We start from the raw sequence: 71,403 nt of genomic DNA, 5'->3' as shown, positions 1-71,403 counted from the left end.
TTGGGATGAGCGGCCAGCCTGGTCTGTTGGAATCCCCAGAGCCAGCTCTTTGTCCTAAACTTTAGTAACAGTATCTCTGATGGCGGTCGAAGCAGTTCTTTACAAAGCAGTGCCTTTCAAAGCTAGAGACTCAGAACACTGAAGGTTATGACCAATTTCCATCTCCTTGCACCAGTACGTATAAGGTTTGAGAGGCTGAATTCTAGAGTCACCCTGCTTGAGATGAGGCCTGGCTCCAGCACTCACTAGTGGAATGACCTTGGGCAAATGGAATGACCTTAGGAACTTTTCATAAGTCCTCATGTACAAAAAAGAGACAGATAATAATAATGCCGTCTTAGTACTGTTGTGAGGGATGAGGCTATCAGTGTAAAAGATATTAGGGCACAGTAGACCCTCAAATAAAGGATAGCTGCTATTATTTGCACCCAAGAAGAAGCAAAACCCCAAGTGAAATGTTCCTTACTCTAACTCCTCTCAGTTCTCCCCTTTCACAGTCCTCTCTTGAAGCCTTTTCCCTGTTGGGAAGGGGCAAGATCCATCCTTGTTTTGCCCATGCTGGTCCCTCAGGTGAATGTTGGTGTGGTCTTCTTCTAGCCAGGACTCTGCCAGTCAGCTGAGACCCACTTGTGTGTCAGGCAGGAATGATGACAGACAAGAGGGGGTGTTTCAACCTTATTTCAGCTTCCCTCCACAGCAAATGCTACAGTCTGTTTCTCCTGCAGTGACCCAACAGGAAACATTCTTTGCTACTGCAATAATTAATTTTCTTCCAAAGAAGGCAATCTTGGATATGTAAAGAGTACATATTCTTCCCATTAACAGTTTTGACCCTGCTCTTTGAGAAATAATTATTCTGGCCTTATTATGCTAAAGGCCCACTGCTTTCTTCCTGGCTAGGTTTTTTGTTTGTTTGTTTTAAACAAAGCATCTCCCTGTTAACCTAAAAAGTCTTCAGCCTGAATCCAGCGACTAATGGCACCGTCTCCTTGGAATACTTCCTCTGACCCTCAAATAGTTGTTTTTCTTGTTGCTCATCCCACCGTCCATTTCCATCTTTCCATTTTGAAGCTTCAGCCCTTTGTGGGAACTCCCACTCGGTGGCAGTCTCCAGCCTAGAGGCCACCGCTCAGTCCCAGCCCCTGCAGAGATGACTAACACATCCTAAAACCAAAGATGAATCACTCAGGCTGCCAGCTCTCACCAGTTATCTCACAGACCCTATGCCTCCTGCCAGTGTCCACTCCATCCTAACAGTCCTCCGGAAACTATTGTTTGAACTTTTGTCCCTATCCCCCACCTGGGATACACTGGTGCCCGCATTCCTAGCACTGGTGCATCCCTGCCTTGTCCCTTTTATACTCTGTGGCTCAATCTCTCCTTCTGGCTATAACTCCAAATCTTCCCACAGCTGAGCAGCACTGTACACCCCCACATCCCATTGAGAACCTTCGCAATCTATTGTATTGCAGCCCTACAGTTGCTCTAAATTCCTCAAACATACAATAACAATAAACACAATTCATTCCAGGAGATGACAAGGAGCACCCCCAAGCCCCAGTTCCCCAAGAAACCGGTAAGAGTTAATTCCACATAAACGCCAAGCCCAATGCTCCTGGAAGCAGCCAATAACCAAGCTCCCTTAATGGGCGCTCCAGATCACCCCACCCCACCCTCCGCCCCAATTTTCTAAATCTGCTCAGCAACCACAATCATTAAATCCAGAAACTAATTCATAAGGAAAACAGTGAGAAGAGTAATAGTCTCTCTGTAGGATTCCAATGGAAGGTCCCACCAGGACTGGTGTGCTGTACAGAATGGAGAAAGGCACCTGGAGAGAAATGCCTATTAACACTCAAACAGCCCAGTGGAATAGAAGCTGACCCACTGCAAAAAGGAAATCTGCCCCAGCACCCAGGGGCCAGCGCTCAGGCTCCATTATTTATCCTCCAAACAGAGTCACTAATAGCAAGCAATCTCAGGCCCTGCTCCCTGTAACTCAGGGAAAGTTAGCAGAGCATCCCCAGGATACACAACAGGGTTACTCTGGAGCAGTGCTATTTGGAAAAAGAAAAAGGGAAAATCAAGATGAGAAGTGGGAGAGGAATAAAGAGCCAGAGGCTGGACATTCAGCCCAGGGGCAGCAAGAGCAGGCCGGTGGTCCTTGCACAGTCCCCAGCTAAAGAGACAACCTTGCCAGGAGGGAAACATTGACTCTATCTTCTGTTCTTCATGGATGGGGGAGACTTGGGGATGGGTACAGATTCACCTTGAGTCATCCAGTGAGTCACAGACAGGAGGCAGAAATAGATCTTATGACCCGCTGTTCTTTGCCACAGACGTCTTGTTGCATCTGCAACCAGAACTCTTGAGTGGGGATGGATTCCAGTATTCCTTTGGAGCCAGGTTGAGTCATTTGACAAGATATCTGTCTTCTTCCATTCCAAAGGCAAAAGAGTTAAAAACCAAGAACCAGGATCTTCAAACAAATTTTTTCTAGCCAAGGCTACCTCTCTACTCAGATCAAGTTCACCTGTTTCCTGTCCTTGGTAAACATTTGCTTTCCATTTCTCCTTTACCTCTCCTGGCTTCTGGCTTTCACATACCAGGTCTATGTAGACTATTGCACCACCCTGAGAGCTCACACATCCCAGAACCCTTCCTTGATTACATGGACCCAATGTTTCCCTAAGTTGTAACTCTTTCAGGGCTGAACAGTAAGCATGGATTGACCACCCAACATCCTAGGTCACTTCAGTTCCAATGTCATCAGAAGTCAGAATTTGTTTTGATTTCACCCTCTTCCTGTGCTCAAGGAAGACGTGCCTTCCCCAGCCCATTCAAATTTTTAGACTACGCATGTGAGGACAGTAGTGTTTTTAAATATTGATTTTATTATCATTTAGGTATGTCTCGCCAACAGGTGTCTTTCCACACAGTCATTCACAGTTTCGAGAGGATGGGACCTGGGGCATGAGAGCCAGTGAAGGAGACACTTGGGGGTTATGAGCCCTGGATTGGCTTTTTGTCTGGGAGAGGCACGTACTGTACCATGTACTGTACACTTAGCAAGTACTGTAGTTTACTATCTCTAGGAGTTGACCAGCCTGGGAGAAAACATTTCTCAAGGGTCACCAAGGCTCCAAGAGTTAAGCATCAGAAATACAGAAAATAGAAAGGTAGGATGAATGCATGGATCCTTGGAGCTGCTGTAACCATCTTGTGACCATCGGGAGCCACCAATTCCTGAGAAGCCACCCCAAGTCCCCAAACTGGTTCAACCAATGATAGAGTGAGACAGCGCTGACGCTTCTGATCTCATTATATGAGATAGGAAATCCCATCATGTTTTAGCCGCCTTTGTTCTGCTACCATTTTACTTGCAGCTGAAAACATCCTAATATGACATCTAAGCCTCCAGTTTATGCCAAAGGTAAAAATGTTTGAGAAGCTGAAGCAGGAGAATTATTAGTTTGAGCTCAAACTGGGTAATTTCAGGACTTAGGGAGATACTGTCTCAAAAGAAAAAGGCCTGGGGATGTAGCTCAGTGTAACTTCCCGGGTACAATCCCTACTACTGCCAAAAAAAAAAAAAAAATGAAAATTCTAACTCCAATATGTTGTTATGTTGTTAGAGCTAGACACAATGGAGTACTATTCTGCCATAGAGAAAGGTAAACTTGAGTCATTTGTAGGAAAATAGATGCACTCTGAGATCACAATGTTAAGTGAAATAGACACGCTGGCTTAAATATCACATGGTTTCTCTTAGATGAGAAACCCAAAATGAAAATAAAGAGCAAAATAAAAGATCACTAATAGGAAAAGATAGACAGATGTTCTCAAAAGGGAAGGGGATCAAGAGATGGAGATCTAGGGGATGAAAAAAAGAATTAAGGTGAGTTATGTACATGTACCAACTTCCCAGAAGGAACAGAAACATTACATACTGCACACATGTACTAATAAAATAATTTTTAACAAAAAAGAATTGCTTTTTAAAGAACAAATGGCTTGAAATAACTTCATTCCCAAGATGCAGGACCTACAGATGAAATCATAATAAATCATTGCATTTGTTTAGAGTTTTATATTTCTCGGTTCCTCTCAGTAGCTGCATAACTTCTCCAGAGTCAAGTAGGAGGTGAAAAACGAGTGTTCTGAATTCAGCTAAAGGAGGGAGGCATCTTTTGCTCCTCTTCTTTTCCTCCTGACTCCTGGATCTTCATGCCCATGTTTCCTCTGGAAGACATAGTTGGACTGTGGGAAGGGACATGTCTGAGAAGATATGACTTGGAAGGGTGAAAGTAATGAAATGCAATCCCTCCTAGACTGCAGAACCAAGTTAGTATAATGGGAAAGCATCTTAGAAATGAGAAGACAAAGCTTCTAATGGTTGGGGTGTAGCTCAGTGGTAGAGCATTTGCCCACAGAGCCCTAGGTTCAATCCAAAACCACAGGGATGGGGGGAGAGACAAGGTTTCTACTTTTGGCTTGGCTGCTGTCCGGATATGTGCCCTCTGCCAAATCAAATCACATTTCTAGGCTTCAGTTTTCTCAACCATAAAATGAAAAAATTGAACTAAATTATCCCTGGTCACTTCAAACATTAAAATTCCATGATTCTAAATATAAACAGCATCTCGACCCTCTTTCTACTAAAATGCCGTATATGATCAAGTTCATTTTTAGAGACAAAGGCTGGTACATCACTTGGAAGAACCGGTTATAAATGGTTTTGTTCTACTAAGATATAGAAATAAGTATTTTCCATTACATAGTGAACACCACCATTATGGTTTGAATCATGTGTCTATCTCCTAACCTCCAGCACCTCAGAACATGACCCTATTTGGAAATAGGCTCCTTACTAGTTAAGGTGAGGTCATATGGAAGTAGAGTGGGCCCTTAATTCAAAATGATCGGTTCCCTTATAAGAAGAGAGAGGGGGACACCACATGAAGAGTACCAAGGAAAAATACCAAGTGATTTGTGAGGCATCTATAAGCCAAGGAATGCAGGGACTGCCAGCAAGCACCCAATGTTAGAAGAGGCCAGGAAGGTTTGGGGGTGGGGAGGCCCTGCCAATATATTTGGCTTTAGACTTCCAGGCTCCAGAACTGTGCAGCAACAAACATCCATTGTTCTTCTAAACCACCCATTTGGTGGTACACTGTTGCAACAGCCCTAGGAAATGAACGCAGAGACCAATAGCTGCTATTTGTGGAATGCTTATAAGGACCAAAAACTGTGCTAAGTATTCCATGTGCAGAGTCTCCTAATTTTCACAACTTTATGATGTTCATCCTACTTTTAATTCACATTTTACAAGTGGAAAATACAAGGCTTTGGGAGTTAAACTCACGCCCATAATCATCCAGGCAAGTGGTGGAGTTGGAACTTCAGAGCACAGGATCTTTCACTGCAAGGATTTCCGGTGTGAAGGGGATTTTGTCTATCTGAAGCTCCTGTGGGTACCATGCTTTGTTTTGTTTGCATGCTGAGAATGTTTGCCCAACCAAACTGTGTGATAAAGCACCCCAGATTTAATATGTCCAAAGTGGTGTTTTCCATTTTCCAATCAAACTTCAATTTCCCATTAAAACAGGTCCTTTTCCTCTCCCCGAGTCTTAGCTGGTGACTCTGCCCTGGCGCAAGCCAAGATCAAGAGTCATTCTCATGTTGTCCATCCATCCCCTCCACAGAAACCACCGGAAATTCAGGAATCGTCAGGAAGTACATTAAATCTAATCAGTCTCACCACCCCCACAAATGTCCCTCCTCTGAGGTGACTAACCTCTCTATCCAGATCATATTTCTGTCCTGTTTGAAAAGCTCCTCTTGTGGCTGGGGTCTAGAGGTCCCCTCTTGTAGTTATAGGGGCGGGCATTTCAGAGGTGGCTGGGTCTAGAGTGTGGTGCTGGGATCAAGGGTGTGTGATTACTAAATCAGCCCACTGACTGGTTTGGCATAGTTCTGGCTAGGATTAAGGGTGTGAGTGCTCAACCTATCCAAGGGCAGTAGCCTACATAAAATATCAGGGACAGCAAGAGGGCTAATGTACTCTCCCCTGCCTGCTTGCTGTGGATTATTTCTCCTCTGTGATGCCCCTCTGCCGTGTCACCCTGCCTTGCTGCCAGCGGATTGTGGACCGAAACCTCTACAAACTGTGAGCCAAACAAGCCTTTTCTCATTTAACTTTAGGTATCAGGTATTTTGTCTCAGCAACAAAACGAGTCACCAGGACACCTCCATGGGTTGTCCGTACACTTTGAATAAAACCACTCATTACATAATCCACAGAACCCTTGGGTTGGCCTTCACCCTCCTCTGTGGCTGCAGTCTCCCTCCCTAGCCATCTTGGCCATTTTTGTGACCTTTGAACTTTCCTCAGGACTTCTATACAGAGACGTCCTCTTCCCCAGAGCTTTGCTGGGTTTCCGCCTCATTATTAATCAGGCCTCAGAGACATCTCCTGACCCCACATTTCAGCTAGGCCCATTCTCTCACCTTGCTTCATCCTATTACCCCTTTTTTTTTCTCATTCTCTGAAAATTGACACATATATATTTTTATTGACTTTCTTTTTTGCTTGTCTTTTGTCTCTCTCCATTAAAATTTGAACTCCATGAGAGCAGAACTCATCTACCCTAGTTCATTGCTTTGTTCCAATGCCCAGAATAGAGTTTAGCACATCACAGCTGTTTCATAAAGACCACCTGACTGCACGAGCAAGACCTAAGTTTCTCGAACCAAGTCCTCTGTTTTGGGGGCTTGTCTTTTGCTGTTCAATGCTCAGTGTTGTGACCCAAGCAGGTGTTTATCTAATGCTTACTGTTAGATGATCAGAGAAATCTTTCTTCTGGAATGTTCCTTCTCCTCAGTATAGAATTTCTGAGTGGTAACAAGATTCCACATTCAAAAACTCACCACACCGGGGCTGGGGATTTAGCTCAGCAGTTCGCTGGTCTGCCTTGCATGTGCAAGTACCCAAGTTCAATCTCCGGTACCAAAAAAAAAAACACCACACAGTGTGCAGGGATGATGCTCAGAAATGTCCATCCCCCCAGGAATTGCACCCAAGGTCTATGCATTGAGCTACATCCCAGCCCATTTTAATTTTGAGACAGAGTCTTGCTAAATCACTAAGTTGCCCAGGTTAAGCTTGAACTGGTGATCCTCCTGGCTCAGCCTCTCAGAGTACTGGGATTACAAGTGAGTACCACCACACCCAGCTCCATGTTTTACAAATCTCTCAATCTCTGTTTGGCAAGATCTGTCATTCTCTGCATGCATAAAGCCATGACCTACCTTAAACTTGGGACCTAACTGGCCAGCTAAATTCAGATATGTAAATACTTCCTGGATTTTTAATTACTTCCAACACAGAAAGCACATTTGGAGCCCCTTGCTAGTCATTCTGCATCTTTTACCACTCCAAACTGCTTAGGAATAAATGAGTTTTTCTGCCACCGGGGACAAAGAAAAAAACTGAGGACTTTTTCCAAAAGAATTAAGTCTGAATTTGGTGTCATTCTCAGAAGCATTGCATCTATTTGTCATAAATGGTGGTGGGTTTGTATTTCAGGGAAATTGATTTCTCCACTCTCCACAGTATTCTGTTTTCTCTAGTCCATTGACATCAAAACCCCTCCAAAAGCTATTCCCAACTCCAAATCCACAGGTCATTCAGGTCCAGCAATGAGTTCCTGGAGACTTTAAAAAGTCTACAAGACGCAGTCAACTGAAAAGAAAGCGAGCCTTTAATTATGCTTCCTACTGCTATTCTAAGATAGCATCACACAGGACAGAAACTCTCTGTACTGCCATTTGTATCTGGCCCCACCTTATTCTCCATTCCCATTCCAGCCTAATTACTCCAAACCAAGAAGGAGAAAAGTGATTTAAAGAAAGTTAAGTGAACTTGGCATTCATCCCTATGAAGGAAGCAATAAAAATCTTGTTTGGACAATACTACCTCCCAACAAAACTATCCAAATTCCTCCGTATTTCTAAAGGTGTTGGGAAAGCAATCTTATTATCATTGTGGTTTTGGTTAAGATTCTTGTTTGCAAATAACAAAAATCCACTCAAAGTAATTTAAACCAAATAAGAAAATAAATTATATGAATATATGATGAGTATCTCTCAGACGCTAAGATCAGGGAGAGACTATAAACTCTAGGAAAGATTTAAACCTAAAAAGCTAGAAAATCCACAGGAACCAGATCAGCCATTTCTTGCTTTGTTGTTTGTTTGTTTTTTTTTCTCTAGGATCTCACTGACTATCATTTCTACTTCTTTCTGTACCCCTATTTCATCCTGCTCTCACAGAATGCCTTTTTCTGCTTCTCTGTCTGCCTGATAGCAACCACTCAACTCCCAAGTTCAAATGTTCTCAGTTCTAGGTACACAGGGCACCTCACTCTCCCTGAATCACAATTCCAGGTTCCAAGGAGGAAGAATCTGATGGCTTAGCTTCAGTCAAGTATTCCTTCTGGATCCAGTCCACCCCTGGCCAAGTGAACGTGTAATAACACATACTGACATATGCCAATTCCCCATGTCCAACGTTATCAGTATGTACTGCAAACATGTATGTACTAATAAAACTTTAAATTTAAAAAAAACACCTACTGAGAAATCCAAGCCCCTAGCTCGTAGTTTCTTACTCTCCAACACTGGAAACTGAGTCAGTACTAGGATATAATGACACTAATTTACTAAGATATAATGATTTTAATTTAGAGATAATACTGGGAGAAAGAGAAGATAAAGTGGACATGGAAGAGGAGGAGCTAGCATTTATTGAGCATTTACAACTGTCAGGCATTGCTGTGCACATCTCAGGGATTCAGTGGCCAATCCCTTCCACAAGCAATTTAGAGATATTGGTAGCTGTAATTGTATTAGCCACCCACACTCAGGATTGCTGCCTTTCCCTAGAAGTCTCTGTAAGTGCTTGGTTTGATTGCACAAACTATTACTGATTATTTCCACTTACACAGCTTTCATTTATACCTAATCACCATGTAGCACAAAGATGATTATGTGTTGATTAACTTTAAGATGAATTTCAATATTAAACTCTGCCCATTATTTCAGCCTTCTCAGTTTGTTTTGTGTACAGAATTGATTGTTGACTCTAACTTAAAAATAATTAGAAGAAACATCATATCCTGGGATCCTAGGCTAGCATGCAGATGACTCATGAGTCCTTCCCCAGGCAACAGCGCATAATTGAATATTCTCAGCAATAGATCTTAAAGTATCTGAATATCCTTTTTGAAGAGGAAAAAATTTAGAATCCTGGAGGCATACAGTGCAGTTAAATTGCATTTTTAAGAAGCTAAATAGAGGGGTGGGCAGCAAGATAATATGGAGTGCTGACAATGAAGTCACTGCCAAGCCCAGCCTGCCCCCCCACTGTTGCTGACTTTGCTGCCTGAGGGGAGTGGGGATGTGGGACTGCAAAGGAAAGACTAACATTTGTTGGATGTGTAGTGCAAAGAACTGGTATGGCCAGATATTTTAGTAAATAGTAGTGGCACTGAGATAGGATTAGGGCATGACAAAGCTGGCTGTCAAAGGTGTGACCTGTTAATTGCAACATTCCAGGACACATGCACAGAGCAGTTCCCAAAACCCTCCATGTGGACTTCTAGCAAGAACTCCAGCAAGGTTTCCATAGGGTGACTGAGACCTGACATCAGCCTAAGGAGTAGATGATACAGAGTCACCGTTAAATGCCTGTCATTGTGCCTCTTCACGATAGCCCACCCTCACTCTGTAAGGTGGACCCCTTTCCTTACCTACACTTGGCCCAAATTCGCTCGGCAGAGCCTGTTTCTTTCCCTACCTTCAATAAAACTTTGCTACCATTTGCACTTGTCTTGATCAGTTCTTTGCTCAGGACAGAAAGAACTGAGAAATCCCCTCCAGAAGGAGGATCCAGCACCCCAAAATCCAGTAATGGTAGTAATGGCAACAACACAGAAACAAAAAAAAGACAACCAGCACCTGTCGAGCCCTTCCTATGTGCAAGGCACTAACAGATTTAATTTTCTAAATAACCCCATAGGATCGTTCCTGTCAAAACCTCATTCTAGGGGACAAAAAGTCAAATCTGAGATGCTAAAGTGTCAAGACAAAGGTTGTGTTGATAAAGTATAGCCTTGCCAGGCATGGTGACACACATCTTGAATCCAAGCCTAAGGCAGAAAGATTGCAAGTTTGAGCCTAACCTGTGCAACATAGCATCTTATAGAGAGAGACCCTATCTCAATTTTTTAAAAATTTTTTTAGGGGAATGAGGCTGAGGATGTAATTCAGTGTGAAGGCCCAAGGTACAATCCTCTGTACTAAAAAAAAAAACAAAACAAAAAACAAACAAACAAAACACCCACAAGCAGTCTGGACTTGAATTCAGGTCTGTTGGGCAAAAAACCAAACAAGTAAACTCAAGGGTCTCAATTCTTCTAGATTATTTCCAGGGATTCCTAACCTCTTAGAATTTGTGCTCTCATTTATAAATTTGAATAATAAAACACAAGAACTTTGCTTAAAACACAGGACTTCACACAGCTTGATAGGGCCATATAGCTGAAATAACAAATACTGTAAAATTTCAGCAAATAAATTTGCTAGAGGCTTAGAAATTTTATAGGTTTTTCTTGAAAAAAAGGTGAATTTCCCTTCTTCCCTCTTTCCTTCCTTCCTTTCTACCTTCCTTCTTTCTGTTTTTCCCTTCTTGTTTCTGTTCCTTCCTTTTTCCCCTCCCACTTCTCTGTCCCTCTCTCCCGTTCACCTCTGCTCTCTTTCCATCCAGCCACCACTCAGCCTACCCCTACCCAGTTTGGGAAAGAATCAACAAGTGAGCTCCTGACTAACTTTAATTAGTCATCTATGAGTCACTGGGAAATGACCTCGTTACTCTGAAGACAGAAGGAAACCTGGAAGTTTCTCACTTACACAGAGCTGGCTGCACCCCAGCAGGGGCTCCGGGGATAATTGCTAAATGAGGGGTGATACCATTGCTCCATGTAGGGACGTGCTGGATAAATAGGAACAATTTCTTTTTATAGGATCATCTTCATGCTGTATCCAGAGCACCAACCTGGGATTCTCCTAAAGAGAAACAGGACACTGCCCTTGGTAGGTCACGGTGCATAAGGCATGGCCAATGTGATCGGAAGATCTAGCTCTGAGTCACAATTGTGACATTTTTGCTCTGACCTTAGGAAAGATATTTACCCTGAGCTTCAATTTTCTGATCTATAAAAAGGGGACAGAGGTAACAACATGTGTTGAAGATGTTTTAGATGAGGTAATAGGTACTTTGTAAGCAAGGTATTGTTATTACTCACAAATATTAGCTGTGATAATAGTTACATGCTTTTCTAACAATGGGGAGAGGACAGGGGTGAAAGCCAGTGGCCCAAGGCCCTGGAAACCATCTCATGGGTAGGATTTACAGAAGGTTCAGCCAGTCTCGTCTAGGAGATTCACACATAGTCCTCTAGAGGGTTCTTTATTTAGAAAAGCCAGCAGTATGTCAGTCGTCAGAGTGTGGAGGCAGGAGAGGAGGGTGTGGCTACATGGCTGGGCAAGTGGTTGTGACCTGTCAATCACAGAGATCCAGGAGACATGTCCCCAAGCCCTAAACCTGGAACCAATCAGAAAGTGCTATCTTCAGCTCTTCTCCTGAGAATTTAAACAGGTTTTGTTGTTGTTGTTGTTGTTTTGGTTTTGGGGTTTTGGGTGGTGTTGTTGATGTTGTGGTTGTTGTTCTTGTTCTTGTTGTTTTGGTACCAGGGATCAAACTCAGGTCCTTTCACTTGAGAGGCAGGTGCCAGAACTACTGAGCTAAATGCTTGGCTGAAGAAGGTTTTTGATAGGATGGCCTAGACCTAACTTCAGCCTGAGGAGTGGGAGATACACAAGAAAGCCAGCCTTAAATTCTTGGTTTTCTCTCTCTCACAGTGGTCCACTCTTACCCTACAGAGCATAGCTCTTTTCCTACATTAAAGTGGCCTGCACTCACTCTGCAGAGCATGTTTTTTTTTCCTACCTTTAATAAGTGTGAAACCTTGTTTCCTTTTGCACTTCTCTTGACCAATTCTTTGAGTTTTAATGGCCCAATGGTATGCCACTCCCTTACTAAGAAGAGATTTACTAGCAAAATGAGACAGTCTATTTCCCATACAGATCACCATCATTCATGGTAAGGAATACCAAAGAGACATGTCTAAAGTCTCTTTGGAAAATCAAAAGGCTGATTGAGAGACAAGAAGGGCAGCCTTACAACCCCTCAAGACCCTAGCCTTATTTCCTATTCCTGAGGAACCATTCCATTTGGTCCTCAAGGAATGCAGTGGAAAACTATTAAAAAAAAAAAACTATGATAAATGGCCACTTGGACTTTCATAGGACTAGGACTAGGACTAGCAGTGACCACCACCCAACAGGTCTGCAAAGCTCACCCACTAACCCTGGCAAGCTCAGGGAGTGGTTGTACAAACACGGCATGGGAAAAGGCCAAGGAGGAAAGATGGCTGTATTTGGAGTTCTGAGATGTAAAGCCAGTGAGGAAATGATGTTAGGGAGAACAGGATGAGAAGCAGGCCAAGGATGGACTACTCAGCTAAAGGATGAGTGGATAAATTGGAACCTGGGGAGAGAAGGAACCAGAGCAAAATGAATCAACTGGGCTTGGTGGCTCACACCTGTGACTGCAGCTACTTGGGAGGACAAGGCAGGAGGGCCACAAGTTTGAGGTCACCTAAGAAACTAAACAAAGACTGCAGTTTTAGCTCATTGTTAGAGCACCTCTGGCTTTGATCCCCCATACTACAAAAAATAACTAAACTAAAATAAAAGTAATAAATATTATAGTAATAGTTGTAATAATAGGTCATGAAAATCAAGGAGAAAGCAAATTTCAAGAAGAAAGCAACCATCAACAGATAATGCAATCAGGTCCATTGAGAGTCTAACAACTGAAAGGCCATTGGTAACACAGGAAGTTGCTGGGGCCAGTGGACTGAAGGGAGGCCAGGTCAGGCGAGGTTTCCAAAGAAAAGAACATGCATGGAGCCGGCAGTACAAAGCAGGAACCAAACTTTAATTTTACAGCATACCAGGCCAGGGATTTATCTTAGTAGTTCCACCACCTGCCTCAAAAACGCATGAACCCGAGGTCAAGCCCCACTACCAAAAAAAACACAAAAACAAAAATAAAAACAAAAAAACCTTTTTGTTTTTTTTTACAGCATACCACTTACAGTGGCTGCTTTCAGCTTTTCTGAGACACAGTAAGACAAAACAGCCACACAACCTTGCATAGCTGTATGGCACACGCGTGGTCGTCCATGCTAATTTCATTATTGTTATAACAAAGTCCATTGTGCACCTGTGCTAAATGACAGAGTTGTGTCCCCCGGTGCCTTCAAGCGCCCTCAGATGCCTGGGCTTGGACACATCTGCCAGCAGCCCCTACAGAAGTGGCTCCCGATACAGGGCACTGAGGGCCAGAGAAAGGCCGCAGATGCAGAAAACACTCTCAAGACGATCACCTGGGAAGGGAGGGAGAAAGATGGAACCATGGCTAGAGTTATCAAGGAAGAAATTTTCAAAGGATGAGAACAGCTTAAGCGGCGACAGAGAGAGGAACGAAGGTGAGAGGAAGACTCTGAAGATACAGGTGAGAAGGGTCTCACAAGCAAAGTGGGTGCTTGCTTCAACGGTAATGGAAATTAAAACTAAAACACTAATTTTGGGGGGACAGGAGTTAATTGAAGAATAAGAGAAAATGGTAAGGATTTTTAGCTTGAAGAAGATCAAACTGACCCTTTAACAAAGGAAAGAAAAGATCGGAAAAAGCTCCAGTTTAAGAACTGAGGAGGACCAGGGATTTAGCTCAGTGGGGCTGCTGCCTCGCAAGGTCAAGGCCCTGAGTTCGATCTCTGGTACCAAAGAAAAAAAGAAAGAAACTGAGGAGTGCAGTCCTAAAAAGGTGGGCCAAACTGGTCCCATGTCATTTTTTTACAGATTTGCTAAGATGGTCTAGAGTCTGATTCACTATTATGTCAGTTATGCTTTTTCAAGCCAGCTCCAGGAGAAGCCCTTTTGCTTAAGGGGTCATTTCAGTCTTCCTGAGATGATTATCTTTGCTTGGGGCAGTCTCAACCTTAGGAGGTTCAGCTGGAATCCAAGGTGACATTCAGTGTAGAGTAAGGACTGGAGACTTTCGGGCACAGTTGAATATCCCTGCAAATCCTTTATCTTGGTGTCTTCTGTTTTGAATGGAATGAGATTATGTAAATTCAGGGCTAATCAACCTTGGTTTTGCCAACTTTTACACAGACACCCCTTATACGATTAACTTGCCTACATGTGGAGCTGAAAAGAGATTTAACCCAAGGGTGACAGAGGATACAAAATGAAGGTCAAGCTTTGTCTACCTTCAGTTACCTGCTGGACACCTGTAGGTGAATAGCCAATTTGTTAGGAGACACTTTTAAGTTCCTGACTGCCTTCAAAAAAACCCACAAATCACACTCTTGAAAAGTAACAGGTTGAGGGCCCAGGAATTTATCTTCTGTTCTGTAGTGGTGTCTGTGACCATGTCAAAAGGAGAGTGGAAGGGGGCCTTGGGGCAGGAGATGAAGATGTGAGAGCAGGGCACAGCTAGGGGATTCCCATGGCCCGTGGCAGGAGCTTCTCTGCCCACTGGATTCAATGAATTTTCCAGCATTCCTAAACCAATATTCCTTGCACATTACCTGCTCCTTGTAAAATAAGACAGATATCTGTGATGAGATTAGTGTATGGCAGTTTCTACCTCATCTTTTCCTCATCTTCTCTCTGCTGGATGTCCTCCAATACTGACAACACTGTGGTGCTTGAAGGCCAGGAGGGAAAGCCAGGGCCAGAAGCCAGGGGAAATGAGGATGGGGAAGGAGCCAGCCCATGAAGGATCCAGGCTTCTCCTTTCCTTTTACTTTTTTTTTTTTGAGACAGAGTTTCACTACATAGTTCGGGCTGGCCTTGAACTCACTGTGTAGTCCAGGAACTCATGGCAGTCTTCCTGCCTAAACCTCCCAAGTGCTGGGATTACAGGAATATGCCACTACGCCTCCCGCCTCCCTCCTAAACCCATGCAATGTCTCTGCTAAGCCACAAGACAAGCCAAGAAGCCCTACTAGTTCATGGAGAAACTATCCTGGCCTTTACACAGCTTATACCTGATCTCCCAGCGCTGGACCCTCCTCGCTGTCTTAACTTACCCTGTTCCTTTGGCTTGTGGAGCTCTTCTTTCATTTCTGACTTCTCACTCATAGTCCCTTCCCAAGAATTCTGGCTTGTGTTCAATTCTTTAACACTCTAGCCTCTATGTCTTGGGGTTTTTTGTCTGTTTGTTTGTTTAGTACCAGGGATAAAACTCTGGGTCCTTGTGCTTGCGAGGCAGGAGGCGGAACCACTGAGCTACATCCCCAGTCCTCTAGCCCTTTGCCTATCAGTAAAATTCACATATCCGTGCCTTTCTTCATTCCAAAAAGGCTTTGAAGTGGCAAACAAAGATAGGCTGACTATAACAGGATGATAACAGGATTTTAAAAAGTGAGATCAGAGATGGGAAGAGTAAATTGTAAAGAGAGAAACGTGATAAAGAATGCACTTCACTGTGCTTTGAAATAAAAGTAGATGTAATGCTGTATAGAAAACAGGGAATGCAAAATGGGAGAGAGGAAAAGGAAGCTGCTGGCACGAGAGGAACGGAAAATTGCAGGATATTAGCCATGTAGCAGGCCTAGAGGGCCTCAGAACATCTCAGAAGCTTTCTCCACACGTCTGTCTCTACTGGAGGAAACTGATGGAATATTTGATATGTTTAAAATTATTGAAGAGTTGAGACAATTGGGAGACAGTTTAAGCATGCATTAGTGATAAGTACACAGAAATGAAGCAGAGAGAAAATACATTAATTGTCCTCAGTGCAAAAATAAAACAGTGTAAGAAAGACAAATGAATGGCTCTGCTACAAGTAGCATTATGAAAGCATAATAAGATCATCATGAAATACAATAAATATATCAGCATGAATGTCACTCAAGCATGCTATATTGAGAGGAGAAAAAATGGCTGTGAAAGTTAATGCTTATCACTTAGTAAGTTTCAGAGTAAGGGGTATTTCTCACTATAAAAACAGAAAGGTAGAAAATCAATAGATAGACAATGTCTAAAGCAAAAGAACCAAATAGAACAACCTAAGCTTGTTATTTAGCAATATGACAGCTTATCATATGCTCAAAAATAATAGCTTACAGAATTTGGGACTAGAGGGTCCACTTCCAAGATGTCTCATGTGGGGACAGATAAGAAGCACCTGCATCCTTTTCCTGTGTTGGCTGGAGAGGGGAGTAGGCTGGCTGACAGCTGTCGTGGCCCTTGCCCCACTTCCCTTCATATGCACCCCTTCTTGCTCAGAGGACGGACTGGGACAACTTGACTCCATGTTCTCCTGCCACCCCTGGGGGTTTTGCGGCTCATGTCTTGGCTGTTAGCTGTGGCATCCCTCCCCGACTCCTGCCATTCTAGATGCTACCACCTCTCCGTGGCAGGGAAATCTCCTCTAGAGTGGCAAAGATCAAGGAGGAATCTGGGCCCATTGTTAACTCCAACCTCCCGTTACCCCAGTAAACTGAGATTAACACAGCTAGCCCTCTTGAAGATTTCCTGGTTTCAGTTCTGCTGTTTGTTTGTTTGTTTGTTTTAGAGATGAGACAACTGTCAATCAGACAGCCTGCATTTCCTGCTAGGAAACCACTGCCACCACAGCTATGACAATCTCAGACACACAGCACCCACCCTGTATGTTCTCTGACCAAAGCAAGCTTGAATTTGAAGTAAGCACAAGAATTGAATTTGGACCAATCACAGGCTTGCAGCTGCAAGATAAGCCACGCTCCCTTCACGCTTCTCATGTTGGTCTAGGAGGGCTCCCTCTGGTGCATTGACCTCCCTGTGTCACACCACAGGGCCTGGTCAAATAAAGCCTTACGCTTATAGTCCTGTAGATCTGCTCATGATTTATTTTTCAGGTAGTATTGGTTTAAAGGTCCTGTAAACCTACTCAGGATTCGTATCCTGAGTAGTGTGGACAGAGCAGCAGCTTTAAAAGAAAAGAGCTACAAATGCAAGGGGCTGTTTACCCTGAAGAGCCACAAAGACCAGCAGCGAGTAAATATCAGCAGCAGAGTCAGCTGTCGGCATCCAGCATTGACCCGCAGTGCCAGAGTCCTGTGACTGGCATTTTCAACCCAGCAGCATCAGCGACCTAGAGGCTGACAGCCATCGGTGCTGCTACCGAGCTACGCTTTGCCAATTCATGATTTCTGTCTGAATCAAGCAAAAGAACACTCATCTGTTTGGCAACATTATGGCTGGTAAATTGTTGCTGGCTATTAACAAGGGCGCCAGTTCATCTTTGCCACAGGGATTTATCTCTTCACATTGCTACCTGAGCATTCTCTCAAGATGGCAGGCAACTTCCCCCCAAGAGTCAGTAGTACAAGCAAGAATATAATAGAAACTGAAATACAGTGGCTCACAAACTCAGCTCACACACTCAATTCTCTCCATGATTCTGGTCACAAACCAAACTGTATCAAATTCCCCCATAAGGTCAATACAGAACCTAACCATTGAATGTGATTCAGTTCTCACCCAACTTGCAACTAGAATCATGGAAAGAAGTTCATGAACCAAAGTACCACTGTATCTTATTTTCCCCCCAGGGCTGGAGATTGAACCAGGACCTCACACATGCAAGGTAAGCCCTCTCTACCACTATGCTATACCTCCAGGCCCTGAAGTCATGAAATCTTTTAGGGCCTAGGGCCTACTGTCAGAAATCACACTTTGTACATTGTATTCGTTACACAGGTCATTGCTGTTCAATGTGAAAACAATGTGACCACACAAAGGCATGAATTACTAGGAAGCAATGATCACTGGGGATAATCTTGGAAGAACATTTGCCATATAAATATTCAAAAAGTAGATAGTTGCCGAAAAGAGTGGAATATTCATAATGATAAGTATATACGAAGTTAGGCCAGCATACCAGAGAAACTATTCAAGAGAGCTAGCCAAGCAGAAACCAAACAGTTGGGTGTTTAGACACCTAACTCTCTCAAAGTCTGACTTTTCTGTAAGATGTAAGGAATACAGAGCAATAGACGGATACATGTCTTTTACTTCCATTAGTGCTATTTTTTGCTACCAAGCATTTGGCAAATGAGCAGCAGGAAGCCCAGTGTTATGCAATCTGAAAAGTGCATATAGTTCAGCTCTGCCCCGTTACCAAGTAAAGGTAGACCCATATTCCTCAACAGGCTGAGCTGGAGATGGGCTGTCAGCTACCTGTGAAAGTTCAAGAGCCTGGCCAGGATACAGGCAGCTGGCAGGGGAAACTGTGGCAAGTAGCACCTGCCCTAGATGCAGACAACCTTGGCACTTAGGGTCTCCAACTTCAAATCCACACCTCTCCTCCCTGCCTAAGAGCACAAAAGCAATTTTTTCCCTGCTTTTAAATTCCATCAACCCATCAAACTCCAGCTCAGAAGCACCCTTTCCATCAAGACTCCCTCCCTCCCTTCATATCCACTCCTCTACTTGCTCCAGACTAGTGTCTGGGCCTCTAAGTCTCTTCCTTGCTTCCTGTCCAAACTTCCCGGCAAGCAAGGTGCAGGAGGAAAGGTGTGCGTGGAGTGTGATTAACAAGGCAGACAGAAGCGGACACACTGACCCCAACAGCCTCACCACTTCATTCAGATTTGGCACACATCTTATCAGTTGCCATGGGTCAGCTTGTACCTTCTGAGACCTCAGGTCTGTTCTCCGGAAGTCCTTGCCTTTACAAAATGTGCCTTTAGAAAAGAATCACTCCAGGGCACAGAGATACCCACAAATGATATCCAAACTCTGGTTTGTTCAGGCTTCTTCTCCACCCCATCCCCTGCCAGAAAATGCCTGAATATTTGCATCAGATTCTCAAGATCCCAAGAGGTTACCAGTACTTGTCAGTGGACACAAATCACAGCCCACAAGGCCACCCACATGTGGCCTTCTGAGGTTATTGGTTTGGGCCACACAGTGTTTGGGGAGTTTGTACTAACATTTAAAAGACAGAGAATTTTACCTCCAAATTCAGATTTTTTGCTTTTAAAAGATTCTGAGAAATCAGGCAAGCCTGAGTCCACACTCTCAAGGGGCAGAAATTGTCAAGATCAGGGTGGCAGCTGCCTTTCAGATTGGGTATGGATCTGTCTCCTCCGGGAGCCACTTCTTACTGAAGATTCTGCCTGCCCAACCCCAGTTTAGGTTCTCTGTTTGGATCTCTACAATGAAGAACATTTCTCTCCCAGCAGTTGGTTCTCACTGGGTTGTTTGTACGTTTGGTTTGGTTTGGTTTTTATTTTGCTGTTTTGGAGACTGAAGTCAAGGCCGTCACACTGAGCAGCATCCCAGCCTGTTTTTATTTTTTATTTTGAGACAGAATCTGGCTGTCCCACACTGGGTTCAAAACTAAAATCTTCCTATCTCCGCCCCCCAGAGTGCCGGATTACAGATGTGCCTCACCAAGAAACCCAGCTTGGTTCCACTGGTTTGAGCCTCTGCTCTTATTGTCGCTAACTCTGTCCACTTTGCTCCTCGCTCTGAGTTGGAGGGACCTCTAGTTTTGGTGGGAAACTCCTTAATTTGGGGGGGGGGAGCTCTCTGAGAGGGACACGCCCACCTCCTCCACCCCCATTCCTGATTGGCCAAAGGAGGGTAAGAGACCGCCCCTTCCTCCTTTCTCCTCTTGCGCAGGGCAAGCTAGTTTGGGCATTTAAGGTATGTTTGTCCCTGCCTGTGGGAGCGGGTGCTACGGGTGGATGGCCCTTCCCCCCATTTATTCTAGGAGTGAGAACTGCCATCGGTAACTAAGGTACTGCTTTGCCTTCCGCAGCCTACACTTCGTCTGCTTCTCTTCAGCAGGTAGGTTCAGGAATCACACTGCTCTCCACTTAGTACTACCCTAGGTGTGTACTTCATCCTTCTGTGCCTCAGTTCCCTGTCTGTAAAAAGAGCAAAAAGAGAAGTGTAACCTTCACAGAGCCATTAGAAAGGTAAAATGAAACCATCCAGTTCTAAAGCTCAGTCCCACGTCCGGAACATAGTAAGAACTCAGTAACCCTAATGTAGTGTAATTGCTGAGCTTGGTGGTTTAAAAATTAAGCCAAACCAAAACAAGGAAGCCAAAAACACAACAGACAGGCAGATTTTCTTTTGCCAGAGCCCCTTTTGCTCAAGTTCCCTCCCTGTCCCCCATGGCCTCCAAAGTGCCTTCAGGATGCCCCCGGCTCCTCCAAACAGTTTTAAACCACTCTCGGAGCAGCTGAGATGGTCCTGCCTACACTCAGCAGTCCAGGCTCTGGGGTACTTCCCTTCCTGCCTGCCCATCTCCCCTTTCCTAGCCTTGCTGCTGCTATCCTGTCTTCATGGAGTTTCCCTTTTATCCATGAAATTCAATAATTCATGGATTGAAATTCAAATACTCAATCAAACATATATTGATCCTTACCATATGACAAGCACTGCTGTGCACAGTACAGTCAGCAGTGAGCAAAACAGACATCCTTGCCCTCAAGGAGCTTTCCATCCACCCGAGGTGCAGGAACAGAAACTGATTAGGAAAGGTGTAGCAGGGTGGGTGGAGAAAAAAATAAACAAACAGGGAAGTGAAACAATGCCAAGCAAAATGGCTCAGAGGGATTCATTGAAAAAGAGACACAGAGAGTGGAGGGGGTGCAGGCAGGGCAGGGGTATGGGGAGAAAATGAGAACCAAGTTCTGTCATGTAAGGGTACAAGATCCCAATGATGAATGTAACTATACTGTGTACCTAAAATGCACCAATAATCTCAATAAGATTTAAAAAAAGAGAGAAAGACACACACACACAGAGCAAAGGTTGGAAGGAGGCAAAAGACGTGAGTGACCAAAGGAAGAGCTCTGCAGAGAGAAAGCCAAGGTCCGGAGACTGGTAGTGATATAGACAGCTAAGTCAGGTACAAATACTGTAGGCAGTCAGAGGGCACTGCGCCCTCAGAGTCACTGCAGAGGGTGAGAACACATCCAAGCTGTGGCTGGAGGTGAATCTGAAGATTAAAATCACAGTGGCAGGATTTGCATGCTTCCCTAAGGGATGAACAGAAGTTTGAGATGACTGGTACCGCCCCTTTGGGCCTTCCGCACAGACAGACCTTATCTCATTTGGGGTGGGCCATCCTCCTCCACCCACTAAGACTAAGACCGCTAAAACCAAGAAGATTGAAGACTAAAACTACAGATTATTGGCCAGCGTTAATGATGTCATCCATATACCCTTGTTACTATTGGGTCAATATTACCTAAGCAACTATACCTGTAATCTTATTGGTTGATTACAGTTTTGACCCACGTTGTACTCACCCCTCATGATTTTGCTCTATACAGTTTCCTTTGAGAAGTGGGTTTATTGGCAACCCATTCGGGACCCTTCCTGCCTCCCAGGAGCTATTCTTGTTTCCCACTCCTATTCCTATTCCCCAACAAGTTTTCCTACTCTTAACCTCTGTCGTTCCTTAGAATTCATTCTTTGACTTTGGAGACCATAAACGGCGTATCTGACCTCTAGCGTGTTGGGAGTCACATCTGTTCCCCCTATATCAGTGGGAGCAGCGTGGCCGAGGTCAGGCTGGCTGAGCCGGGGAAGATGAGGTGGGAGATGGAGTCCCAGAGTGAAGGGGTCCGCCCCTGTGCCCCTCAGAAGATCACTGTGATGGCTTTGGCCTTTCCTCTGAGGGCAGCACGTGCCTTTACTGAGCCCTCCTGCTTCTTACCACCCACTACAGAGCCTCCTTCCTGGCCTCCCCCACCTCTCCACGCCACCAGACTCAGATTTTACAGCTCCTCACCCTCCTTTCTTCATTTGGATATATTTTCAACACGTAATTATTGCACTCATTGTGGGGATTGGTGTATATGTATCGTACCTTGATCCTTTTCCTTCCCTTTCCCTTTCTCTCCCTCCCATCTCCCTGCATCCCCAGGTCCCCTTCTCATCTTCACAGAGTCTCCTGTTACCTTAAACGGGATGCCAGAAACTGTCCATCTCTCTGTTGAAGCTTTACACGTTCGAGCCTTGAACTTAGGCCCACCTCTCTGACCTCTCTATGTGCACTGTCCAAGCAGCTCCCACCTGCCCCATCCTCCAGTCCTCGCTGCTATGGACCCAGACCCTCCTCCTGGGTGGGTCCCAGCCCCTGGCACCTTTTCTTGCTGCAGCCCCCCACCCCCCCGTAGAGACCTCCGTTTGCTCCTCTCCCCTCCAGCTGCTCAGGCTCTCCTTGCCACCCTGGTGGTAGTGAGGAGACTAACACCAGAGCCCCAGCCAGGAGGATCCATCCCATCCTGTGTGTATCTCCTTCCCCCATTCATTCATCTCCTTTAGAAATCAGGGCAGTGCTTTCCCTTCCAGTATCTCCAGTGCCCTTGTCCAATAAGATGGCAATTTGGATAGCAATGATCCTTTCTTTCCCTCTTGAAACCCAAGCCGCTGAGCTAGTATGGTCTTTTCCTCTGCTCTCAAGCACTTCTAGCACTGGGTTTGCGATAGTTGTCACAGCCCCGTCTCTATTGGTTCTGTGTGTGCATGTGTTAGAAGCCCTCCCGGGTTACAAACTAACTGACCGGGAATGTTGGGATTAACTTTTGTAACCACATTCCGTTCTGGTCTCCACATCGCCTAGAACATGCCTCTCACAGGGAGAGTCTTCTAAAACGGAGAGCAGAGGCTTTGGAATCAGACTGGCATTTCCTCTGTGGCTGCCTGGCTTGTGCGGCTCTGCGCAGCCATTTCTCTTCTAAGTTTTGCGATCCTTTTTTGCAAAATGTGGCTGGCAATAGTGAGGTCTCTCTCATACTGCTATGAAAAAGATAAATAGGGCTGGGGGGTGCGGTTCTGCGGTAGAGCGCCTGCCTGGCGGGCATGAGGCTCTCATTCAATCCTCAGCACCAAAGAAGAAAGAAAAAAGTGAACCAGGCCACTACACTGGGCTTGCCCTTGACCCAGGGCTCTACAAAGGCAGCTGGTCGCGGGAGGAGACACCATAGAATACTTCTCAAACTTGTGTGAAATTCAGACCCTTTGAAAGGAGGCACTTTTTCATAGGATCCCCAGGAACATATAAAAAATCTTGGCTTGAAATAAATTTGGTCTTTATAAACGGTACTGGAATTTTTGTAAAGCACATCATGACCCTGAAAAGTCGAAATCCAGGGAAATTTTAGAGAACTTGTAGGTCCTAAGGCTGCAGCCGAAGACGAGAGAAGCTTTTGTTTATGAAGCTGACGTGGGGAAGAACCAAAGGCGGAAAAGGCGGCCTGCGGCTGGCAGTGCGGTTCCCTCCAGATCACATTCTTCATGGTGGTGTGCAGAGACCGGAGCCTTTTGTTCTTCCCACGAGGCCAAGGGGGACGTGAGGAGGAGCTAGAAGGCCGGTGGTTTGTCTCTGGCGACTCCCGCGTGGCGCGGATCCAGCCGTGGGGGTGTGCGTCCTCCCAGCCCCAGAGCCCACATAAGACTGCAAGGAGCTGAACCATGGCAAGGGGGTCAGGGCTCATGGGCAGAGCCAGAAAGAAGCTCAGGAAAAACAAAGTAACTTGGAAACTACATCGCTAGCAGATGGGACATCACTGAGGCAAGAGAGGACCATCCCTGGCACAAAAAAATGAGAGTAGTTAAATGTAAAGAGGACCCCTGTCCCCCTCCTTCCCGGGCCCAGACCCACGGCGTCAAAGGAAGCCCTCCAGGAGCTCAGAGGCCTTTGGGGTCTGCTGCACAGCTGGTCTGCAAATGCCGCTTCTCAGCTCAGCCTCCTAGGACGCACCCCTCACTGCTCCTCTTCACCAGCAGAAGCCACTTTCCGGGAGTCACCCTTGCCACAGAGCCAGAGTGGAAACATCGAGACTTTCCAACGCAGGTTTCAAAGGATCTAGAGGGCTCCCTCCCCCTATGGCAACACATGGCAGCTTTTCCCACAGTCAGACAGGCCAAGGTTCTTGTAGTAAACAGATCTACCGCTCACCACCCAAAACCTAAATGAGACTAAATGAGCAGACCAGACCAGCAGACACATTCCCCAGAAGCAAACAGAGCTCACTGGCACGTGGGGTTCATCTGACTGCTGCTGCCCCTGAAGCTCTTCCTTCCTGGGAGACTGTGAGCATTCTGAGGCTGTGGGGCTTGCAGTGTTCCTGTTCTGCCCCTGGAAGGCTTTGGAAAGAGTAAAAGGACCTCAAACTAAGCCCAGCACTCTGGAATGTCCCCAGTGGCAACTCTGCAGGAGCTCATGGCACCGTGGTACTGCAGCGGCGGGATGTGGAAGGGCTAGGGGAGCTCCTGTCACCCAGGCTCTCAGCTCACCATGACCGTGATAGCAGACACCAAGCCGGGGACCCTTAGAATAGTCCGGACTAGCAGGATAATTCACTCCGCTCAACGTCACTGTGGCACATCATGTTCTAGTACTAAGGGACAGAGAAATTCTACTGTTGACACGCAGAGCCCAGAGAATGAAGGAAACAGAGCCCCTACTCCTACTCTTCCAAGCTGTCCCCCAGCCCCACCTTCCTTCACCAGCGTAAACAGGAAAGGGTCCCAGAAGGCAACTGAGACATGTATATTAAATAAAGGTCTTAGCAAGTTTGATTCTAGGAACTTACCCCAAGAAAATCATTTTGTTTTGTTTAAAATCTTGTGGGTATTTGTGTGTTCTCTTTGGAGTGTTGTTTGTAAAAAGCATAGATGATCCAAAGGGATTGATTGAGTAAATGATGGGATTTTTTGTGATGGAATACTAGTCAGCAATCAAAAATCTTTTGAAAATCAGGCATGGTGGCCCCCACCTGAAATCCCAGCACTTGGGGAAGGTGGGGAAGAAGGATCACTGGGAGTTCAAGGTCAGTCTGGGCTACATAGGGATTCTGTTTTAAGAAAACAAATCTTTTTTTTTGAGGCAAGGTCTCATTTTGTAGCCCAGGCTGGCCTCGAACTCACAGTGATCCTCCTGCCTCTGCCTCCCAAGTGCTGGGATTACAGGCGTGCACCACCACTCCCGGCCAAGAAAAGAAATCTTTTGAAGAAAAAAATGATATGGGAAAAGTTTTCCCATGCTGTACTGACAATCTTTAGAAACATTTTCCAAAATATCGTTTCAGTATATTTCCAATGATATAAAGACAGAATGAAAGTATGTATAAAAAAACTCTTGGAAAGACACTGTGTTGAGTGGTAAGAGAGTAGATGTTTTTGTTTTTTGGTTTTTGGGTTTTTTTTATACTTTTCAAATTTCCCAATGTTAACATGTTTTGTTTTTTGTTTTTTTGGTAGTGGGGATCGAGCTGAGGTCCTTGTGCTCTTGAGGCAGACAGCAGAACCACTGAGCTAAACCCCAGGTCCAATATGTATTATTTTTAAAATCAGGGTATTAAAAAAGTCTTCATAAAAGAGAAATATAGCTAATGTAAATATGTATACTATATATATTTATATACTTTTAGATATTTTTATTGCCTTACGTCCAAGAAAAGGCCAGAGTTGGCAAAGGGCAGAAGAACGCGGCACAGAATCGCTGACGTGAAAAGAGCCACTGACAAGGCCAGCTGTACAATCTGCAGCTCCCAGGGCAAAGTGCAAATGTGGGGCCCCTTTTTCAAAGAAGAGGAATTTCAAGACCACAGCAAGATAACATTAAACTGAGCACGGGCTCCTTCCAAACAGGGGGACCCTGTGCACCTGCACAGGTCACAGACCCAGGAAAGCGGTCCAGGTCACGGACCCCAGCATGGGAGGCCTGTGCATGGGCACCGTGCCCAGCCCAGGGGAGTGGACAGGAAGTCCCACTGTCTCCTCAGCTGTCACCGAGCAGAACTACATTCTTCACGAGTCCAGCTTCCCAGCAATCAACCTTGGCAAGAGGGGCAGACTTTATCATATATATGCAAATCACAGGCAGCCAAGATTACTTAAACCTTGGATAATAACCTCTCTCTCTCTCTCTCTCTGTCTCTCTCTCTCTTTCTCTCTTTTAAGGTCATTGCTTATTTATCTATTTTAAGACTACCAGAATGATGTCGAGCTGTCTCCTACCCTGAAGCTAATGGCAGTCTCTGAGAACAGAATGTGGAATTGTTTTTTTTTAAAGTGATTTCTGATTATTTTCTCTCCAGAATTATCAAAAACCCTGATTTACAGAGAATCATGGCCTTTCCCTGCTCCATTGACCTCTGCTTTTTTCCAGTCCGTTTTTGGGAGCAGGAAGAAAATTCATTAACAATTTCACTACAGAGCATTATTCATTCTGCTTGTCTTACTCGGAGGTTTTCAATATCAGGAGTTACACTGAATCACCCCTGAGCTGTGATCACATGAATCAGAGAGCTATCTAAAAAGGACCACAGGGCAACAGCCCTGCTAACAGCCAAGCGCAGGCAAGGATGGAGGAAGTGTGTTGCTTCTCCTTGTCTGAAGGGGAGCAAACTCATTACCTAACCCTTGGGTTAAATTATGTGCAAAGCAAATCTCCCCTTTTGTAACCAGTCACAGCGGCTGCCCGCCGCAGAAATGCAAACAAATCAGATGCAAACCACAACGAGCCACCTGCTGGAGCCAAAGCTAGTGAAAAATGGTGCAGTTTCTTAGGCAGAAATGCACACACTAGATTTCTTCCTCTTACTCCACCAGGAGGTTTCACCTAAGGCCATGTGTGTGTGTGTGGCAGGGTGGGGGGCAAAGGCTCAATCCCACTTTCACCCAGCAACCAGCAAAACCTGTCCCCTTTCCTAAATGCAGCATGTGGACCTGGGTTTGTCTCCTGGCCAGCCATTCCGGTGTCTTTAAACTTTTTCGCCCTTGACCTTTCCTTTTTATCTTGCTGACAGGTGGAGCAGAATTTGAATGTTTTGCATCTAGTCCCACTCCTTTCCTAATGCTTGCAGCTTTTGTACAGCTCTGCCGGATATCCATCGCACCTCATTCAGCCTGTGCTAGAACACCGACAGGAACAGGGAGCTCACTACCAACAGGTAAACTGATCGTTTGAAGGCAGCGCTCTTATTTCCTAGAGGTTTTCATTTTTCCTTAGAAGTATTACCTTGGTGCTATTTTCTCCATTTTCCTAGGGACCTTGGCGGGTGGCTCCGGAAAGGCAGGCAGCAGCCTGTTGTTACCAGTTGGAGGCATTGTTCAGGAGGAGATGAAGCTCCTTACCACCCCTCAGCGGTGTCCTAATGGGCTCTTGCTGCTTTCGCAACAAACCTGATGTCTTTGCTCCTAAGACCCTGAACTGCCCCATCCTCTACCCTCAGCAGATCATGTCACCTGCTGCTCTCTCGACAGGGTTGGGGTTTCCAGCAAAAGCTCTTGCATTTCCGCCTAGTGTCTTCACACCGCTCTCTGGGTAGCCTGTCCCTTCTCTTCCCTGCCCTCCCTCCTTCTCCTCCCTCCTCCCTCTCCCCTTTGTCCATTACACCTTCACTGCTGCCCAGCTCCTCCTATCTTTCCCCTCTGGGAAAAAAAAAACTTTAAATATTGCCCTTGCCCTTAAAAATTCCTTCCTTCAGGGAAAAAGGGAAGAGGGAGGGAGAAATGAAGGAAGGGACAAGAAAAAAAAGTGAAAACAGAAGAGAAAATGGAAACAAAGTGTTTAGACATAGGGAGAGGAGAGGGCTTAAGGGAAGGGGAGAATGGGGGAAAAAAGGTGGGATGTACCATGGAATGTACCAGGTACAAATACGAGTTCCCTGTCACTGTCTAAATTGTACCAATAAGTGTTTTTGCTGTGTAAAAAAAAATTCCTTCCTTCACACGCTAATTAACAAAACAATGATATCACTCACACTCATCAAGCTGGCAAAAGTCAACGCGCACAGTGACACTGAGGGCCAGGCCCACAGGGATCTGGCAGCGCTGTGCTCTTGCTTTGAGACAGCGCCCAGGAAACCCGGAGACGCAGCGGGCTTCACTTCTCGGCGGGGCCATGGAGCGACTCTCTCATGGGGACCGTGGAGGTAGGATGGAGCTCGTTCACTCCCGCACTGTTGCTAACACTGAGAAATAGCGACAACAAAGCTGTCGGCAGCAGCGAAGGGACGTGGCTTATTCATAGAAGGGTGGGTAAGGTGAATGAGCCAGAACTGTATCCGTCATCACCGGCAAGCTCATAAATAATGTGGCGATAACTTGAGTCATTTGTAGGAAATGGATGAACCTGGAGACCATAACGGCAAATGAAATAAATGAGACACGCAGCTTAAATATTGCATGATTTCTCCCCTATGAGAAACCCAAAATATAAATAAAGAGCAAAATACATAGTAATAGATAAACGATAGGAAATAGGGTGACAGATCTTTGCAAATGGGAAGGGGACCAAGAAACGGAGAGAGGGGAGAGGGAAAGGATGGGAAGGGGAAAAAAATAGAATTGAGATGCGTGTATACAGGGACCAACTCCCCGTGAGGAATGTAGTTATTATGTATTGCACACATGCATCAACACAAAATAAAAATGAGGAGCTGGGGATGTAGCTCAGTGGTGTCCCGATTGCCTGGCAAGCACAAGGTCCCGAGTTTGATCCCTAGTACCAAAAAAGTAAACAAACAAATAAAATAAATTTGAAAATGCAGCAATTTCTAAACATTGCATATACCTATACAGGCAATACCGTTCAAGTGAATTTTAAAGACACAATACATCTGTACCAGCTGTACCGTAAAAATACATACAATAAACTTTTTTTTTTCCTTCAGCTATTTAATTAGGTTCTTAGAAATTCAGAACACCAATTTGTGAGGATAGGTTACATTTGTCAGAGCAGAAAGGGACCCCATGTAGCCCCAGAGCTGAGGAATGGCTTTGAGTTTTGGTGAAAAAAAAAAAAAAAAAAAAAAAAAAAATTCTGCGAGTCCACCGCTTTCTGGTCGACCTCGCGCTGCTCTGAAATCTGATATCTCTCCTTCTGTGTGAAAGATCGCAACATCCCGTTGCCTGGGCTTCCTCAGCGGCTTCTTCTTGAAGTAAGCATCAGTGAGGTATCGGGATTTTCACGATGCTGGTATTGGTTTTCGTGGAGGTGGCAGTGAAAAACTTCCGGTGTGTTCTACGCAGCGCAACTCGATTAAGGTTGAGAGGCCCAGTCACAAGTAGCAAGCCACTGGGCAGCTGCTCCTGGGGAACCCTGCCTCTCGCCTCAGTGACGCTCAGCGAGGACGATCGAGACGCGTCAGGAGTGACACTAGATCCGTTTCCTCACGTGCTGACTGAAGGGTTTTATATCTTTTTTGGGGAGACGCATCGTCAGCAGGGTAGAATCTAGGCATTTTGCGAAGCTTAGCCATCCGGGTACCGCCGTTCTTGTCACCACCAACTGGTTCTGTGACAGTAGCAAGGACCTTCTCCTTTTTCTCCTCAACCTTGGATTTAGCAGCTGAGTACTTCCTCTTACACCAAGCCTCTCTGGAATACTAGCAGATCAGGAGCGTCTGCCAATTCCTTGCACCAGGACAGGGTTTCCGCTGCAGTGGGGCTGCCCTTTCTTGGACTTTTTAGCCCTCTGCACAATGTCCTTTTTAACCCTGCCAGTGGCATCAGCCCTCTTGGCTTTAGGTTTCTCCTCTTTAGTATTGGGCTTCTCAGCTTTCTCCCCTGCCATCTTGCAAGGTGGGAAAGAGACTACAATAAACTTTTTAACAGGGTGCGAGAGTGATACTAACTTAAGGATGATGATTACTTGGGGGAAGGGAGTGAGGCCAGGTGAAGACAGGGCAAATGGCTGGCTATATCTATAAGCTCATGCCTTTTCTTTTTAAGAGAGAAACGAGACGTTTGTAGCAAGTATCATAAGTGTCAGCTTTTTAAGGCTAAGCAGTAATTATATTATTTTCATATACACAAAATATTTTTGTGATTTTAAATGTATTGCTAAAAAATATTTCCACAGCCCTGCTTTCTCCTTCTGTCACCTCTCCCGCCTGTCTTGTGTGTCTGTTAGTCATCATTTCTTCTTGAGAAGCAGCTGTCTCTGCCCCTGTCCTTTCGCTGAGCGCACACATCCAGCCTGACCATGGCTCTGCCCTCACCTGCCCAACATGGCTGAGTGTTAGGATCTTCTGACTGCTGGCTCCCCAACTCTTGTTTTGTTTAGTTTGAGAAAGGGTCTCCCTACGCTGTCCTCCTGCCTCAGCCTCCCGGACTGCTGGTATAACGAGTGTGCAACACCGTGCCCAGCTGCTGCTTCCTTCCTGAGCTTTTCTGGGATGCAGCAGTGAGGACTTTTTCCGAGTTGGAATAAGTCTTCAGGGCTTCCTTTTCGTTCATTCTGCAGACCCCTGAATTGAGACAGAAGTTTCCTTGAACCTCAAACCTTTTCTCCACCCATGCTTTTCCCTTAAACTTTCCCGCTCCCATGCAGTAGCTGCCAGGAGAGGGTCAAAGCATGACCTTTGGAGCCTTGGTACAATTTCTGGCTTTGTGGGAAGCCCTTCTGAGGGGCAGCGGGGTGTGACCTTGAGTAAATGGTGTCCAGATCTCATCTGTAAAATGAGTATAATAACAACCCTAATCTGCAGGCTTAGGGTAAAGGACTAAATAAGACATGTATTGTAAATAAGTATTTTCCGTCAATTCAGTCTGTGTTACTAATTATTCACACAGCTTCAATGTATATTTACCTGGATTCAAGCAAGTCCCTGCAGCAATATGGCCTTGATTTGTGTTCTTCCTTTGGTTTGGCTTTTGTTTTGATTTTTGTTACGTTTCGTTTTTGTTTTGCTTTGCTTTTATTTCTCTCTACACCCTTGGAAGCTATTTATAGTCTCTTAAAACTAACCTAGGCTGCTCCCTGACTGTGCGGGAGACTAACCACTCCCGCGACTTGTTCTGTTTGTCCTTCCTCCTGGAACACCTGTCAGTCTCTCTCTCCTCTCAAAGCCACCTCCCCTCTTGCAGGGCCTCTCCCTGTAAGAGAACATCCTCCTCCTTGGAATTCTCACACTCCGGTCCTTCTGCTGAGTCCCATACCTAACCACTTAGGTGGGCATGGGTAACGGAGGGAAACACACCTATTTTGTCATCCCGCTTAGGCTGCTCCCACCCCACCCCAATGAGTAGGAAGCCCCTGAGAAGCCATCTCTGTCCACCCCCAGCACAGAACCTGGCCCTATTGCAATACTATTGTTGGGACTCATTGCTGGGAAGATTGAGAGCACTGTAGAAGCCCCATGTCCAGCCAGTGGAAAGGAATTTGTGGACAGTGCTGCTGTTTATCATTTCTGTGGACCAGGGACAAGTGTCCTACAGAAGCTGCTGCCCATGGCAAGGGAAAATTCAATATGCCTACTCTCAAGGGGACATAACGGCGGCAAAAGGCCCTGTCCCTAGGAGTCTTACACAGAAAACTGCAGTAGCCATTGGGCTCTGATGTCTGCCTGGGTTCTGGGTCCCTGGCTACTGGTCCTTGGCATCTTTCCAAATGCAGGAGAGGCGCAGCTGCTTCGGACAGAGCAGAAACCTGTGAAAAGACATGGCATCAGATAGCTCACCGCACTCGCTCCAGAGAACAGCCTCAGGAGAAGACAGGCCCTGGATGGTCAAAAACCCCTCTTCCTTTGTGCCTTCTAACTGTTCCCTCTTCCTATTTTACTCAATGAGCCAGACCAGTAGGCAATGAATTTGAAAAGAGGAAGTTATTTTCCCAGCTCTTGAGGGGCTAGAAAGGGACGGTTCTACAATCTAGTCAGGAAAAATGACCCATAAACAAGTCAGACAGACATACAGGGAAGTCGGGACGTGTATGTTGGAGCCAGGAAAGACTCACCCCCAGCTGGGTGCCCCCTGCAAAGGCCCAACTCCATGAACATGCCAGTGGAGGCAGCGGTGTGGAGAGGCCCTCACCGTGTCCCTCTGGCTCAGACTGAGGGGCTTCCGGAGGTGAACCATCCCCACCCCAGGCAGGGCTTGGTGGAAGGCCCTCCCACCACACCTGTCACGCTGTCAGTGGTTGCCTATTTATTGTCCTATCCTACTAGTCCACAGGCTGAGAAAACATATCAATATCTAGTTTTTCTCATTGCCATTTTGTTTTGTTTTTGTTTTTGTTTGAGGCAGTATCTTATTAAATTGCCCATACTGGCCTTGAACTTGTGATTTTCCCAACTCAGCCTCTTGAGTAGCTGGGAGTACAGGTAGGCGGCGCCACACCTTGCTTCAGTGTCTTATTTAATTCACTATTGTGAATAAATGCACAGCATGCAGTAAACACTCCATCAATATTCATTACATTTTTAGTGATTCAATTGTCTGTCCCTGCTGCCTTTGACACTGAAGTGTCCCTGCAGATTCTGCCCCTCACACAAGCGCCATTCAGACTTGTGTCTCTCAGTAGTCATTCCTCTGACCCTTGTCTTGCCCCCTCAGTTCCCGCCAGCTCCGTGAACTAGGCACTGGGTCCTGCCCTACCCCATCGTGGTGTTTTGACTTTGCATCCTGACTATCATTTCTGGATTTGTATTTCCTGCCCACAGACAGGCCACTCATAGAAGTTGGATCCCGTAGTAGGGACGGAGAACACATCCATCACATTTGCTCAAGATAATCCCCTCTCACAGTTATTCCTGTTTGTGCAGCGTCCTTTTGCTCCTTGCCAAACTGACTCCTGTCCTGTCCCATCCCTTGGCTGTCCCGAACCTAGCACAGACACAAGACACTACGTGCTGGGTACTAACAGATGACAGCACCTGGCATTTATGTAGCACTATTATTTACAAAACACTTTCACGTACATTATCTTGGTCATCCCGCCAGCCCTGTAGAGAGAGATGTTAATGTTGCTGCTGTCACACAGATGAGGAAACTGAGATCACACAGGCGGAAAAGAGTTGAACTACAGCCTGATCTCTGGATATATTTCATGCCCTTCAACTACTTTGCTCTCAGAGAGGAGGCAGGCCAGCCTGCTCCTTTCTAGATTGTGAATTGGCAAGTGTTTTTCTGCCTCACTTGCCCTCATTAAAAACCCACAGAACATAAATCACAATTTATGGACAATAATTTGTCAGGCTTTCAAATGAATACTGAAGTTAGGTTTAAATGAGATTCTTCCTATCTCAATTTTAAATCCAGTGATACAATTAACATTGTCCCTATGTCTCCCCTTACCTATTAATTATCTTTAAGTGTTTCCAGTTTACATTTTTAAAGCTTCCCCTAGACAGCTAAGCAGCAAAGGACAGTAAAAAAATATCTCACCTCAAGTAAGACTAAAGAGGGCTGGAAAAGTCAGAGAGGAGAGCAGAAGGGAATTGGCTAGGTTAAAATTATAGGGAAATACCAGAGAGGAAATTTGGATTTATTTGTGTACCTCCCCTGTGCTGGGAGGGAAGAATGCTTACAAATCCAGATCCTGGATGGAGTTACAAGGGCTTCAAAAGTTATGCATAGGGGGCCGGGGATTTAGTTCAGCAGTTCGATGGCCTGCCTTGCAAGCGCAAGGACCCGAGTTCTATCTCCGGTACCAAAAAAACAAACAAAAGTTATGCATAGACTTCTGCATGCACGGCTTGTAGAAGTAACTGGACAGGGGTTTGGGAGTTAGGACACGTGCATGACCAGAGGGACTAGACCAGATGACTTTAAGGCATTTTCCAACCGAAAATGGGCAATGCTTCTTGTCCACAGAATACTCATCCATATTCTTTGTAACTCAAAAAAAAAAAAAAAAGAAAGAAAGAAAGAAAGAAAAGAAAAGAAAGAAACATACATGATATGCACGCCAAGTTTAAACCTTTCAATTCTGTTTCACTCTTGTTCTGCCCAAGACCAGAGTGGACAGCTAATTAGAAGCAATGATGGAGATTTCTCGAAGTGACTCCAACTTTGAGGGGAACTGACTACAGGGAGAACTGACAGATGACAGTGAGAGGAAAGAGGAAAGGAACACTAAGTGGCAAAGCAAAGGCATAAATGGCCACATTCTGCATGGTATAATTGGTTCTGAAGGAATCATGACATCACAGGTCAGTATAATAATTGATGTTGATAATGACTGAGCCATGATGGGGGAGTTACTGGGAGCTGATCACTCAGCTCATTTACAAAATGTTTATTAGAAACTCAGTATGCACCTGTCTCTGTCTAGATCCTGGGAATAGAAGGATGGATAAAGGATGGCCCTTGCCCTCAGAAGACTCTCTGGTCTTCAGTTTCTCCAGTGGAAAGATGAGAGCCCCAAAGTGTCTGATTGCTAGCGCTCTTTCCTAGAAGTCCTGAGTGCTTTATGCATTAGGGCTTGAATCTCAATGATCCTGAAAGATGGTGATCCAGGTCATAGAATCCTGCTTTGCAAGCGAGCAAACTGAGGTGCAGGGGGGTTGGCATCTGGCTCAAGGTCACACAGTTAGTGAGTGGCAGAACCAGGACACTCAGGCACATGGACCAATCGCATAGAAGTAGACAGGTCATCTTCCTCCTGTTCCAGTGCTTCCCCGACTCTACATCTCTCCTCCAAAAAGGCAGTAAGAATAGATGGAGAGCAGCTCGTGAATTGGACAACTGCGTGGACTTAGAGGTCTGGAACACAAAATTCAGCAGCTACAGAACAAAAATCATGTGCAACTAGACAATAATAAATATCTATAAGACAAAGTGCCACCTAAAGGGCGTTGGCGGATCTGTCAAAATCAACAGCAAGACCTGGGATTTAGCTAGGTGGCACCGCACCTGCCTGCGAAGTGCAAGGTCCTGAGTTCGCCCCTGCGGGCAGAGTCCATCCGAGCACGGAGCATGGAGATGCGGAGCCCAGCAGCACACCTGGCTCTCTTCCCCGGTGGCCAGCATAGGATGCCTGCCAGCTCTGCTGTTGCTGAGAGCGCAGAGATCTGTGATGGGAAACAGGTCCATGTCTTCCTACAGAACTGTGTACAAATGGAGAAGGAAGGCAGCTAGAGGGCTCCTGGTTCAAAGCTGCTGGTTTATAATGCCAAGTAGAGATGGTCACCAGTGTATTGTGCAATATCATGAAAGCAAAAGACATGAACCTGGGAATAAACATTTGTTGAGCACCTGCTGTTCTGGCTGCTCTGGGAGATAGATAATAAGCACTAGCTCATCCATTCCTTGCAGTAAATCTCTGAGGCAGATGATGTTGGAAGCTCACAGAAGTGATTTGTATAGGAGCCCACGGCTAGTGAGGATTTGAACTCTGAGCACATTCATATCTCTGGCTCTTCACACACCCTCCAGGACAGGGTCTGTCCTCTGTACTTCTTAGCCTTGTGGCTCCCACAAAGTATCTTAGTCTCTAAAATGCTCAGGTTCCTGAGATTTAACTATCTCATAGGATTATTGTAAAGATCAAAGGAGAGAAAGTACTTGAAAGTGTTTTGCTACCTAATAAGATTTATGCAGTAATATTTTTTAAAAAGTGATATTTAGCAGGGGTAAGGGGAAAAAAATGAGAACCAAGACCTGTCATGTAAAGGTACAAGAGTCCAATGATGAATGTGACTGTACTGTATACCTAAAATGTGCTAAAAAACTCAATGAGAAAAAAATAAAATAAAAAGTGATATTTATAGAACACTTCCTATGTGCCTTTAGAGATTATTTCATGTAATTCTCACAATCCGGGAAGTTGGTACTACTGTTTCCATTTTATAGATGAAGAAACCAAGGCTCAGAGCTATGAAATATCTCCTTTGTTCCTGGGTACACTCCAGTCAGTGTCAGGGCTGGTGTGGAAAGCTGGTCTAGCAACTCCAGGACTCTCACTATGAGACAGATGCTGGCCACCTAGTTCTTCCCATCATCCTCTGCAGCTTCACTGTTTCCTCCCCTGCAGGGGCACGCTGTTCACACAGGGCACGGTGTGAATCTAACTGGAGAGTTTCCCCTCGGCTGTTAGAGCTTGAGGCCATCCCTGTGGGGAGGCCGGTGCACTCTGCAGTTCAAATGGCTTTCAGTTTGCACCTGTAGCTTGTCTTTGTCCAGTGCCACCAAGAACATTTACTGCTTGCTGACAATGGGCCACTCTTGAGCTAGGTTCTAAGGAAACAAACACACCCTTCTGAGAACTCTTCCCAAGAGCTCACAGTTCAATGCAGGAACAGAAACAAATTGTATGGTGCCCCTTAATCTAATAGTCAACTTGACTGGATTAAGAGATTCCTGGGGAGATGCCTGGATCATGCAGGTGCTGGACTTATCAATGCCTTAATCCACTGATGTTCAAAGCTGAATGTGCCCTTAGGAGGGAGGACCTCGCTGCAGCAGCTCGGTCACAGTCTGTGCCTGTGGAGGGTAGATCTCTTGGTGGTGCTCTTCCCGTGTGCTCTGGGAAGCTGCCGTGAGGAGAGAGGCCTTGCTGTACCACATCCTTCCACCATGATGTTTCTGCTCTGGGGCCAGCTGACCGTGAACTGAATCTCTGAAACTGTGAGTCAAGTAAGTAATTTCCTCCTTTAAGTTGTGGAGTCAGAAATTCTGTCCCAGCAACAGGAAAGCTGCCCAATACATCTACAGATATTTATTAACTCAAGAAGTATTTCCCAAACCCCTTCTCTAGGTCAGGCTGTATGTTAGACTCTGAGGACACAAAGATGAACGAGATGGAAAACACCATGATCTGCAGGTTTCAAATGGGATGGGCATGAACAAGGGCTTACAGGAGAAGCATTTGATACAGTGTGGGTGGGAGTGGAAATAGCCAGAAAGACCTCCCCAGAGGAATGTTCAGAATCTCCACACGCTGTCAATGCTACCATAGAGTTGGCCTAGCTTATCTTTAATCCTCCCATCAACATTCCTATTGAGTAATTATTATAAAGCATTAAGTAAGTTTAGTAAGTGGCAGGGACGTATTGTGATCCCAGATACACTGACCCTAAGCTTGCCTGACTCCAAAGTTTGTGGTCTTTCTAATATGGAGTTTGTCTCTGAGGATGCCATATTCCAGTTCCATTGCAAGAAGAGAGTCCACCATTATGCCAGTCAGCTTTCTGTTACTGTGACAGAATACCTTTCCATCACTGTGGCAAAAAGGATTTATTTTGGGTTACTGTTTCAGAGGTCTCAGTCCCTGGTTGGTTGGCTCTGTCTTTTTGGGACCTAAAGTTTCTGCCACCTCCCAGTAACACCATCATCTGGGGATGAAGACTTCAACTCATGAGCTTTTGGAGAACACTTTGGATCCAAACCATAGCAACTAAGAACAAACAGAACTGGAAAGAGTAACCGACCAGGCCACGAGGAAGGCATCATGGAGGAGGTGGCCCTGAGTGACCTTGGTAAGATGGTTCACAACAGGAAGAGCACAGGTTCTTTCGTTAGTCTCATTGGTCCTCCAGGTTATATGCAGGGAGGAAACACTGAAAGTCAAGGCCATATTCCTAGCAGCCAGGGGCTGTAATAGATGGGTTTTTTTGTTTGGCATAGTAAGGTAAGGTAAATAGGAGTCATTTTTGGGTTACAGGAAACAGAGACCCAGTCATACCAACTACAGCAAGAAAATAAATCCAAGCAAACAAACTCAATTTAAAAATGTGCTTACTTTAAGGATTCAGACATTTTGCAGAACCCAAGAGGAAGAGTGTAATGTGACTAGGAGATAGGCAGCCGGGATCAACCACTCTCTCACTCCTGCCTGTGTTTCTCTGAGTGTCCACCTCATCCTGCTGTCTGGCTTTTACCATCTTTCCATAGTGAGGCAAAGATGCCTCTAAATACTTCCTGGGAGTCAACATCTCTGATCAGCATTCTATATCCCCAGGAGAGAGAATCTGATTGGTTTCTCCTGGGCCACACAGCTACGGCCAGGAAATAAAGGTGTCTATTCTCAGAGAAGAGAATGTGTGAGCAGGATAGATCTCTAGAGGCCATGCTAGTCTGTGCCAGGTTCTGGTGAGAGGGGGCCAGGAGTCCTTTCTTTTTACATTCTCACTCTTCCTTTTACAGTAACCGATTGGTTTCCATGTTTATAATTTTTCTGTGTAGTTATTAAACCCATAAATAAAGATTTCATCTGCGAAGCTCTGCCTTGCGAGAGCAGACAAAAGAGCAGGCAGAGCAGAGTTTACCAGTCCCGGTAGCCAGAGCAACAGAGGAGGTTCCTAGCTCCCAGGATGCTGGGGCCGAGGGACCAGAGGCTGCAGCTGGGGACAGGCCTGAGTCAGCAGAATAGCCCTGCCTTCCAGCTGAAGAAATGCTAAGGCCTTCCTGAAGCACACTGCCAAGACAGCCATAGAGAGGCTGGCTAGCAGGCCCTAGAGTCTATCCCGAAAGCTGGAGGAATACCAGGATGGTCTCGACAGCTCTTCAAATGAACATGTTTGACTTAAACCAGGTAGAGAAATGGGAAGCAGTAGAAGGCACATTTCCAGGAGCCTTGGGGAAGGGGTGCCTGTGTAGGGAGGATTGAGGGGGGATCTGGGGACTCTCAGACTAGAGGAGGAGGAAAAGGAGGGAAATGGCACTGGTTCCTGTTTAAATCAGAGCTCTCCATCTCAGAGGAAACAGCAACAGCTGAATCAACAACTTCATTCTTCACATCGCTGCCCTCTGCCTCCCCTCCATCCAGGGCACGGACAACATTAGCTCAGGAGCCTCTATAAAAATGTACAAGACAAACCCTTCAGTTTCCTTGGCAGGCAGATGTTAAGACCAACAACAGGGAGGCAAGGATATTGGGAACAAAGAGAGCTTGGAAGGAGGGCAGGAAAGTCTGGGGCCTGTTGGGGGGATGTGGGAGCTCTCTCAGCCCCTTTGTGATGGAAAAGCAGCAGTTGGACCAATAGCTGCAGCCCCTCCTGGGTCTTGAAGCTGGTGACCACCCTAGGTCTCAGGATACGGGCAGGTGTGGAACTTTTCTATGGATTTGTAACCCCTCTCTCTGCTATTAGGGTATTTTGTTTAACCAAATCAGAGGTTGTGACCTTGGTTAAAAAACCAGGTGATGGCTGGGGATTTAGTTCAGTGGTTCCGCTGCCTGCCTTGCAAGCACAAGGACCCAAGTTCAATGCATGGTACCAAGAAAAAAAAAAGTGAAAAAACCAGGTGATAGCTAGTGAGGACTCAAGAGGGTGATAAGGCTGCTTTTTGAAGTTAGGGTTCAGCTACTAAGGCTGTCTCCATGAGCAGCAGATGATTTAGTTTAATGAATTTGGACAGTTTGCTGGCTCTGTCCACACAGTTCCTCACCTTTCAAAATGCTTCTAAAATAGCACTAGCCATTCTACCGGCTCCAGAAAGAAAAAGCAAAAAGCAGTCTATGACAAGGCTCCAGAGACTTCCACCCTTTCAGAAAAAACCTGAGTGAACTTTTCCAAGGAAATGTTATTTTATTTTATTTTTCATTGAGTTTATTGGTACATTTTAGGTATACAGTATAGACCTAGGAAATTGTAAACCCCACAAGAAAGAAGCTTTTCTCATTCTCATTGAGGAATCAGGCATAAAAAGATGCCACCGAAATGAGCACTTGGGTGTGTGAGGCAGAAGGACCAGTTTCCATGGGACTCACAAGCATCACAAATGTACTTCGTACACAGTTCCTCTCACATCATTCGCGCGTCCAGACTCAGAGTCATTCTCTCATCAGAGACATCAACAAGCTACACCGTCACACTGGGAAGGACCGTCCTGAGCGTGCACACACACAAATATCGTCCCACACATTTGCACAGAGTCCCACAGTTGCACACAGTCACGTGTGCACATGTATGCATGTGCCTACACACACACGCACACACACACACACACACACACACAGTCACGGCCCCACACTGCAGTCCTTCACTGCCTGGACCCTGCTCTCCAGGCCTCTGCTGAGAACTCCCTTCCTCCTCCACACCCTTCTACGCTGGAGCCAGATGTTCCGTGGGCAGACCCCTCTGTGGGCTGACAGGCGGTGATTACGGTTGCCAGCCCCACATTAGGAGAGAATTGAATGGGAGAGAACCCCCACCCTCTCGGGCTCCCTACAATAGCGCCTTTGTGAGGTGCTTCACTGCCTTTCTCTCCCCTTGCTCAACAATCTACGTCAGGAGCAGCTCTGCCTGAGAAAAGAAAACAAAAGGAGGATCACAGGGCCCTGACTGATCCACCGTCCTGGGGTTGAAGGAGGGCTGTGCTTTGGAAAGAGCAGCCTGTGTTCCTTCCCCCTCCCTGCTAGGGTAAATAACCCAGAGGGCTTCCGGGGATGCCTGAGGCAAACTCCCCCAGGAAGCGAGAGGATTCTGTCCGCCAGCCAGCCCCGCTCCTGTGTGCTGAACATGGATGCGGCTGGGGTGAGGGCCTGGTGCCCAGATCAGCAGATTCCTAGAGACTGGAGCCCAATGCCTGGAGCTTCCTTCTGCCCATCCATTCTGCCTTCTGCCATCCAGAACCAAAGGCCAGGACACCACGCTAGAAGTGTTAAACTTTCAGGGCTCTAGGGCAGGCCTAATCCAGATTCCAGGACTTGGATGAGTAGGTGGGAATGATGCAGTGGATAGAAGGAAAGCAGGGACGTGTGGGGTGGGTAACTGGTGAGACCAACATCTGGGCTGGTCACTGCCCCTCCTCCCTGCCCAAACCACAGTCGCTGTGGCAGCAGAAAAATCAGAATGGTTCAGACCAAGGATTGTGCAACCAAGTCTTGGGGAAGAGCCCAGTACTGGAGGTGGGCGTGGAGGTTTGGGCTGGGGTGGGAGCAGAGTCCACTTCAGAAGTGGGATGTAAAGTTCTCCCTAAAAATACATATATTCTGTGCTCTGGTCTCTACACTACCTTTCAGGGCAAGTAACACCCATTTTCTGACTCAAAACCCACTGAGCACTGCAGCTGGAAGCACTGCATCCCCCTAGGTCCCGGTGTAACTTTGGCCAGAGGCGTGGTGCCATTGGTGGTTCTGGGATGGTTGCTGCAGATGGCAGTGGGCATTCAAAGGAGGACATTTGTCCAGCCTCCTAAAGCGGCAGGATTCTGCTGCATCCTCAGGCGCCTCACATAAAATCTGTAACTGGAGAAGTTCCAGCTCCCTCAGCTAAGGGAGCCCAGCCAAGTCCCTAATGTGGCTTAAGGAGTGGGGATGAGTGGAAGGAAGAAAATGGAAGGCCTCTGGGAGATCTGTGACCTGAGAGCTACCTCAAACAAACACAGGAGAGTAGTAGTGGATTTTCCTTTTAATGCAAAATGTTGCAATACAAAACGATATGGAGAAAGCTCCATTCTTCAGGCACTGGAGGGATGTGGGAGAATCATCTGCTTCTGCTCCTCTCTCCCCTGAGCCATACTATTCCTGGGGAGCCCCCATCCAAGGGAGGGTCACAGCCATGGGCCTGGGTTATCTGGGACCTGATATTTGTGGACATGGGCAGGAGAGCAGAAGTGAACATTTAGTTTTCACTGTTTCGGCTCTACAAGGGTTACCCAGGATCTGGAGTTCCATATGAAACCAAGGGGCTATGAGAACCAAAAGGCTATAAGAAAATTTGAAAAATGAGCAGGAATTGTATTAGGAATATAAAGGTATAAAGATAAAAAGATTTAAAATAAAAAAACAAGTCTAGCTTCTCAAACTTCTTCCTCTTTCTTCCTCATCTCCAGCTTATACACAATCTGATAGCCATCATCCCAGGCATAGAGCTGGCGCTCACGGGGATTATAGCGGAGGCTGGCATGGGCACCATATCGACGGGGAAAGTAAGAGAGTGCTGCTCGTTCAGGGGTGAGGGTACCACTGACATCAAAGGAACACTGGATCCGGGCCCGGCTGGCAGGACGGGTGTTATAGACGACATATAGGGTCCCGCAGATGACGAAGGCAGCCTCAGCATTCTCTCTGGGACACGGTGTGTCCCACTGTTGCTCTGTGTCCAGTGTCTGTGGATCTAACTTGGCCAGGCACAAGTGCCTGTCATCCTCCCGGGTGGCATAGACAGCCCAAAGACCCTCCTCATCAGCGGCCAGGTCGATGTACGTGTCTGAGGTCAGCCCGTAGGGGGGAATCAAGCTCTCTGCAGGAAATACGGAGCTGTCCACCACCGTCCGGTTTGCCAGGTGGAATTTGATGAGCTGCAAAGTGTTCTCCAACTCACTACCCCCTCCAGGTCCTCCAGGAGGCCTCCGGGCATAATAAAGAAAGCCACCGTATACCAGCTGCCCCGTGCCTACCCAGGGGAAGGGCACACGGACTCGGGAAGCTTTGCGGGCAGCCATGGCAAGGGTGAAGTCACGTAGCCTTGGGAAGACAAAGGCTGTGTCATTTTGGGTCCCATCTAAGACATAGATCTTCTCTGCGGGCCCCAGTGGATCCTTGGTCCATAGTCCAGCTGGGCCACCAAACCGCTTCAGGATCTTCATGGATCTCACCTGAGAGATTGTGTAGCTACAGTCTGGTGGAGAAGAAGAAAAATAAGAGAAAAGGAAATAGAAGCCGGGGTTAGTTCCTAACTAGGAACTCGCAGGGCTAGGGATTTAGCTCATTGGTGCCACTGCCTGACTCAGTCCCAAGTTTGATTCCGGGTACCAAAGCAAAATAACAGCGACAACTAAGTAGGAACTTGCCAAGACGGGCTACCTGGAGAAGAGAGGGCATCTGCTGTGTAGATAACCTCTTCTCTTATGGAGGACTGAGAGAGGGAACACCAGAGAGGCCTGGGTCCTCAAATACTCTTCTTAATGGATTTATTGCACAGATTTCTCTAACACAGGTTCTAAAAGAGGACCACAGTGGACTGGAACCAAGAGAGAAAAAGGGTAAGAAGGAAGGAAGACTGCGGGTTCTGAGCACTGGGGCCTGCTTTGCAATCACTCACCTGTCATCATATCATACTTTTCATTTCTTCTGCCCTTCCCTTTGGTCCCAGGGCCTCCAGTCACCTTCTCATCAAGCTCTGCACAGGGTAGAGCTGGGCTCTGCGTCTCTAGATAGTCTACCTCCCGTTCCAGACGGTCCACTCTCCCTGAAATGGTGTCAGCCTCGGTTCTGAGCGCCTCACGCTCCTTCTCTGCCACCTCCAGCAGCGGCAGCATCTTGTTCTTGAAGTCCCGCAACTCAGCAGCATGGCGACTGCTCTGGTCCTGGCACTGGGCCAGCCGTTCCTGAAGGGACGGGGGATCAGGAAGGAGGGAGGGCGGGCTGCAGGGTTATAACTTCCAGGCAGAGAGGCCCAGCCAGGGAGTCAGAATGGGAAGAGGAGCTAGGCGTTAATGTCCCCTCCCACTGCCACAGCAAAGGAAACCGATGTTCAAAGGTGCTAATTGTGCAAGGAGCCCAGCTCAGGTTCACCCAGGCTAGAGTCCTTCAGCCTGTGTGCTGGGAACCCCACTGGGTTACTTGAGCCTCTAGGGAGATCTAAGTGCAGCAGGGTGGGAAGGGGTCTCTACCCTATTATGTAACTCTCCTCTTGGGAATGAAGATGGTATGGACTTCAAACTGTTGGAAAAAAGGGCAGAAAGCTGCAGATTCTCTGGGAACTTCCAACTTCAGAGAATCATCAACTCCTCCCGAGATACGACCCCCCGCAATCCTGGCTCTCATTTCCACTCATCCTCTTACCCCATCTAATCACAAAGGTCTGTTTGCTTCGGCACAGCTCTGTGTGGCAAAAGAAGTCTTGTAATTGTGAGGATCCTCTTTATTAAAAGGCAGTTTCCTGCAGGTTCTTACAAAGCCCTACTTTGTCACGCCCAGAACCCTGATAAACTGGAATCCTCCCAGCCTGGGCTAGAAGAGAAAGGAGTCCCTCACCTCCAAGGAAGCTAGTCGACGTTCCATGTACTCCACAAGGTGGTGCTGCTGTCCCTGAAGGGGTCCGGACCAGGACAAAAGGAACAGGACGAGGAGAGGAGAGCTGAGCCCCATGGCAGCCTGGAGAGTGGGGCCACAGTAAAGACAGCGTGCGGTCGGCCTCTTCCCCTCAAGCTGGCGGGCTAGCCTGGGAGGCGGGGTGGGGGCGGTGCCTTCTCTCTTTCTGATCTCTGGGTCTCTCTCACTACTCTGGAATGCTTTCAGTCTCTCTACAACTCCAGCCCCTCCTTTCTGCCTGGACTGATCAAACACAGATGGCCCCCTTGTACAGCAGCCAGAAGACTTACCCATCTCCCCACCTAGGCTGTAGGCTCCCCAGGAGGAAAAAGATGGAAATGTGAAAGCAGAGGTTTCCTGGGAAGTCTAGCAGGGAAGGCGGTAGACTCTAGAGAAAACCCCGCAAACACCGTTCTTGTTTTGGGAGAATGCTTTCAGTGTTGATTTGTAAGAAGCTGACATCCTTCATTAATCCTTGCCTTCTCTAGCAAGAATAGGATAGAATTCCTGCCTTGTTTCCGTGGAAGCTGGAAGCGGGAGCTATTTGAGGGGAGGTGGGAAAAAGGCCAGAGGCCAAGTCAAACTCCTTCTATAGCTCACTGGCGCCATCTCGTGCTAAGCACCGGGTGCCATCTCAGGATTAATAAAGAAATCAAGGATTAGACCTTCCCCGAGGTTGAATTTTTTTCTACAAAGCAAGGCAGGTAGTTTGTATTTACAGGGTTTTCCACCACTAAAATACAGATTTCCCTACAGGCTACCCAATTTATTTAGGGGGCTATGCCAATCTCTCTGATTTAGCTCAGGGAAAAGAATACAGTGGAGATTAAAACAACAAAGAACAGGTCATTGAGAAGTTAGTAAATTAGCTCGATTTTCTGGAAGTGGGGCTAACAGCAGAGCAGTGCTGCATGGCTTTCCGAGAGTAATCTCTTGCCAAAATTGAGTAGTTCAATAAATTCGCACTAATTTAATTCACTGACGTGGGGAGAAAAGAAAATTTGAAGTTTATGTAAGTTGTAGTCACCCAAAATAAATATATTCTGACCTTGCTGTTTCTGGGAAAAAGACTTCTGACCATTCATCTTGGTTAGGGTTCAAAAGAGTATTCCTAACTGTTGCTCATTTCTATATCCTAACCAAAGCTGCAAGAACCCAAAATGAATTAACTGGCCACTGCAGACTTGGCCTGTGACACACGTCAAAAGTCAACTAAATAAAGCATTTAGTCAGAGACCTGCAATGATTAATCTTGACAAATCTCTGAGAAAAGATGATCATTTTAGCATCAAGTGAGAGCTATCAGAGGTGCTCCTTCTCTGAAAAGGACCACCCATCTAACAGTACAGCTCCAGAAAAAAACAACAGCATCTTCCTGTGCTGATTATTTTCATTCCACTACCTTAGGTGATTGGTGAAACACACTAAGAAACAAACTTTAATTAGCTCATCTGAGAAGTTTTCTACTTCTTTCACAGGGTGATCTAAAGAAGCTAACAGTCTAGCCCTGGACAGCTAGCTAGTAATGCAGCTTCACAACAGCATACATTTTCACCATCAGGAGAGATTTTTAGTGACACTTTTCATGACTGGATTGCATGGACAGTGGAACACTGGGTGGGAGTGGGTGCTAACGCCACCTCCTTCCTGTACCTGCCAGAGAGTCAATGCAATGGAAACCCGCGTGCACCAAATTTGTGACTTGGATAAAAGGTAGTTGTTACCAGGATCAGTATTTCAACCTACTTGTGTATGCCTGTGAAGATGGGTACTTACTGTTATTAAGCAAACATGTAAATTTTATTTAATTATTACACTTGGCTTATGTTGTTTTGTAAAATAATGTATTAAGTTAAAATATTTTAAAAAGGAAACTTTGCTACTCATATCTATGAATTACATTATATATTTTGTATATGGTCCAAAACAATTTTCTTCACTCAATGAGGCCCAGGCAAGCCAAAAGGTTGGACATGCATATAATGATCTCAGACCTCCATTCTTGGGGAATATTCCCTACCAGAACTTATTCATTTCCATTATGGAAATTATTATCAAGAATGAAATTGTCATGTATATGTACCAATTCCCCATGATGAATGTAATCATTATGTACTGCAAACATGTACTAATAAAAATTTAAATTAAAAAAATGAATTGTCTCTAATGCTGTTAGTGTTCAAACACAATGTGCTTAGCCACTCCAAAGATGTCATTTCTTCATCCCCTCTGTGCCCCTATAACAGAAACAGCCACACAAATCAGAAAATTTACCCATTTTATTGATGCATTGCAATTGCTCTACATTTTACCATATTATGTAGAAAATACTGAAAATACAAGCTACTTTGTAAAACCAAAGACAAACATTAAATCCAAAGTTAAACTATGTTTTACACAATGGACCCTTTTCCCATAGTTAGTATTAAATTTTAAATATCTATTTCTTTTGTTAAAATGATTATTTTACATACTCCCTAAGTACATCTGCATTACAAACATAGCTCAATAATTTCTCAGAAACTATCTGTTTCTAGAGGTTTGTTGTAAAAGGAAGCTCACAACCAGAAAAGGGAAAAAGAAAAAAAAGTTTAAATCACACACAATAACTAGCATATCAAATACATTTAATAAAGTAGGAATTCCATTGCAATATCAAGGATTCAAAGCAGAAATACTAACATTACATACAATGTACATATAATGTACTGCTACATGTAGTGAGATTATTTTTCAAGCTGAATTGAAACCACACATTAAAGTTTAGCAACAAACAACCATGTAGACATGCTGCACCATCCATCAGTTTAAAAACAAAATCAAAATAGGAAGCAGGCTGGGCTATTCCTGTCACTGAGAGGCAATTTCACTTCCCATCCTAAAACAAACCATCTCAACTAGTGGATTTCTGTGTAACACTGCTGAGTAAAACACACACTACTGTGCTTGCCTGGCTAAGAGCAGTCAAGCTTAGCCCCTCTAGTGGAGGATGATGGATGAGCAATCACAAAAGCAGGCTCAGAATGGACAGAACTCTTTGAAATGGAATTCTTATTCCTGGGGTTGGCATTTCAGCTGAACACTGACAATGCCATCAGCCTCTTGGGAGCTCTTAAAACTCAAGAGTGATCAAGTGTCCTGACGAGGCTAGATGGCTGTACTCGACCCTCCCCACTCCTTCCCTCACCTGGAAGGGTACAAGTTGGAAATGAACCTGACCAAGGACTTAAAGCCTCAAAGGTCAGGCCACGGTGACCCAGACCAGCTGCTCCCTACATTCAAAGGACTTCCCTACGCTGTCAGGGCCAGCAATGTTAAACCCCAGGGACAGAATCTAAAGCCACACCAAGCACATACACATTCAGCAGACAAAGGTGGATTTTTATCTTGGTAAACCTGAAATGTCAATTTGCAGAGTGAGACCGAAAATCTCTCTAGGTTATTTTTTATGCCACACATGGCTAGTCAGGTGATTAAGGTATTACCCTTTCCTATGGAGTCAAGACTCTTTATCTCAAATGATATTTACTTATTGGACTAAAGGAAGAGGTGGGGTTTTATTTTTCCCTGCATCTTATTTCTTACAAAAACAAGAAATTTTGTCCCTTGCAGAAGAAAGATAAGGAACAAAAAGTGTTTCCACTAGAAACCAGACCTGCATTAAACAAGAAAACCAGGATGTGCTTGGCAAAAAGGAGAGACAAAGATCATACACACTGACCAGAAAACTATGTAACACTACTTATAAACTACACAAACTGCCTGGCTGTCTTGACCAATACAGTGTGGAACACACAACTTAATATTATGATTTTTTTACAATACAGAAAACACAATACGTTCCTGGTAAGCTGTATTGAGTACCAGTCCCATCTTGGAAACCCTTACTCCTTTTATGCTGAAGAAACTCCAAACACTTTGTCAGCTCCTCGGTGTTCAACCCGGTGCAAAGCTTGCTGACCAGGCTCCATGAAATCTCCCATCTCCATCCTGCACCTTCTTGACACCATCTCTATACAGAACCAGTCCTAGAATTATATCTCCAGTATAATTTTCAACTCAGATGGAACACATCTCTCTTAGGGTAACCTTCTTCCCCTGAATCCTTTACGGGCAAGAATGTCCCCCCATCCCCAGTACCTTCTACTTGACTCAGATCTGTGGAGAGCTGAGAGTACCAGGACAATGTCACAACTTGAAGGGTCCCAAGAATATACAAGTTGTTAAAAAGAAACCTGAAAAGCCTCAATGATCCAACAGGCTTTGGTTTCTTAATATTCTTCACCAGCTAAGAAACCTTTCTGAGAGTTTCTCATCACCAGCGACACGACAAAACTCCTCATAGTATAGGGACATGGTAAGCAATACAACAGGATCTTTGGTATAAACACATCTGTTACATGTTTGTTTTCAACAAGCAAATATTTTATTAGCAATGTCAACTATTTTCAGGAAGGACTGCCACATGGGAAAAGAAAAAAAAAATTTCATTCTAAAAGTGATTGCACATATTTTAAAAAAGAAAGAATGCATATTTAATATTGGCTTGACTCCTCTCACCTGCTTCCTAAATTCTCACAGAAACAAGGTAGCAATGCACAGTGAGAGAGCCACATGGGGAAAATGCTTCTGTGAGAACTCAGCTAAGACTCCAAAGTGGAAAGGAGTAGAGCTGGCAATAAAGAAGAAAAGCTGCTGTTTTTATTTTTCAACAGTGGCAGGGAAACTGAGAACAATGCATCTACACAACACAGCTACTAATCCTGTTCTGACACATCCCAGTGAACAGCTTCTGGGTCCACGGGGGCTTGCTGGTCCATCCTAAGGCAAGCTCACTGTAAACTCTATTAACCACTACATTATCGTATAAGGCACTACAATAAGGGAAGGGAGGAGAAAGGGAAGGAAAAGACACACACTGAACAACTCCTCACCAGACACACCTGTGCAAAACAATTCCAAGGGTCTCCTCTCCTTGCAGGCAATGCCCCTGCTCATTTAGCACTACAGTAATATGCTCTAATATAATTGCAATTAGTTCACATACATTCCAACAAGTATCAGTTCATTTTGGTTTAAATACAATGGAGACGTTAATTCCATCTCCGGGGTAACACTGGAGGATCAGATACACACTAAATACACAATTCAAGTGTAATCACTACACATTTGATTACAAATAACATTTTAGGTTAGCAGGAAAAAATTGCTTGTTATATTTTTCTAATCAATATGTACATATTTAATTATGCAAAATATTAAAACACCACCATTACAAAACTTCTAAAATATTTTAAATTCCGTAATAAATTTTTAAAATATTTTTTTGCAATTCCTACATGCACTTATTATATAAGTCAATAAGAGAGCATTCAATTTGCTGCTGGCATACAAAGGAAGCTACTTTAAAGTATAAAAGCTATACATAACAACGTTCTTATCTAGTTTCAGATCCTTTAGCTTTCTCCCCAAATAAATCGCATAAAACAGAAGGGAGAGATGAGGAAAACACAGAGGTGGATTCTTGAAAATTCATAGTAATCTTCAGGCAAAGATCACCAATACCAACAACCTGTTGGCAAGCTCATCAATGCCAGTATCTCATAATAGAAAGAGATTTTGCATATAATAAAACCACTACCACCATACAATAATCACTTTAATGGCTTCTCTAATAAAATTTAAGTTGAATCAGAAAAGTGGAGTCCTTAAAAATAATTTTTAAAAGAATTCATGGCACTTCATTTAAAAAAAATAATTGGCATTTCCATGGTGGGCACAAATTCTCTCACACTGAATGACTAGAAAATTTTTTTAACCCTACTTTGCAATAATCACATATGTAACCAATCAATATGTAACTAGTTTAAAAAGTCCATTAAGTATAATGCAACAGGAAAAGAAAACTAAAACAATGTAAATTTGACTGTCCCCAAAACAAAGATAAATTTTTGAGGAGAAATGCCTGACAGTAAAATACAGAGTGGTATAAGCTGCTGTAAAATAAAATAAGTAAATAAGCCTTGAATTTTAAACAAACCAAAAGTACTTATTTTTCTTTTCTCTGTCACCAGATTTTAATCTATCGGCTTTTAGCCTCTGACCAGCAACCACAATAAAACAAAGTTAAATAAAGTGGGCTTCACTTGTATTCAAAAGCATTTATAGAAATCAAGTGAGAGAGACAAAATATTTTTCAAAGGATAACTTCAGAATGATCTCTCTTCCTTGGTAACTGCAGAAGATGGCTTCTGAACTCTTCCAAATACCAAAAATGCTGTCATAAAAATAAAGAATTAAAAAATAGGGCAAAGTTTGGGAGACTACAACAATGCAGTCAACACTGAGACAGGTTCCCCAGCAAAAAGCCTTCAGCTTCAGTGGGTTCCTGCAGAACAAGTTGCTGGCTAAGAAGTTTTAAGAGAGTGTAAGGGAGGTGCTCACCATACGTAGCTCGTTAAGAACTCAGGGCCAGGAGCAGGCAGCCATGAACCCTCCTCCTCCCTCGTGCTCACCAACTACAAGTAAGAATACTGGCTGATCTTGGTGGGACTCAGCGGGTATCCAGTATAAATTGTTGAGCCTCGAGAAGACCCAATATAGGACTGGGTGGCAAACTGATGTTGGTACTGAGCAGGGGCCACGCTGGCAGAAGTGAGGAGGCTGGGCCCAACACTGACAGGGGCCTGGTGCACCAGAGTGCTGGGGTGAGTGGCATAGGCTGCAGCATGCCTCGAAGAACCCTGTGAGGAGAAAAGGTGAGCAATGGAGCTGGTGGAGCCCAACGCAGCAGCAGCAGAGGTGGGGGCAGCATACGTATACAGGTGAGGCTGGCTTGGCAGGTGAGCAGGGGCTGGGGCCAGGTGTGGGTGCCCCGTTGAGTGTAGTGGGCTGCCATGCTGGAAGGCGTAAGACGCCTGGGAGAGCGGGGCCACAAACGCCTGCTGTCTGCGGGGAGCAGGGTTGTTGCTTCTTTCCTGCGAGGTTGGAACGGACGAGGACTGCTGGTTCTGGAAAGAGGAAGAAGGGAATGAGGAATCTTGAGGTCACTCTGGTTTGGGGCACCAAAGGCCAAGTTAAAAGTGGAGGTTCTGGCGTGTATTATTTCTGAACTGCCATGGCACAGGATCTCCCAGATTGGCAATGAATGTTGTCAGAAACCAGCCACACATCCCTCTGCCTTCTGGAAGAGTAAATCCTAACCTGGTTCAGATGGCAGCAGTTTGATCTCATGTATGACAGTATCAAGGGTTCATCAGGTTACCCATTACTACAACTTAGGTAACTATTAACTCACTGTATTCTAGGGTCAGTGATTTTTTATTTTTCCTAACCTTTCTTGCCATTGTTTTAAGTTCTTCACATCCCTCTTGAAATGTGGAGTCTAAAACACATGCACTACCTCAAACTTACATGTGTACTTGCATGTGCTCTCTTCTCTCACACATAGTCACACCCTCATCTTGACACGTTTTCACTACTGGTAGACATCATACAAATACCAGAGTTTAGCTGAGAAAAGAGTGAACACAAACTAAAATAAAGTGACCCTCACTACCCATGAGATCAGATGGCAGGGGGTGGGGAGGAAATCCCAGACTCCAGCAACATGTAGGATTAAAACAGTTGATTTAAGTGCAAAAGAATTTCCCTGTTTCATGACTCAAGCAATGAAGGTGGGGCTCAGGATACTTATTATCTAAATACAGTGATGGTGAACCTTTTAGCGCTTTCAATGATATAAACAGCCTGCTGCGGCATGCATGCCATAGGGCCACCATCACGAACCTAGGATATAAAGGAAGAGAATCCAGCCTTGAAGTATATAGTAGTGCAGAACCAGGCATGGATAAGCATCCTAGGCGCTTTCTAAATTCCAGACATTTCTCTGATCTTCCAGGCTAAACCATGTAAGTCTGATGGAAAATCTGGAACATACATCCCAAATGCATTCAGAGCAAATGAAGAGACAAGGCACAGGTGGATTTGCTGCAGGCCACACAACACCAAGTTTTCTGACACAAAAGGAGCTTAATTTGGCTTTATTCAGCAGTCCAGACAGGAGCAAGGTTCCCCAGACAGTAACCACAGGGGGAGCCCCACACAAAAGCAGCCCCCAGCGCTTACCTGGCTTAGGTTGAGTGGCTGCGCTGCGCTGGCCGCACCACGTTGAGCTCGATACCCTGTGGGGGTGATACAGCATCCAGATGACTGCCCACTCACTGAAGCCACTGGCTTGGTCTTACTGCTTAGGAGACCTAAAAAGGAGCCAGAGCTTAGTATCGCTGAATCTCAGCTAGCATCACATTAGTTAGTCCACGTTTGTAAGTAATTTGCAAAACTCTCAAGTGTATCTTACTTCCTCGATTACATTTATACCAGAAGAACAGAAACTGCTGTCTTGCCACATAGGATCCTCAAAAGATTTACTTGAGTAAATGCTATCTAATCCTGTTACATACAGGAAACCCAATAGAAATACAAACATCAGACAGTCCCTACCCCCAAGGAGCCTGTAATATGATGTAGGATGGGATTAAACAAGTACAGAAATGATAATACGGAGCTGAGAAAGATAATGGTATTTCTTAGGATATTTAAATGTCAAAAGACTTTAAAGGACAAGCAAGATCCTCTCTTGTTGAATATGTACTGTGTCCAAATTCTAAGAAATTACAAGATAGCTGAATATAAAATTTTGCTTCCTTTAGTGTTCCAACAGGAAAACTGGTACATTTATTCAGTTACTTGTGAGACAGCTATATTCTTGGGGCCCAGGGGTGGAGAGAGGTCCTAATAATTCTATTCAGCAGCCAAGCATCAGAAAGTTCTACTTTGTCTTTAGCAGGACCATTTGACTACTACTGAGGAGAACCATATTGAGGCTTAACAGAATATTCTCAAATCAGAACCCTGTTTATGCCTATAGCAGTAACATAATCCATAATAAAACACTATTTATGCAAGTACAACACAGATGTCTGTGCTAACACCAAAAACTTATCCAACCCTTCCTCAGTGTAAAGTTACCACTAGGAGGCAGCTGCCTAGACAAGACTTCATTTCTGGGACTTTCTTGCATCTGGGTGAGAAATGTAAGTAGTGTTCAGTATTCTAGGCTAACTAGATTAAGAGTGGAGGTTGGCCACCACCAAAGTTTCTTTTCCATACAGACTGGGTGCGCCAAGGATCCCAAGGTGCTGGTCCTTACCCTACTGCAGCCCTACCAACCAGGAACACTTGCATTTGAAAGTTTTATGAGTAAAAAACTTCTAATATGATCAGCATGGAAACATGGGGATTTGTTAATGCAGCTAGTATTGCTCAAGTCACACAACAGCTGACTCAGGGAGACTACATGCAGCATCTAAAAGAGCAAAGAGGACGGCAGTAATTAGGCTGATAATAAAACCAAAAAAAAGCATCTGAAGGACATGCTGTTTTCAAAAAAACTTTTACAGTCATTTTCAATATTACCAAGTCCAGTTCTCATCTAGATTGCCAAATTCGAATCATGCATGGCAAATCTAGCTGCTTGCTAATTCTCTAATTGTTCCTGCTACACAATATGTCTTGTCTACTTTCTCCCACCAACAGTGACTGTGTCAGAGAGACTGACTCCACTGATACCATTTTTATATTAATCTAAACAAAATAAACATAGGCAAAATGATGGCAAAAATAATCTCATATCCCAGGGAACTGACTTCTGAATTAACTATTTGAAAATATTTAAGCCAGTAGTCTTGATCACTGGCAAAAATACTAAGCATAAACACATCCAACGAAAATTCAATTCTAGCTATAAAGACACCACTTACTTGAGGCCTGGGTTGCTACGGTGCAGTCACCAAGCTGAGTTTTCAGTGGAGGCACAATGATAGTGCGAGTGCCAGCACCATCTGCCATAACTCTGCCAGGGCCTTCCAGAAGTGGTCCATTATTGCCCCGGAGAGCACTCAGGGTATCAGTGCAATACGGGCTGCTCAAGGAAGAGTCAGAGTCTGGAGAATCATTAACAGTGACATAACTGATGACGTTAGACCTCGGCTTCAGGCCAGAGCTGAGGGAAGAAAATACATGAAAATTCAACTGCCTTTTTAAGCAACATGTCTTAGATGTCCCTCAATCTCTCACGTTAATGATGATAATGACAATAATAGCAGCAAACTTCTAAGTACCTATTATGTATGAGGCACTATTCTCATGCTCTACACCTATCTCAGTGAATCGCTACAACAATCCTGAGAAGGAGGTACTATTATCCTCATTTTGCAGGTGACGAAACTGAGGCAAAAGGAAATTAAGGAACTTGACCAAGGTCACATAAAGAATGAATGGTAAGACAGGATTCAGACCCAAGACAGAATGACTCCAGCGTCCACACCTATTCGATGTTGCCTCTTAGCCTTTTTATTTACAGTTATTTCATTAATATTTTTCCTACCACCTCTCTAGGCTATTAATCACTCCTTACTATCTCTAACCAAACTTCTCATCATGTTTGTTTGTTTTAAAGGTTCCTTCACTGGTTATTACCTTATTAACTTTAGCTTTTCCTAATTTTGTAACAGGCTGGGCTGCAGTCCAAGAACTCATGTCGTCTATACCCCTACACAATTTTTGTTACTCTTTCTCTTTTCCAAATCAATACGATGACCACTTTGAAAACTTAGCTTTTAAGCTACCATTTTAAAAACAGCCCTTCTAAACTAATAGGCTCTAAATTCCTTTTACTCTTGCAAGTTAGTTTAAATTTCACTTACACATGATTTTGTAAAGTCTCCTAAATTACTCTCCTGTGTGAATCCTATCTTCTGAGATAAAAGCAGGGGTATTTCCTCTACGAAATGCCGAACACCAAAGTCCAGGGAAGAACATAAGAAAAAAAAATCAAGGCAACTGACCACACACTAAGAGAGAAATGCATATCAAAGTTCTTAAACTTAACCCACTCCCTTTTAGTGAACAGCCCAGCTAAGGACTTCAATTACGGTGCTAGAATAAGAGGAATAATTTGGCATTTAAATTCTTCAGCTTTCAGGCCAACATAGCAGAAGGGGAAAAGAAAACACTCCTAACTTTTTCCAAAGAGGTTTTTGCAGATTAAGAAATTGCATGAATTTCAAATAGTCCCTTATCTACCTGCTCATTCCAATTAACTATTGTTCATATGCTTCTGTTATGCTGTTTTCAGACATAATGCTCCTTGAAGGCAAGGCTCATGCCTATAGTATAATGTGTATTCCAAGGCAGTACAGACTAACAACTTGATATAAACCTTCTCTCTACCTACCTAATGGAATAGGTTATAATATAATAGAAAACTTGACAATGTAAATGTTTTGGCTGATTCATGCAAGGCCATACTCCATTCATTCATATATATATATTGGTCCAAATTAGGCTACTTGCCTAATGCCAATAGTTTAAACCCAACAGAACCAAAAACCATTCACCTATCTTACCTACTGGGCTTATATTTATTGTCCTCTTCCTCATCAGTGTCACTTCGGATGGTGATGACACTTACAGGAGGGCTGGGGGTATCTGGAATGACGATTGGCTGATGCTGATCTTGGACAGGGACTAGGGAATTGTAAGAAGATGTGGTGCGGAGAGGACTGCTCCCAACCAGAGAATAGACTTGGGAAGGCAGAACATCCAGAGAGGATCTGTAGGAAAGGTTCACAGGGAAAATTGGTTCAGTCCGTGGCCTCCGAAATTACAAATCTTTGCTCTACACTGTTATCCAATTTTTTACCTCATCATTAAGCTAATATACTCAACTATAAACATCTTAATGAAAAATTAATTGCTCTGGTAAGATAAAAAGAAAATTTACTTTTATGTCCTCTATCTAAGGCTTAAATTTCACTATACACAAAGGGGGCAGAAAAATAAAAATATCATAAAGGCAGCATGCATTCAAAGTGGCAGCAAAGAAAAAGGATGACATAACAAGGACATACCCAGGTGAAAAGGTTAACTGTTGTTCAACCTGGCAGCTACTTGCTGCTTCATGCCAAAAATATCTGCACCACAACACTGTAAATGCTAGAGAACATCTCTCTCAAACTTGCACAGCTTTAGCCATCAGTTCTAACACACGCTTACTTGGAAGACACTGGAGCAGACTGCTTATTCTTCTTTGAAGGAAGGGAACTGGATTGTTGTTGTCTGACAACATGAGCAACGCCGACATTCAGGGGCTGGGCAGTGGCCAGTGTCACGTGGTTAGTCAGCAAGGATGGCTGCTGCATGATAGTGCTGTACTGGCTGCCATGAGAGTGGGCATTCCTGTACCAACGGAAGCAACAGAAGAGTGAAACAAGACTACTAGAAATAGGTATTAAAAACAACTGAGACAACTAAATACAGCTGCATTTTATTTGTAAAGTCAGGTACCAGGACTGCAAGGTTTTAGGATTGTACTATTTCATTTCTCATTGCTAAAGACTTTCTTTCAATATGGAGTAAATAACTTGACCTTAGAATTTATTGTTTTCCTATACTCCAAGTTTTCTTGTAATTCCATCCTGTAGTCTAATATGAACTGTTTTCTTAAAGGATTTCAAATAGAGTTAAAATTTCCCTTTACTTCCTACTCTCTCCTCAGTATTACATGCTCCTACCCCTAAAGGATCTGCCCTTGAAAAATCTCAGAGAACAACAGAGGGTACTCGCCTCCAGTCTGCTAGCTGCTGGCCACTCCCCATGGCCTCTGGAATTACTGCTGTGGGCTGGACAGAGTTGTGTAGTGCTACCCCAGGCAACTGTTGCCAAGTTGAAGGCAGGAGAATTTGCTGAGTTCCTCCAGGCCAAGCTTGCTGTAAGGAAACACACAGAAAATATCCAGATTTGACTCATTCTTGCCTTTTCTTCTGTTTTTTGATGAAAGAAAAAAAATCTGTATCTTAAAAAAAGTTGCTTATAGATTGTTAACTTGCAGAGATTAAAAAAGAAATGGTCAGAGGGCCTCATGACTACAAGTCTTAGGGAAGACAAAGAGAACATATTGCTTTCTCTTGGCTTCCTCTATAACCTGGCCACCAGGGTACTACAAAATGAAGATCCCTGCAGTTATAAGTTTCTGTTACACTAAAGACAAAAAGAGTCTGAAGTTCAGAGGCAGTAAGCTCTGGCTAAATTTCAGAAGTATCATTTTTGCAAAAATTGTAAAACATATATATCCCTAAAGAAAGTTAAGCAGAATCCCTTGGAATTGAAAACTTGAAATTCTAAAGTCTGAGCACCAATCAGATAAGACAGGAGGTTAACTTCAACCTATTAAACAAGCCAGAATTGTTCCCTTTCAGAAGGGCAGTAAGTAGTACTCAGAAAATGGAGCCAGATGAAGATGACCAAAGGTGAAATCCTTTAGCAAACAAATTTATGCCAGCAGGAGTAAGTTAATACCATCATTTATAGCCAAATGATAGAATTAAAAAATAAGCAATAAATAAAATATCTAAGAAATAGATGCAGAAAGCATATTGTTTCGGGCCAAGGGTTTAGCTCAGTGGTTCTACCTCCTGCCTCGCAAATGCAAGGACCCGAGTTCGATCCCCGGTACCAAAAAAACAAAAAACCAAAAAACTTCGAAAGCATATTGTTTCAATATTTACCTAAAACATATTTGTTTTAATAATCACCTAAAACATGTATCATTTATAGAAACATACTTCAACATAAAAACTAATCACTATAAGAAAATATGATTTTAGCAAGACATGTCACTTGCAATAGAGCAACAAATGTTTTCTGTACTTCTTACAGAAATTCTGGCATTTTCTGAACAAAGGGAAACAGATTTGGAAGTTTCCTCTTTAAACTTGAATTCTGCAGTACAATTACCTACAATTCTTGAGTACATATGGTTCTGTTTCATGTATTTCAAACTGCAAGGCCACCAACACAGTTTTATATATTTCTGCAAGTAACAGATCCACGTGTCACAAACACCGGTTCCAAACAAGAAAGAAGGCTTCAAAGCAGATAAACTGCAAACACGCCTGCTACCATACGCAGAATTTAAAACAAAATAAAACAAAACAGAAAATAAGAGAAGTAATGTTAAGTCACACCATGCGTCTTTTCCATAAGCCAACACCTGCACAAGACAAAGCATGTAGTTTAATACAAAGCAAGAAATAACATTCCAATGTGAGGCAGAAATCTGGTGTTCCAAGCGACGAACTGTTTTGACAGAGGAAGAACAAAAATATGCAAAGCTTAGCAAATGGCTAATGCAACTGAAGAAAAGCAGCAAAGAAGTGTCAGCTAACATCCTCAATCTCCAAACTGTAGGTGAGTAAGTTAAAACCAGCAGCCTGGATCAACCCAAGTTGGATCTGATTCCCTTGCACTTGGGCTTTATGCCTAATCTGGAAGTGACAAAGACTTTTAAAATGAAAACCAAGTAAGTTCCAGCCAAGTTAGTTTCTGGAGATGTTTTACTCACACGAGTAAGTACATGAGAAACAGCAAAAGAAATTTAATGCTACTTTGAAAGATGAGAAATATCAGGATTCAATATTATCAATTAGGTTTGAAAGTGCTTACTTTATTTTAAATTTCAAATAACAAAATGCTGGATATTCAGTAAAAATAAAACTTTGAACTCCCCCCAATAAAACAAACCATTCAAAAATCACCCTGAAGGTTACAAATACTGAATACGCCTCAGACTCCTGGGGCTTTTTCCTCTCTTTAAGCCTGATGTCACTACAACTACAGCTATGTTCACTGCCTTTAATAACAAAGATACTAGGTCGGGGAGTTAGCTTAGTGGTTTAACCACTTGCCTTGCAAGACCAAGGTCCTGAGTTCGATCCCTGGTACAAAAAAACAAAACAAAAACAAAAAACCAAACAAACAAAAAAACCCAAAGATACTATATTTTTATATAGTTTGTAAAACCTATTTTCATCTTTGTATTAAGACCCTACTTGTAGAATAGTTAATTTCTCCAAAAATCCCTAAAAGTTCACCCTTAACTTCAATCAAAAATATGACCTACAAGTACATTCTAAAGGGAACATTTTTAAATGATCAGAGGCTACTACCGATTATAAGTGTCAAAAAGAGCTATCTTTATGTAGTCACAGAAGGAAGGTTAATGTAAACTCAGAAAGCAATATATTAAGAGTACCTTAAAGCATTTCCACATGCGCAAAAGTTTTAGCTGCTCAAAAAAGCAAAAAAGCAAAAAAAAAAGAAAAGAAAGGAAAGGAAAGCTAACTTGCCAAGGAGATCAAATTTTGGCCATCCGGGTACCTGCAGCAGAGCCAAACTAAAGGCTATTTCTTTCATTCTTACGGAATGGAAAGTAAAAGGGCAGATAACAGGTAATAGTGTTGAAGCTCTTTTGAGGCTACACCAAGAGCACTTACCACACTAGCCTGGCAAAAAAAGAATCCAAGAGGCTCCTTACAGAGCCACACTGACCACAGACAGTGCTTCAGCAAATGTTGGGGAGGAAAACAATGAGACAGTAAAGACGTAGCAAGAACACAGCCACAAGATGGCACATGCTTCCATGCCCTCTGCAAAGACCAAGATAAAAAAATTGTTTGCAAAAATAAACCAGAAGAAAACAGAACAAAAACAAATAGGAAAAAATAAAAAAGAAAGAAACCAAAGAAACTCCGTTAGTAACACAATCAAGTGAGGGAATTACCAGTACAGCAGCAGTCTGTTCAACCAGCGCCGGCCGGCCGGCTGCGCAGCTCAGAGTAAAGGGCACTGCATACTGCGGTGTGATGGTGGCTACTTGAGGGTGGAGAGTTGCTACCATTAGTGGTGTACAGCTTCCCTGAAACGTAGATTAGGCAGGTGAGTGAAACAAACATTGAGGCAGAGTATCTGGATCAGAAGGTTCTCATTCCCCATGTTATTACTGACAATGAAGTAATTTCATATCACCTAAAATCCATGTACTAACACAAAACCTTCACTCTTCAAAGCACTGGCCCACTACGTTGAATGCTAATATGGCCTAGACAAGAAAAATGTAGCAATCTTTCTTGGGCCAGATTCAAGGGATCAATTCTATAAAACAAAGACATTTAGTGTATGAAGAAGTCTTCATTTTACTCATAAAATAGGGTTCTTGGATTCCAGAATTGCCTATGTCAAAATTTCCTAGGCCAAAAACATTTACATAGAGAACTTCAAAAGTAAAAGTTTTTTTTTTTTAATTATATAAGTGTTTCGTGATTTTCTTCATCAGCTTAATTTCATATTCATGAGAAGTACAATGTTTTCAAGATTTCTACAGTCTGGCTAAACACAAGAAATGAAAGAATGAAATACTTGAAGATTCATCCTGATGTAATTTAGCCTCTCAACTGTGATATAATTCTGTAAGTAGGCAAAAGGGACATCAAAGAAGCACAGTGGAACCTTGTTACTTTAGAATACAAAATTTTACCTGAGCACAGTGGCACACACCTGTCATCCTAGCCCTCTGAAAGGGTGAGACATGAGGATTGAGAATTCCAGCCCACCCTGGGCAACTTAGTGACTGAGACTCTTTCTCAAAAAAATTTTTAAAGAGCTGGGCATGCAGCTCACTATGAAGGTTCTGGTTCAATCCCCAGCACCACATGAATTTACATACACACACACACACACACACACACACACACACATACACACACACTCGCATGCACACATTGTTAAGATATTTGGGAGGGTGCAGGGACATGCCTCATTCCACAAACAGAATAAACTTTCTCAGGAGACCAATTCTCAGTGTCTGAACATCTTCCTTCAAGACTAAGAAGATACTGGCAGAGTTGTAATAATGTTAGGAATGAGTATATTGTTCAATTATAGATGTTTCCTTTTAAGACCACTGAATCATGACCAAGAAAGAGCTTATATTCAAAGCAAACACCATTTTCTAGAACAAAATATCTTTCTCAACAGTGCTTTAGCGCGAATGTGCACCTGCACCGCTCCAGCTTTTACCTGCGTAAGAACTCCTGACTGTATCTGCAGCGGCTGAGCAGCCGGCGCCTGGGGTACAATTGGCACAGCATTATCCATCCTCACAGGGAATCCAGAGTGTTTTGTTGTTGCTTGCAGACCAGCTGGGGAAAACAACACAGTTAAATGGCTTTTCCGAGTCTGAGAGTACTATTTGTTTTGGGGACTTTTATGGTTTATTTTTAGCTTTTCCACACACAGGTTTTAGTTTTAAACACTTGAGCCAAAGGAAGTTTCATTCTTGGAAGACTTGAGACTTAAGAAAAGGGAGACTTGGTTCCTTTTAGGGTAGATTAATGCAAAAGACACATGATACAAAGAGCTGGTTTAAGGGAATCCTAAAATTTTTTTGAAATGTAATAAATTTAAAAGACAATATTCATCCCATTCCCATCAACAGTATAGTCAAAAACAAACAAAAAACTTCACTTAATAAGTTACATTCATCTTTTAATTCATGGTATGGGGGAGTGACAAGTGGTTGTAAAACTAATGTTTTAAAAACAAAGATGAATATAATTGTAATTTTTGATTAAATTATGAAAAGCTTAGTAATTTATAATCTAAGTTCTCCTTTTGTTTAGAATGCTTTAAAGTATGTTTTTTCCTTACTCCTCAAAAAATACAAGCTAGTTCATACTTATTCACATATTTTATCTCTAATCAACAGAAAAATTAAGAAATCATGCCCAGGACAAAAATATTTAAAAAGCAGACATTTTAGCTTCTGGAAACCTTCTTCTACTTATTTTATAATCTGCTCTTCACTGACAGCTTTCTAATACAGCTCATCTGTGATTAAAGGACAGCCGGCAAAACCAAGAACTCTGCTGTCTTTAAAACAGTGACTACAGAGCCAGGGATTTAGCTCAGTGGTACTGCCGTCTGTCTAAAACAGTGATTATGTCTTATCTTTTTATTCATTATGCTCTTGGCACAAATGGCAACTAAGTATTTCCTATAAATAGGAATATTTCATTCTGTAAAAAAAGAGGGACTTCAAGACAGTTCTCTTTTACCAAGACGCAAGAGCCCTCAAAGGCTACCCTATCAAAACTTTCCATACAAAAAAAAATAAGAACCAAGAGATTTGTCATGCAAAGGTATAAGATCCCAATGATAAATGTAGCTGTACTGTATACTTGAAAAAAAATTCTATACAGAGAATGTTTGTTATTCCTGTAATCCACTAATCCATTAATTCTGTCAAACAAGAATAGAAATATTTTAAGTAGAAGACTCCATCAGTAACATTTCCTAAGCTATCACCAACTACTTTCTCTTAATATTACTACAGAGGCATCAAAGAAGCATAACTCATAAACCGTAACACTACTTTTGTCCATCTTCCAATTTCCACTTCAATAATTTGAGTAATTTAGTAAACAAGATGTCATTACGAAAAATCCATTTGAGAAAAGTACAAAGATGGACTAGTTTAAAACAGCCTAATGACATCTTTAAAAAAAATACTATTTAGCGCAGCGATTCTGCCGCTTGCCACGCAAGTTCAAGGACCTGAGTTCAATCCCCAGTACCAAAAAAAAAAAAAAAAAAATCCCTACTACTTATGTGACTATAAAAAGTAACAAGCGAAGATATCAAAATTAAAAAGTTGTTAATGAGGCTTCCTTTCACAATGCCATCTAATAAGAAAGCTAAACAACACACAATTCTTTATAGTCCCAGGACACATGGCTAACTTTAATGTTACTGAAATAGCCTCCTACAAAGTGGTATAATGGAGGAGGCAAAATTTAGAAGGAAATGTTCTCCACAGAAGTTCATCTATGATTCCCAGAGCAATAAAGTATAAAAGAACAAAATTACAGAATAGTCACCACTGAGCAAAATATATTTCTACTCTGCTCAAGTGGAATACTATGGAAAGTAATTTACAGTACAAATGTGACTCGAGTATTGGATTGCTAGAGCTACTTGGGCTCAAGCACAGGAGCAGTCAAGCTAGGTTAAAACTAGGTGCTGCTTTCCACCACAAATGAAAACAGAGTAACAATGGCAACACTTTGGGAAGGATGTCCCTGAATTCTGACCTAGAAGAGGTCTAAAGTTTTGTTTTTGGTAATTTTTGTTCTATTAAATATAGCCCAATAAATATGCAGACTCTTGGAAGTATGGAAAGAAGAGAAAAACTGCCAAATTGAAGTTTGGGTGTATTGTGAAAGAACGGATGGTGAATGGAAAGTGGGCAACCTGGAATAGAGGACTGTGGGTAGAAATGAGCCCAGTGGGATGGCTGGCAGGTTGACCAATTCTTTACAGATATTCAAGATTAAATACTAAAAGGCAATATGGAGTAACACTTCAAAATGAGCATGTGATGAATCCTACTGCCTAGGTTCAAAACATTGTTCGCTGTAAACAGTTACGAGGCTTTGGGCAGATGTGCATGTCCTATTTATAAATTGGGATAATGACACTATCTATTCCCTGGGTTGTTTCTGGGGATAAATTAATACATGTAAAACAACTTAGAAATTCTCTGGCATATGGCAATACATATCAGGTATCATCAACACCACCTTAATTTCAAAACTCCCCTTCATTTGAAAATTTTTAAATTTGCTCTATTAGCTCTTTAGGCTATTTATATTTCTAAATAGCAAAAAATTGTCTAAAGCTTACACTTACCTAATTATACCAAAAGAGACTAATTTACTTTCCCTTTCTACCTTTTCAGTTTATTTTGTTTTGTTCAAGAGACTTAAATGTTATTCTGTTTCACCGCTTAAATATCATGAGAATCAGCCTAAAACTTCAGCACCCCACATCTGAAAATCGTTTCACTGAACAATCAGTCTACCTCCAAAAACCCAAAGTACAAAATTTCCTATTATAAAGCATATGTAAGAAGTAACTGGTAAGTTAGGCTAGATTTGCATTTACAGATTTTGAATCTGCTCCTCTGCTCTCCCCGTGGGTTGTCCCTGGTTTAGATCGCTATTGCTCTCCTGTCCTCCAGGTAATCTCTCAGTCTCCCCCAGCCCCTTATTTCCTTCTGCTTGCTCCAACTCTGTCAGAAACCAAACAAACAACAGAATCAGTCAATAAGCAACTAAAGTAAAAAGATAAAAATGTTACCTGCTTCTATGTAAGTGCTATAAGAAGTCTAAATCCTACTTTATTCCCACAAAGTACTGACACTGACTTTTTTCCCTCTGGTATTGGGGATTGAACTTGGGACCTTGCGTTTGCAAGGCAGGTGGTGGAACCACTGAGCTAAAACTAAGTGCACTGTCAGGAAATACCTATAAAATAATTTTAACTTTCTGTATGTAACACATGGAGTCAGCCTGTTTCTTCAGCTGTTTTGTTCCTTTGTTAACAGAAGTTTACAAGAATAATATTAAGTCATAAACTGAAGAAGATATTGTAATTTTCCCCCCTGGTATTGGGGATTGAACTCAGGACCTTGCACTTCCAAGATAGGCACAGCACCACTGAGCTAAATCCCTGGCCCTTAATATCCCTGGCCCTAAATCCCTGGCCCCACCTAAGTACCTCAGCTTGCAGAATTTTTCAGTTAAATAAATAATGATCTTTATTACTAAATATAAGAGAGTTCTACATTCTTAATATGATTTTTAGCTTTTAGAATAAAATAACATTTTATTTGGGTGATTTTTTCATAATGGAATGATATAGAAAATTAGACACTATATAGCAATTCTGCTTAAAACAAATTTTTCAAATATATACATTCTGCCTACTGCACAATACAGGCTTATGCAAGATACATGATATAAATGCAAGGTCTCTCTCAAGGGGCAAAAAAACTGGTATTAGGAAATTCGATTAAGGAAATAAACTGAGCTCCTACAATATATCAGATAGAAAATAATAAGAGAGATAACCAAAGTAAAAAGGAAAAATACACCTTTTCATATCATTCAATTTCAGTTATTATTATCATCAGAGACAGTTTAAAATTGTCAAAGATAACAACTAAGCAACTAGATCTGCCCAAAGCAGGCAGGTCCAAAAAAATACCGTATGATACAGGAATTTCTCCACTTACTTTGAAAAGCAGGTGGACACACTATAAAAGTTTGTTGGAATGGATCTGTCTGAGTGCAAATCTGGGTGGTTCCAGGCTGCAAGGAAACACTTTGTTGGGCAACTCCAGGAACTGGTGCTGCAGATGACGGGTACAAAGCTGACTGGTAATTTAACAGTGAGACATCTGAATTAGCCAGAGAAAGAGTAGCAGCTGCTGCAGTAGAACTGGAGGCGAGAACACTGGCCTAAAAAAAAAGAATCAATTTGTACACTGATATAAAATGAAGATAGACAGTATTTCACATGTATTTACAAATATTACACAGAATCTATCCAGAACAATTCCGACCAAACCATCAAAACATAACATGAACTGTCTTTGAAATAACTTTCTGCTTAACAAATTTCCTCAACCCCTAAATTTAAGTATACTACAAAGTCCTGTACTGATTACAGCTACACAAACTTCAACAACTTATGCACAAAAATTGCTGCATGGAAAATCCAAGCAATCTGACATGCTCTTAACTTAAAAAGCAGACCTCACTAAGAAACTGGGAAGCTTACATCTTCAGAAAGAAATGTAAATATCACCGGTTAGCAAATAAATGCAAAATCATCTTTAATGTTAATTATTCAAAATACCCAGCGGTGAGTAATATAAAATTTTTCTCCTAACCAGGAGAGAGTCATTTGGCTAAAATTAATAACACTAACAGCATTAAGTAGTACAACTGACCTTATTTAACTATGTTAAGTAAGATTCATGAGAGCATGGAATAGGATTTAATTTTCTCAATATGTGACCACTGGGTATTATCAGTCTAACTTATCTTCCATCACTTTTGCCAACTAGAAAGTTCTTAAGCCATAAGAACACCAAAACAAAGACTAGTTTCTTTACTTCACCCTGTACTCTTAACTAGTTTCTATCCTACTTAAGCTCGAGTTTCCAAAATCATTTACTGAATACCTGATTGTGCACTGTATTGAGCTGGTTGCTGAAGCTCATGGTTAGATTTGTGCTTGTATTTGGGGCAACATGTGTAGTGAAGGGACTCTTGATCTGACTCACTGTATCATACATATGAACCCTCCGCTTGCAGATCTCCATGTTCTGGAAGCAAGACTTAACACTGAAAGAGATTAAGTACACTAAGTGAATGCTGAAACTTAAATAGAAAACAACTTAAAGACAAATATCAAAGTTTTTTAAAGAACTTTCAAAAAAAAAGATTCAAGTCTTTATAATCATAAAAAATACACATCTCATTTTTAATTTCATGCTTTTTCAATGAGAAAGAAAAGCATCGTGAGCCACATACATGAGCACCAAAACTGCTACTAACTTGACAGTTCTATGACGGATGGAAAAGCGTCGGACTATACCATACTCACTGATTGCTATGTGGAAAATCCAGAAGGTGAGTCATTGTCACAAACTGATGGTTAAGAGTTTTCAGGGGAGTGATTCTCTTATCTGCATCAATTGTTAGCATTTTTTTTAACAAATCAATGTATTCTCTTCGATCAGCCTTCTCTGCCAACATGTCTGTTCCCTCTAAGTCCGTAGACATATTCACCTTCCAAGGAAATTTTAGAAATATTACAGTTCTTTACTTAAATATACATTAAAGCAATTAACACACTGGCTTTTCTCTCCAAAAGAGAAAAAGTAAACATTTCATGTCAGCATTTGAGATAAAAGAAAGCTGGGGAAATGCTTTTCATCACACTATAATTTTCACAGGTGAAAACTTTTGTTATACTGAGAGGTAGACTAAAGCCAAATAAATTGTTTTAAAAATTTTGGAAGAGCTGAGGATTTAGGTCCGTGGTTCTGCTGCCTGCCTTGTAAGCACAAGATTCCAAGTTTGATCCCCAGTACCAAAAAAAAAAAAAAAAAATTTTTTTTGGAATAAATAAGCAGAAGTGATTATTACTTAAATATAAAAGTTTCTATTGAAAAGGTTAAATGAGGGCCGGGAATTTAGCTCAGCAGTTCAGTGGCCTGCCTTGCAAACACAAGGACCCGAGTTCAATCCCCAGTACCAAAAAAAAAAAAAAAAAAAAAAAAAGGTTAAAGGACATAGTAAGTATAAAGTGTTTTTAAACAGTTTAGAACATAATAAGTACTCAATAAATGTTAGTTCTTTTTTAAATTAATTTTATTGGTACATTTAAGGTATATAATGACATTCGTCTAAGAACTTTGCACCTTTACATGCTCCATCTTGGTTCTTATTTTTTTCCCCATCCCCCTGCCCCTGCTTTAACTCTCCCTGCCTATCTATAAAGACTGTTTTCATTTTTTTCATCTTCTCATATTAATTCCATTCCCTTCTTTCTTTTTCCCTACCCCTCCCGCTTCCCCTTCCCCTTTACACCTTTTCTTCCTATTTCATATTACCTATTATACCTTTTAGTCCTTATTTACACTATCAGTTTCTTATACTAGAGAAATTATTCAGTATTTATACGTGTGTCATATTTATTTCACTTAAGAGCACGGCCTCAATGTGCATCAATTTAGCTATGTCTCAAATGTTAGTTCTTATGTTATTATTTAACAGTGAAAATAGGACAAGAGAAACCTTCATAAACAATATTTTAAAATATTAGCCAGGCATGGCGGCACACACTTGCTATCCCAGAATTCTGAGAGGCTGAGGCAGGAGGATTACAAATTCAAGACCAGAATGGGAAACTTAGCAACTTAGCAATTTAACAAGGCCTGGTCTCCCATCAAAAATAAAAATGGTTGGGAATGTAGCTAAGTGCAAAACACCTGGGTTCAATTCTTAATATCCCCCTCAAAATATATGTATATAAAACAAAATAAAATACACATAGGCTAGGTGTGGCGGCACACGCCTGTAATCCCAGCACTCGGGAGGCTAAGGCAGGAGGATCGCTGTGAGTTCAAGACCAGCCTGGGCTACATAGTGAGTTCCTGGTCAGTCTCAACTATGTAGTGAGACCCTGTCTCAAAACAACAAACAACAACAACAACAACAACAACAAAAGATAACAATGCTAGACTGGGTGGCAGCAGAATTGGAAACCTGGTCTGACGTGCTGGGCATAACTTTTTTGGTAGAAACTGAAAACAAGTAACTAAAAATACAGATTATGGGTTGGGGATATAGCTCAGTATCACCACACCTGCAAGTGCAAGGTCCTGAGTTTGATCCCTGGTACCACAAAGAAAAAAACAAACGACAGACTAAATGTATCTCTAGTATAACCAGTAGAACTGTATCTCCGATTAAAGAAACATAAATGTCTGGCCTTCTAAAAGCTGCCATAGTTACCTGAGCCATGTCATCTAAACAATTAAAAATGTACTTCCGAGCCTCTTTTGATTTTATTCCAGTCTCCAATTCATGTTCTTCCGGAGTCTACAAAATAAGAATTTTTAAAAATTCCATCCGTATGTTATTCTGAAGTTTATAAATTAAAGCCAGCATATATAGATAAGTGTTGTCACTTTGCCAACCACAGATGGCACAGATTACAAACAGAAATTCTGAGGGAGCTGCAACCTTGCTCTCCAGTCACCCCTTCAATAATGATAAACATGCAAGCAATGATGCAGTACCCTCTTCAAAACTACTGGGTAGGAAAGGACGTCATCATTTTGCTCTTAAAACTCCCCTGAATGAACCAATATTTCAAATGCCGACTAGTCAATAAGCTCTGAAACAGACTGTCACAGAGTCCATCAAATTACTCAGAGATTTCTCAAATTAAAGGAAAAGGTTCAAAAGTAAAAGGTAGATACATGTGGAAAAAAAAAAAAAAAAAAAAAAAAAAAATTTTTTTGAAAGAAGAAAACACACAAGGCCTGAACATCAGCAGTCAGTATATTATGTTGTTTACCACATATATTGAGAATCCTCCACAAAAGTCATTACTAAATTTCTCTAATTCTTCATATTATTCAGTGGTGATACTATTCTCCACTCCCTCTCAACTGCTAATTCAAAATATACAAAATATCCTCAGCCAACTAAACTGGCACTTAATTGTCTTTCAACTAAAGATAAGGTGGTCAAATTGATAAATGAAATAATTTTTGAAAGTGTTTCCTCCTCCAAACATACCTTCCCCCTCTCTTTTGCCCCCTCAACCTCAAAAATGTATTAACTAAAGCCTGAGTCCAGGAATGGGCAGTAGAAAAGGGAAAACAGACCTTAAGCCTCCAAAGTGGGTACCCCAAATTAGGATCTCTGTTGAAAAACCTGGTAGTTTTTGTTCCAGCACTGAGAAGATATTCAGCTGGTAGGCCTTGTGTTTGAGAAATGTACCGAATCTGAAATATCAAAGTATCAAACATCATTTGGAATGAAAAAGGAAATTATGAAAGACTTTTACCTTAAAACATTAATTCTAGCCAAGAAAAAAAAATAGAAGGTACTGCCAAGAAATCACTTTAATCAGTACTATTGAAATTTAGCTCTAAATAATCTGCAAATATATATTAACCTATCCACAGGTAATACCCAAACATTCATTCAGTAATTACCACATTACTATACCTGCTGTTTAAAAAGAAACCCAAATTTTAAAGTTTTGAGTATAATCTTTTCTTTTGCTTTTTTGTTAAACTTTTTTTTTCCAGATTTAATTGAGTTTATTGGTACATTTTAGGGATACAGTACAGTTACATTCATTGTTGGGATCTTGTACCTCTACATGACAAGCCTTGATTCTCATTTTTTCCCCTTACCCTGCCCTCCCTTGTTAAACTTTTAATATGAAGTTCAGAAAACTTTAGATTTCTAGGACAGAACAGAATAGTTTCTAAAAACCCTTTCTTCATGAATTACTTTTTTTTTTCCTTTTTTCAAATGTATTACCAAATGAACTAAAAGATTAGGAAAATTTTTTCCTCAAACTTTCTTCCTGGGCAACCCATTTGGGACCCCTCCTGTCTCTCGGGAGCTGTTATTATTCCCCTTATTCCCCAATAAATTTTCCTACTCTTAAAAAAAAAAAAACCAACAACTTTCTTCCTTAGGTATTATATAGCTCTTATCAACTGCCCCTACTCTAAACAGAGACAAAGCTTTACTCTCATACCAGAAAATATAGGAATGAATTCAGCTTCTCTATCTATCTTTACATCAGTACAGGGCAGATACTACATTTCATTCAGTCAATATTTATTGATCACCTATTATGAACCAGGATAGAAGTTCTCAAAGTGTGATATGGGAGAACCCCTGAAGGTCTCCAAGACCTCTTCAGGAAGGTCTATGAATAAAAACTGTTTTCATAATAACGCTAAGATAACACTAAAAACTTCTTTGCTCTTTTCAACTCTCTTTTCACGGATATGCAATAGAGATTTCCAAAGATCACACGAGATGTCATTGCTCTCTTGGCTACGAAATGTGCTTGTGTATTTTTCTTTCATACAGATTTTGCTTTAAGGGTTGAGGGTGTAGATAGATGGTACAGTGTTTGGCTAGCATGCATGAGTCCCTCAGGTTCAATCCTTGGCATAAAAAAAAATTGTTTTATTATTCATTCATACCTATGTTTGCTTCTACAATTCTTTCCAACCAGGAAAGCAACAAAAGAGGTGATCTGCTTCTCTTCCTACCTTTGAAATCAACACAGAGCCTTTTTTTCTTTTAAACAGACCCACACCACGTATGAATGGTTACTTACAGCTAATGTGAAATCAGAAATTTATAAGCAAGGGAAAAATATCTTACTTTCCATTTCTCCTCACTCCCAAAATTTGCAGTTTTAAATTCTAATGCAGTATATATTGATAGATAGAAAATACATAAACAAAGATCTTTAGGAACCTCACTAATATCTTTCTTTATCCTCAATTTTTTAAGAATATAATGGAGTCAGTATCTACCGTTACAAGACAACTTTAGACAACAGCAAGCTCAAATCTATAGGAGTTAACCTAACTTGAAACCAATCTGTAACATCAGCAAAAACAAAACAAAACAAAACAAAAAAACCCTTAAATGTGTTAAAAACATTTTAAAGGTGTAATGTTTTTAAAATCCAGGACAAATTTTGTACAATGAAATAGGTGGACATGTGAAAATCTCACAATATACAAAGTAGAAAAGCACATTATAAATTAAATACACCTTAAATTTTCTTTGAGAATTACATTTCATTGACTCAAAGAGCCACATGTCTTCACATTAACATCTTTGAAATCAGGCTGTTAGAGCTGATGGCTATCAACATCTAAGCAGTAGCATTCTTAAGAGTTACAGAAAAATGGTGTGTCTCTCAATCAAAGGTATCTTTCTTACATTTGAAAAATTTGCTATTTTATATCCATAGTTTTTATTTTGAACAAAATGAGATACAGCCATTTTCATGTATTCTTTCAGTAAGTATTTACTAAGGCAAGCAGTGGTGATTTTACAAACACAGTTCTTGTTCTTACAGTACGCAGTCTAATAAGGGAGAAAAAC

General features: G+C 43.0%; 2 protein-coding genes, 1 long non-coding RNA gene and 1 pseudogene across 4 annotated transcripts in view; 1 reads left to right on the top strand and 3 right to left on the bottom strand.

Annotated features, from left to right (window-relative positions):
- The first annotated feature begins 19,909 nt into the window (after positions 1 to 19,909).
- Positions 19,910 to 28,698, top strand: LOC104866993. Its single transcript, XR_004515096.1, has 3 exons — positions 19,910 to 20,043; positions 27,030 to 27,173; positions 27,270 to 28,698. It is a non-coding gene; the product is annotated as an uncharacterized LOC104866993 (long non-coding RNA).
- Positions 28,699 to 28,724: 26 nt separating this feature from the next.
- On the bottom strand, positions 28,725 to 30,542 carry LOC104866994 (annotated as a pseudogene).
- Positions 30,543 to 41,378: 10,836 nt separating this feature from the next.
- Positions 41,379 to 44,331, bottom strand: Olfml3 (olfactomedin like 3). Its single transcript, XM_010631241.3, has 3 exons — positions 43,871 to 44,331; positions 42,936 to 43,221; positions 41,379 to 42,512 (listed from the first exon to the last, which is right to left on the bottom strand). The coding sequence occupies exons 1-3, from the start codon at positions 44,219 to 44,221 to the stop codon at positions 41,692 to 41,694; spliced, it is 1,458 nt and encodes a 485-aa protein (XP_010629543.1). The 5' UTR covers positions 44,222 to 44,331; the 3' UTR covers positions 41,379 to 41,691.
- Positions 44,332 to 49,213: 4,882 nt separating this feature from the next.
- The window catches only part of Hipk1 (homeodomain interacting protein kinase 1), a 40,100-nt gene continuing 17,910 nt past the window's right edge, over positions 49,214 to 71,403 (bottom strand). The window contains exons 3-15 of one of the 2 annotated variants that reach the window (XM_033758051.1): positions 69,138 to 69,257; positions 68,257 to 68,343; positions 66,341 to 66,525; positions 65,916 to 66,078; positions 64,962 to 65,187; positions 60,905 to 61,026; positions 59,610 to 59,744; positions 56,615 to 56,757; positions 56,045 to 56,227; positions 55,396 to 55,602; positions 53,749 to 53,990; positions 52,055 to 52,185; positions 49,214 to 50,937 (exon numbers count right to left, since the gene is read on the bottom strand). In XM_033758051.1, coding sequence (XP_033613942.1) covers positions 50,446 to 50,937; positions 52,055 to 52,185; positions 53,749 to 53,990; positions 55,396 to 55,602; positions 56,045 to 56,227; positions 56,615 to 56,757; positions 59,610 to 59,744; positions 60,905 to 61,026; positions 64,962 to 65,187; positions 65,916 to 66,078; positions 66,341 to 66,525; positions 68,257 to 68,343; positions 69,138 to 69,257 — 2,436 coding nt within the window. In that variant the 3' untranslated portion in view covers positions 49,214 to 50,445. The remainder of the gene's footprint in view (positions 50,938 to 52,054; positions 52,186 to 53,748; positions 53,991 to 55,395; positions 55,603 to 56,044; positions 56,228 to 56,614; positions 56,758 to 59,609; positions 59,745 to 60,904; positions 61,027 to 64,961; positions 65,188 to 65,915; positions 66,079 to 66,340; positions 66,526 to 68,256; positions 68,344 to 69,137; positions 69,258 to 71,403) is intronic. The other variant, XM_010631245.3, reaches the window with a different exon arrangement.

The sequence above is a fragment of the Fukomys damarensis genome, unplaced genomic scaffold (genome assembly GCF_012274545.1).
Source record: "Fukomys damarensis isolate Sample0158 unplaced genomic scaffold, DMR_v1.0_HiC HiC_scaffold_33, whole genome shotgun sequence".
NCBI classification, from domain to species: domain Eukaryota; kingdom Metazoa; phylum Chordata; class Mammalia; order Rodentia; family Bathyergidae; genus Fukomys; species Fukomys damarensis.
Note: the sequence above shows the minus strand (reverse complement) of the source record. Positions and strands in the feature narration are given on the sequence as shown.

What these genes read in the sequence shown, in the direction of transcription:
- Olfml3 (XM_010631241.3), bottom strand. Translation starts at nt 44,221, where the DNA reads ATGGGTAAGTCTTCTGGCTGCTGTACAAGGGGGCCATCTGTGTTTGAT. An exon ending in GTCGACTAGCTTCCTTGGAG is followed by an intron (nt 43,222 to 43,870) that starts GTGAGGGACTCC and finishes CCGTCCCTTCAG; the next exon opens with GAACGGCTGGCCCAGTGCCA. An exon ending in AAAGTATGATATGATGACAG is followed by an intron (nt 42,513 to 42,935) that starts GTGAGTGATTGC and finishes CTTCTCCACCAG; the next exon opens with ACTGTAGCTACACAATCTCT.